General features: G+C 59.6%; 4 protein-coding genes across 9 annotated transcripts; 2 read left to right on the top strand and 2 right to left on the bottom strand.

Annotated features, from left to right (window-relative positions):
* Positions 1-3,245: 3,245 nt before the first annotated feature.
* LOC115645084 (transmembrane protein 249-like) lies at positions 3,246-6,464 on the bottom strand. The gene is made up of 5 exons (XM_030549485.1): positions 5,953-6,464; positions 4,844-4,933; positions 4,357-4,668; positions 4,186-4,271; positions 3,246-3,484 (listed from the first exon to the last, which is right to left on the bottom strand). Exons 1-5 carry the CDS (start codon positions 6,065-6,067, stop codon positions 3,332-3,334), a joined length of 756 nt encoding a protein of 251 aa, XP_030405345.1. The 5' UTR covers positions 6,068-6,464; the 3' UTR covers positions 3,246-3,331.
* Positions 6,465-9,209: 2,745 nt separating this feature from the next.
* LOC115647205 (F-box/LRR-repeat protein 6-like) lies at positions 9,210-33,047 on the bottom strand. Its single transcript, XM_030554016.1, has 10 exons — positions 32,972-33,047; positions 31,174-32,013; positions 18,765-18,923; positions 18,478-18,541; positions 17,932-18,063; positions 17,273-17,380; positions 16,606-16,719; positions 14,477-14,708; positions 12,904-13,144; positions 9,210-12,399 (listed from the first exon to the last, which is right to left on the bottom strand). The coding sequence occupies exons 2-10, from the start codon at positions 31,692-31,694 to the stop codon at positions 12,231-12,233; spliced, it is 1,740 nt and encodes a 579-aa protein (XP_030409876.1). The 5' UTR covers positions 31,695-32,013; positions 32,972-33,047; the 3' UTR covers positions 9,210-12,230.
* Positions 33,030-48,443, top strand: SLC52A2 (solute carrier family 52 member 2). Of its 6 annotated transcripts, none has more exons than XM_030554017.1 (7): positions 33,030-33,110; positions 34,942-35,078; positions 38,727-38,841; positions 39,422-39,560; positions 42,544-43,411; positions 45,881-46,004; positions 46,790-48,443. In XM_030554017.1, the coding sequence occupies exons 4-7, from the start codon at positions 39,431-39,433 to the stop codon at positions 47,000-47,002; spliced, it is 1,335 nt and encodes a 444-aa protein (XP_030409877.1). In that variant the 5' UTR covers positions 33,030-33,110; positions 34,942-35,078; positions 38,727-38,841; positions 39,422-39,430; the 3' UTR covers positions 47,003-48,443. The 6 variants fall into 6 exon arrangements, with proteins under 6 accessions (XP_030409877.1, XP_030409883.1, XP_030409881.1 ...); XM_030554023.1 differs by lacking the exon at positions 33,030-33,110 and adding an exon at positions 33,657-33,884; XM_030554021.1 differs by lacking the exon at positions 33,030-33,110 and adding an exon at positions 33,907-33,974.
* A 3,125-nt stretch (positions 48,444-51,568) lies between these two features.
* Positions 51,569-64,135, top strand: LOC115645253 (riboflavin transporter 2-like). The gene is made up of 4 exons (XM_030549622.1): positions 51,569-51,634; positions 55,346-56,353; positions 62,301-62,424; positions 63,231-64,135. The coding sequence occupies exons 2-4, from the start codon at positions 55,368-55,370 to the stop codon at positions 63,441-63,443; spliced, it is 1,323 nt and encodes a 440-aa protein (XP_030405482.1). The 5' UTR covers positions 51,569-51,634; positions 55,346-55,367; the 3' UTR covers positions 63,444-64,135.
* Positions 64,136-66,911: the final 2,776 nt, after the last annotated feature.

Genomic DNA, 66,911 nt, shown 5'->3' with positions numbered 1-66,911 from the left:
AATGTCTGTGGCACACGCGCGGCAGCGGAGTGTCTGTGGCACCCGAGGGTGCAGCGGAATGTCTGTGGCACACGCGCGGCAGCGGAGTGTCTGTGGCACCCGAGGGTGCAGCGAAATGTCTGTGGCACACGCGCGGCAGCGGAGTGTCTGTGGCACCCGAGGGTGCAGCGGAATGTCTGTGGCACCCGAGGGTGCAGCGGAGTGTCTGTGGCACACGCGCGTGCAGCGGAATGTCTGTGGCACCCGAGCGTGCAGCGGAGTGTCTGTGGCACCCGCGCGGCAGCGGAGTGTCTGTGGCACCCGAGGGTGCAGCGGAATGTCTGTGGCACACACGCGGCAGCGGAGTGTCTGTGGCACACGCGCGTGCAGCGGAGTGTCTGTGGCACCCGAGGGTGCAGCGGAATGTCTGTGGCACACGCGCGTGCAGCGGAGTGTCTGTGGCACCCGAGGGTGCAGCGGAGTGTCTGTGGCACACACACGGCAGCAGAGTGTCTGTGGCACCCGAGGGTGCAGCGGAGTGTCTGTGGCACACGCGCGTGCAGCAGAATGTCTGTGGCACCCGAGGGTGCAGCGGAATGTCTGTGGCACATACACGGCAGCAGAGTGTCTGTGGCACCCGAGGGTGCAGCGGAGTGTCTGTGGCACCCGCGCGGCAGCGGAGTGTCTGTGGCACCCGAGGGTGCAGCGGAATGTCTGTGGCACACACGCGGCAGCGGAGTGTCTGTGGCACACGCGCGTGCAGCGGAGTGTCTGTGGCACCCGAGGGTGCAGCGGAATGTCTGTGGCACACACACGGCAGCAGAGTGTCTGTGGCACCCGAGGGTGCAGCGGAATGTCTGTGGCACACGCGCGGCAGCGGAGTGTCTGTGGCACACGCGCGTGCAGCGGAATGTCTGTGGCACCCGAGCGTGCAGCGGAATGTCTGTGGCACACGCGGGTGCAGCGGAGTGTCTGTGGCACACGCGCGGCAGCAGAGTGTCTGTGGCACACGCGGGTGCAGCGGAGTGTCTGTGGCACACGCGCGTGCAGCGGAGTGTCTGTGGCACCCGAGGGTGCAGCGGAATGTCTGTGGCACACACACGGCAGCAGAGTGTCTGTGGCACCCGAGGGTGCAGCGGAATGTCTGTGGCACACGCGCGTGCAGCGGAATGTCTGTGGCACACACACGGCAGCAGAGTGTCTGTGGCACCCGAGGGTGCAGCGGAATGTCTGTGGCACACGCGCGGCAGCGGAATGTCTGTGGCACACGCGGGTGCAGCGGAATGTCTGTGGCACACACACGGCAGCAGAGTGTCTGTGGCACCCGAGGGTGCAGCGGAATGTCTGTGGCACACGCGCGGCAGCGGAATGTCTGTGGCACACGCGCGTGCAGCGGAATGTCTGTGGCACACGCGCGTGCAGCGGAATGTCTGTGGCACACGCGCGTGCAGCGGAGTGTCTGTGGCACATGCGCGTGCAGCGGAATGTCTGTGGCACACGCGCGTGCAGCGGAGTGTCTGTGGCACACGCGCGTGCAGCGGATGTGCTAAGGCAGGGCCAGGCCAGTGCATGTCTCACTGTAGCACGGAAGAGCCCACGAGGACCCAGCCTGGGGGCAGCTGCCCAGCAGACGGCAGAGCCCTTTGCCAGGAGGAGACCAGCTGGGCTCAGCCATGCCCAGGGCTGGCTGCCAGTCACACGGGCTGGGCAGGGCAGCACGTGGCTGTGTGAACCCGTGAGCCCCAGCACCCTTCCCTCGCCAGCACGGGGCACCTTCGAGCAGGTGCTGGGCTGGTGCCCGACTCCCCGAACGGCCCTGCAGCTACGTGCGCTGCTCTCTTGGGCTGGGTGCTCACTGGCCACTGGCACCCTTCACACACGTCAGCGCTCTCAGGCTCCCCGGCCCCACGTCCAATGGGGAAACTGAGGCACAGACAGGGACGGGACCTGCCCAGTGTCACAGAATCCCCCTGGTTGCCTCTTACCCCGACCCACACGTCCTTCTCAGCCAGTCACAGAGGCCAGGTCAGCCAGGACCGGGCTGGAGGTGTGTGATGTCCTGAGGCTTTGCAAACTGCCCCCTACACCCTCCCCCAGCCCAGGGCTCGGAGCCACCGAACCGTTTGGAGTGTGACGTGCCCCATCTAGCGGGGGAACCCGGCACGACAGCCCCGTGGCTAGGAGAAGGGCCAGCCGGCAAGGCAGGGACTGGGCCCCCATTAGCCCAGCCCGGGGGCCAGGACTTGCTCTGTCTAGGGCGGGCTGTGCAGGGTGGCTCGCACAGGGCAGTGCCAGGGCCGATATATTGCCAGCCAGTTTCCAGCAGGCCAGAGCAGAGAGACGCAGCCAGGCCAGGCCCAGGTCACTGTGCCCAGCCGCACCTCGACCCCAGGTGCCCCCACCCCGCATGGCTGGGCAAACCTCCCCAACCCCCCCAGCTGCACCAGGACACCCCGAGAGCAGCCGTCTCCGCCCTGCATGCTGCTCGTCGGACCCCTGCTGGGGAGCTCACTGGCCCGGTAGCCTCCACCGGGCCCGGAACCGAGCGTCTAGTCTGCCTGGCCGAGGGACCCATTCCAGGCTGAAGGAGACCGGCACAGCGGCCGAGGAGGGAAACCTGATGGTTCGGACCAGGCACCCGAGCAGGCACCTGTGGCCCCGTGTGGCGCGGCTCGTGGACGCCAGCCGCAACCAGCTGGGCCCCTCTGGACGGCCCCCGGGCACAGGACTCTCCCGGCCTCCCTGGACAAGCTGGCTGCTCTCAGGTCCCCAGCACTGGACAGGGATGGTCCCGCTGCCCACTGCCCATCCCCAGCCTCCCTGGGCAAACGCGCCCGCAGCCTAGTCAGCCCCAGCCCCCTCCTGGCCAGCCCTCGGGGGGGGAACTGGGCCAGTGGGGTGATGCTCTGAACAGGCACAGCCAGGGGGATCCTGGGGCACTGGGGCAGACTGGGGGGCTAACTCTGTGCTGGAGGGGCAGGTTTGAGATGCCGGGGGAGGGGGCTGGCAGCTGCTCCCTCCTGGACATGAAGGGGAGTCAGCCCCTGGCAGGCCTGGGAGCTCTTTGATTGGGTGGTTGGCACAGCTGCAGGGCTGGTCCCCCAGAGGCCAACGTGGGAGGCACCCGCCTTCGCCCCAAGGAGGGACCGAGGAGCCCAGGCTGCCTCCCCTGGCCAGTCGCAGAGGGGCTGTGGGGCTGGGAGGGGTGACACTCGGTGGGCGCCAGGGCTAGGGACGGGGCAAAGCCCCAGCAGATACGCTGCAGGGGGCTGCCCCCCCACTGGCCCAGAGCGGGTGGGACCAGCAGGGCCCCCCAGTGCAAACAGCTGCGAGCAGAGAGGGAGGCCAAGCTTTACTGGGGCACTGCCCCTCCCCACACCTGCAGCTCCTCGTCCCGCTCCAGCGGGGGCCGGTGGCGGATCACATGGCGCGTGGACACATCCAGGTAGTCGAAGTAGTTGAGTTTCAGCTTGCGTGCAATCCGCCTGCCCAAGAACTCCATGTGCTGGGGGGGCAACAGACAGGGCGGGGGGCATGAGACCAGGGCAGGCGCCCAGGGGCAGCAGCGGGGGGCCTGTGGGGCGGGGACAAGAGGCCATGCAAGGGGATCTGGAGAGAGATGGGCGGATCCCCACCAAGCACCTGCCCCAGGGTATCTCCCCCTACCCTGGAAGAAGCCACTCAGCCTCTGTGGCCCCTTCGCTGCCTGGCCTTGCCATGGGGCCTGGGAACGTGCGCTCCCCCAAGCACCCACACACAGACACACTAATCCTGAGAGAGCCCCATGCTCCAAAGCAGCCTCCTGGCCTGCCAACAACCTGTGCAAACTCACAGCAAAGGGGTGGGCTAGGGGGGCTGCAGGTCAGGAGTGAGGGGCATCAGCAGAGCTGGGGGGGGGAACCACAGAACTGGGCTAGCAGGGGGCTGCAGGTCGGGAGTGAGGGGTGTCGGCGGAGCTGGGGGAGGGGAGACCCCAGGGCTGGGCTAGCAAGGGCTGCGGGTCGGGAGTGAGGGGCACTGGCAGAGCTGGGGGTGGGGGACCCCAGGGATGGGCTAGCACAGGGCTGCGGGTTGTCTCTCTCTGATCTCTCAGGTTCACAGCGGGCTCATGGCTGCAGTGGTGACGTAGGTGGGCTGCAGCGTGGTGCCCGGCATGGCCCCCTGCCACGCTGGGAGGGAAGGGCAGGGCCAGGCCAGGCTGCTCACCTCGTACTTGTCCGACAGGTTGGCCAGGACCAGCACCTCCAGCCCGTGGCCATTGATGATGAGACTGTAGAAACATTTCCCGTAGGCTGCAGGACAGGCCAGAGGCAGCCAGTGAGGGGCGAGAGTCCTGTGGGGAAAGGGGGGGGCTCTCTCCCCGGGCAGGGGCCGTACCGTCCATCTGGGCCGTCAGCCGGACGTAGATCTGGTGTAGGGGCCCCTCCTCCCACAGCCGCCTCTTGATGTAGATCTGGTAGCAGCCCTGGACGTGGTTGATGACCAGGTGCCGCTTGTGCATGGAGCTAAGGAGGAGCCAGAAGCCGACCAGGGTCCCGTAGACGAAGAAGCCGGAGTAATCCTGGAAGACCTGCAGGGGACGGACCCAGGAGCCAAGACCCAGAGCCGGGGAGGGGCAGGGTAGGGGTGGGACTGGAGCCAGAGGCACCTGCTGGTCTTGGCTCCCTGGCTGGGGAAGTAGCTGGAGGACTCAGGGGGAGGGGTTCCCAGTTCTCTAGAACCCACCCAATGGGGGGGAAGGGAACAACACCCTTTGCCTGGCCCAGTACCAGCCCCTGGGGCCCAGGCAGGCCGTGTGAGGGGCCCAGCTGGGGGGCTCTGGGGTACAGCTTGGGACCAGCCACGGGCTCTCCTACCTTCTCACTCTTGAAGTAGAAGACACCACCCAGGACACAGATTAGGAAGATCAGGGTCCCCTTCCATAGTGTGTCCTTGTAATACTCCATGACGAACACTGGGGACGATAGACAGAGCTCAGCATGGGGCCAGACCAGGACCCACCCTCCCCTGTGCCAGCCAGCAAGGCCCAGGGCACATTCACCACATGGGGGAGGGGGAACCTGGGGCTGCCCCCGACAGGCTCAGCCTGGGACCTTCAATTCTCAGACTGGCCCCTCTGTCCCCGGAGCCACAGGGCCGAGCATACAATGGGAGCACATGGGAGGCTCTGCCCTTCGGCGAGTGCCGGTCGATGTAAGGGGCCACGGGCAGTGAGTTCCCTGGGGCAGGACGAATGCCAGCGGGTCCCGGAGCAAGGAAACAGAACAGTTGCATGCTTTGGAGCAGGGGAGGCAGCGCATTTGTGAGTTCCAGATCACATTCTGGAGCACGGAAGGCAGCCATGTGCCGGTTCCAGAATGGACTCTGCAGTGTGTAATGCAGAACACTTGCTGGCTCTGCAGCAGGAAGACAGAACAGTTGTGGGTTCTGGAGTGGGGAAGGCAGAACCTCTGTGGGGTCCGCAGCAGTTTTTGGAGGAGAATAGACAGAAGCAGGTTCCAGATCAGGTTCTGAAGTGCAGGAGCCAGCATGATTGTGAGTTCTAGAGTGGGCTCTGGAACGGGAAGGACAGACAATTGCTGTTTCGGAGAGGGAAAAGAAAAGTGTTTGCAAGCTCCAGAGCAGAGTCTGGAGCAGGGGAGGTTGTGCAAGGGCAACACTCGCTAGTTTTGGAGTGGGTTCTAGAGCACAGAAGGCAGGAGGCTTGTGGATTCTGGAGTGGGGCAGGTTGAACATCTGTAGGTTCTGGAGCAGGGTGTGCAGAACATTAGTAGGTTCCAGAAAAGGTTCTGGAGTGCAGAAGGCAGTTTCAGGGCCCCTCTTCACAACACTCCAACCCACTGATGCTGCACCAGACAAATCCTCCTGTGGGTGTCTCAAACACCTCCAGGAGCTTTAGGTGATGTGGGACCATGTACCCTGGACACCCCACGGCCCAGCTTCCTGGGCCTGGTGCCAGGGCGTGCTCCTCACCATTGGGCTGCTGCACCTGGAAGGGGTAATGTGTGTTCTGCTGCAGCCTGCGTGCCAGGCTCCTCTCCACATCGAAGAAGCAGAGGTTCCAGAGCACGAAAGCACCTCGAAGCATGGCTGCTCCTGGGAGATGGGTGTCTGCCCACACCGACGAGGACTGCTAAGGGAAGGGTGAGGAGCTGGTCAGTCAGCAGGGAAACGCACCCTGCCCTACATACAGTGAACCGTGGGATTCATCAGGCGCATGTCAGCAGTGGGGAAACTAAGGCACAGAGCTGGAATGTGTCTCGACCAAAGTCACTCAGCGAGTAGGTGGCAGAGCTGGGAATAGTCCCAAGAAGCCAAGTCCCAAGTTAATATCCCATGTTGCCATCCGGGAGTATCCCAAAGGGCTCCATAGGCACCACTTCCCTGACAACTGATATGTAGCCACCTCTGGAGTGGGATGCAGCAGCTGTTTAACAGCCGCTGTAACACCACACAACAGTGGGGACAGGATAAGCCCCATGTGACATTATGAGTGTAATATAATATTTCATTGGAAGGTGACAGGGCCAGAAAGAGTTAATTAACTCACCTCACCGACTGACCTGACCCAGGGCCGAACTTTAGAGACTGGTTAGGAAAATATGTAAATGACCAGAGCTTGGAAATGCAGCCGGCATTGGTAGAGGCAGCAGGGGAGGTGTCTTGTCTATTGCTACAGCTTTAATTCAAAGAACAAAAAAGGAATATGAACATTTAGGAAGACACTAGAGTGAAATAGTATTATTGTCTCTGTGTCTCTTTGAAGGTTGTGGTCACCTGTATCTGAAATTACCCTGTGCTAATTGCCAGGATGTTTGGAAGGAGAGTTAAGCCTATTGTTTTCTCAGGCCGAAAAGCTGCTGGAAATGTATAAAAACCCTGGGACATGATCCTGCTTCATCTCAGATCTGCTTTGGGTTTCAAGAGGGCGAAACCTTAAGCAACAAGGATTGAGATCCCCAGTCACTGACTGGAGCCACCCTGAATATGGACATTAGACTATAACCTCTGGACTATTTCTAAAAGGATTTTTGGCAACTACAAGCTCATCTCTGCTACGTATCTGAACCTCAAGAATTGGATTAAAGTCTGTCTGTAGATTGATCCTTTAACCAACACTCTCTCTCTTTTCTTTTTAAATAAATTTTAGCTTAATTAATAAGAATTGGCTATAGCGTGTATTTTGGGTAAGATCTAAGTTATAATTGGGCCTGGGTATGTGTCTGACCCTTTGGGGTTGGAAGAACCTTTTCTTTTATATGATGAGAGAAGATTTTCAGGAATCATCATCATATCTGACAGGTGTGTCTGGATGGAGGCCTGAGGCTGGGCACTTTAAGGGAACTGCATTGTTGGAACTTCTGAGCAACCAGGGAGGTGCTACAGAAGCTGTTTTGTGCTGGTCGGTAACTCTACATATTAGAATAACCACCAGCGTTTGGGGTTTGTCTGCCCCGTTTTGTTTGCAGTTCACCCTAATTGAGTGACCTCAGCTGGTTCCCACAGGCAGCACCGTCACACCCCAATCTACTTGAAAATACAGGGGGAACTGAGGCTCAATGGAATCTGAGCTGAGCTTTGGCCAGGGCACTGGGGCATTACAAAAAATGCAGGGATCTCAAATGCCCACAAGCAGTTAGGGCCTCGGATTCATCTCAGCCAAAAGAGCATCCCACAGCGAGTATCCCTAGTGTAGCTGACAGCACCCCAGCACGCCAGGGCCATGCTGGGACATTGAGGTCAGCACTGACTCACAGAGGAGAGCGCCCCCTATCGAGCTCCCTGCAGCACAGCACCTCAGTACCACCTGGGAGGCAGCACCGAGAAGTCTCCCATCTAATAACTGAGCTGCCTCAACCCTCCTGAGCTGGTACGAGCTGAGAACATCACAGCCCCAGCTCTGTACCCAGGGCCCCACAGCATGAGCCCCCCAGTCCCAGCACTTGCCAAGTTGCCTGGCTAACAGTCAGGTCCCCCTACCCGCAGGAGCTGGGGAGTCCTGGCTGGGGAACAGCGGGTCAGCGAAGACTGGTTTGAGGGCCTTGCCTGGGGCAAGGGAGGCTCAACAGCAGGGCCCTTGCAGGGGGCAGGGGGCACAGAGTGCACTGCTGCACCATGGCAACCGGCCCCTGTGGGCTCTAGAACAGGCAGACAGAGTTCTAGAGAACCCAGGACCCTGTTTCCAGGGCAATGGCACTCAGAGAAGGGCAGTGCCAAGGCAGGCCGTGTCCCCAGCCCCATGCACCAGGCTCTAGAGGAGGGCCTGGGAGTGCAGGGGGCTTGGGAGGGACTAGCAACAAGACATTGGGCAGCCTGCGCATTGGCCTGCGGGGCTAGGGGCACCCCATGCTCCCCCCCCCGGCTCCTAGGGAGCCTTGCCTTTAAAAGCTAGGACCTCCTGGCTAAGCTCTCAGCTGCCAACACTTCAGCGGGAAGGTCCCAGGCACCCACTAGGACCCACCCCGACTCAGCAGGCGCCACGTGTGGTCAGGCCAAACAGCAGCTGCTGAGCACCCCTTATTCCTGGGGGAACTGCACCACTGCACATGTGCAGAATTCATGTCCAGTGCAGAATTTGCTTTTCTGTGCAGAAAATGCCTGAGAAGTGCTGCAGTTCTGCCCTTCTTCCACCAGAGGCTGCTGTGGCACCAGAACAGACAGTAACAGCTGACCGCGTTGGAGTCATCACAGCCCCGAGGCACAGGAGGGGTGGGGGCAGAGAATCATGCACACAGGGCTGCTGGGGGGTCACAGAAGCTAGTGGGGTGACAGCATTGAGCCAGTGGCTATGTGGGAGGGGGCTGCAGGGCCACATGGGGACAGGGGCAGATGTACCTGTTTGAATGGGAGAGGCTTGGGATTGGCCAGGCTCTGCATGGGGGAAGGTCCCCAACTCCCTAAAAATCCCTCCACCTCCACACCCCCCGCAAATCTGTTCCATACTTCTCCCACCCACACCCAACACCCCTCCACGTTCACTCCGAGGCTCCTTCCCCCTCCCTCAGCTCCTCAGTTACCCCTGACTCCATCTTTGTACTGCTTCTAGGGGGGTTCAGGAAATGTGGTTCTGTATTGTAGTTTGAATGAATTATTACTCCGAGTTCTGTATTAATATTCCTAGAAAGGAACCTATTTGTCAAAAAACATTTTCTGAATCTTTTTTTGTTGTCTGCATTGTTACAGATACACTTGCTGACAGGTCTTTTGAAATAAATTACCAAAATAATCTCACTGGTGTGATTATGATGTGTTATTTTGAAAAATAAAATATGCAGAATTTTAAAATATTGTGCACAGAATTTTTAAGGTTCTTGGCGCAGAATTCCCCCCGGGGTAACCCTGGGTGGCTGAACCTGGGAGCTGAGGAGACCTATGCCCCCGTGGTGGGAAGGGAAGGCTCACCTAACCCATCCCCTAGTGACTTGAAGGGCTCAGGGGTCTCCAGGCCGTTGACGAAGCAGGAAGGATGGCCAGTGGGCCCTGCTCTTGGCCTGCTCTGCGTAGGCTCCCTGGAGCTGAGCACCTGCCAGGTATGCATCAGGCCACGGGACTGACAGCCGGCATGGGTCCGTTCTTGGGTGAGCTGGGACGATGGTTCCTTTCTTTCAGCCCCGGGGCCAAGCTGAGCGGGCGTCACATACAAGCCCTCACCCTGGCCTGCCTCCCACTGTCCTATGGGCCGTGTATCTTTGCACCCAGGGTGTGGCTGGGCCTTGCAGAGAAATACAGGGGAGGGCCCTGCCCTGGGAGATCACAATCGTCTCGTCCAAGCAGTGTGTGTCTGATGCTGGACTCCCCTCCTGAGTGCCACCCGCCTGGTCTCCTCAGCCCTGCAGAGCAGTCGTTGTGGGCAGCCCAGTCTGCTCGGAGGGCACAGGACCCAGGTGGCAGGGAGAGGGTGAAGCAGAGTCCCGAGAAGCCCCCAGTGCAGGGGAGATCAGGGAAGTGTAGCTGGGCCCGGGAGGGAGGGGAGGGAGGCATCCTCCGATGCCCACTAGGGGACTTGCTCGGCCAGATCCAGTCCAGGAGCCGGGGCCACTGAGAAGGGGAGGCCCTTGGCTGGAAGCTGCACCCTGCCTACCCACTGGGGGAGCAGAGACACCAGACCAGAGGCAAGACATGGGTCTTTCACACCCCAAGTGCCACTGCTGGCTCCACGCACGTGGTCAGTGTACACTGGGGAAGCTCAGCCAGACCCAGGAGTCCCCCGGTGCGTGTACAACCCCTGCGTAGGGTTCTTAACTTTCTAATCCCTGAAAACTGAACACCCTGCCCCGCCTTTCCCCGAGGTCCCACCTCTGCTCCCCTGCCCCCCCATCTCCCTGGACTTACCTGCCACCTGCAGACCTGGGTTGAGAGGAGGTGATGTGGAGCCTGCCCAATCGGGGCTTGGCCGGGGGGTGGGGGTTGGTACTTGGAGCGAGGGGCCAGGGAAATTGCGGCACAGTGATGGAGGGGGTCAGTCCCTGGAGTGAGGGGCCAGGGAAGGAAATTGAGGCACGGCGGGGGGAGTCAGTCCCTAGAGTGAGGGCTGGGGAAATCGAGGCACAGCTGGGGGTGGGGCAGGCAGGTACTCTGGAGCCTGGTCCAGGCGCAGCCAGTTCGGTCAGGCCGGGGGTGGGAAGGGCAGCAGCCGTCACACAGACCCGGGGCGCCAGACCCCAGCAGCAGCTGCTCTTCCCGTCCCGGGTGGCAGAGGCCAGTTACTGCAGGTAACTGGACTTTATCATCCCCTCAACTGTGCTGCCAGCTTCCCTTCTCCACCAGATGTTCAAGTCGAAAACTGGACCCCTGGCTATCCCCCTCCCGCCCCCGTATCCGGCCATCGTCTCAATACTTCCCTGAAGGGGGCCAGTGGGGTCAGCCCTGGTTGACTGCCAGGGTCACTGCAAGAGGTTTGGCTGGGAAAGAACCTGCGAGGGATGCGATGTGCAGGGTCCCAGCTTTCAACCCTGTCACCCAAGCAGGCAGGTGTGAGCTAGCGCAGGCCACGCTGAGAACGAGGGACAGCCGTGGAGACAGCGGCATTTCCTGGCTGGCCTGGCCGGAGATCCACGGCCGGGCGAGCTCCTGGAAGGGGAGGCGCTGGGCTCGGAGCCACTAGCCGGTGACTCTGTAAGCAGAAGTGATTCTCTGTTGTTGGGGAAGGGGGAAGGTGTCTCATGACCAGTGGGCCCAGCTGCCAGGACTGGCCCGGGGGTGAGAAATCCCCTGTTAGACAGGACAGGAACTTGCTAACCAGGCTCGACTTTTGATTGTGTCTCTTGTGTTTCCCCTGCCTGGAACCTTACGTTTCCAAACGCTCCCACTTGCTTTGATTTGAGTCTCGGCTGAAGCTCTGCTAAAGAAACTTCAGTCTGGGTTCACTAGAAAGCTAAGTGCCTGGTGCTAAGGAGAGTGATGACGTGGGGTGAGAGCTGTGAACTGGGGCGCTGTGTTACGGAGGCAGCGGATCAGGGTGCACTGCGGGTGTCCAGAAGACAGGCACTTGGCACTCGGGTATAACAAGGCAGGTGCGTAAATTGCTAGCCTGTATAAAGGAGTGGGGCTGGGGAATTCCCCGGGGGGGGCGCAGACAGGGCTCCCTCCTGCTGTGAGCCAGTGGTCGCCATTCACCCCAGAAACCCTGACAAGTGCCACGACCCAGCCTAGGAATTCAGCTCAGGAGAGGCCTGGGCCAGACAGGTGGTGTACGGGTCCTGGGGTCCTCCAAGCCTCCCCAAGCCCCTGGTGGAGAAACACCCTTTCCCCGGAGAAGCTGGGTTACCAAAGCCGTGGGATTGCTGGAATCTGCTGGGCTCGGTGGGCTGCAGCTCCCCACTCCTCCTCCCCAGGGCTCTGACTCCCTGCCAGGCTGCAGCAGCGGGCAAGTCCCTCCCTGCAGCGTGTGAACCAGGCCCTGGGGACAGACCCACGAATTCCCTGCAGGAACAGCCCTTTATTCTGTAGCACTGGGCGCTGCACCGGACAGTAAAACACTAAAAAATCCAAGAGGAACGTCATACAAAAAGGGGGCACTATCAAAATGGGGAGCGGGGAACTAGGCACAGCTGCTCCTCCCAGGGGAACAGGCTGCCTGCTGCTACAGCACCAGGTGGGTGCCCAGGTGCCATCCACACTGACAGGAGTGCCGGGTACGTCCCAGCGAAACACCAGCCCCTGGCACTCAGCCTGTGTGTGGGGTTGCTCCTGGCGCAGGAGCAGGGTCTGGGCCTCAGGCCTGCCAGTGGAGAGGGGAGGTGCTGGTGTCATTACGACATATCCTGTGCAGCTGCCAGCTCGTCAGCGCTGGCCAGAAGCTTGCTCAAGCACTGGCGGATGTCAGCCTGGCCCCGGTACACCCTCTTCATGCCCCGGGGCAGGTAGCGGCAGGAAGACAGGTTGAGGTAGCTCAAGGCAGGACAGCTGATGATCAGGGCACTGTGGGGGAAGCAGAAACGCCTTGAATTGCATCCCTCGACTACATGCGGCTTCCCCCTAGATTTAGCACATGGGGCGGCAGACCCAGCGCAGAGCAGAGCCGAGCCATGGTGAGAGGCTGAAGGAGGCAAGGGGCCAGCCCACATGCCAGTGGTGGCACAAGAGAAGATGGGAGGCCGTATGGGAGCCGAGCGGAAAGGCCTAGCCCAGAAGAGGTGGCGCAGCGGGACAGGGGAAGAGCCAAGCAGGGCCGCAGTGCAGAAGGCCTGCGTAGCAGGAGAGGCTGGTTTTCGGGGTGGCGTCTGACAGGGGAGAGGAGGCTGCAGCAGCCGAGCTGCGAGCCAGCCACGCAGAGAGTCAGTTACACAGAGCAGCTCTCTGGGTGAGAGGGAGGCTTTGCAGCCCAGGTCCCCGGGGGGAACGCAGCCATGACTGGTGAGTCCCGAGCCTGAAAGTGCACAGGGCTCCCCGCTGGCTGCCCACAGCCCCTCCGCCGGCGCTCACCTGACAGTGCTCACGGTGACCTTGGTCCCGGTCAGGTTGAGGGATCGCAGGGCTGCCCGGCTGCTGCCCTGCCCAAAGGCAGCCATGGCGCGCTCCAGGTCATGCTCGCTGAAGCTCTGCCCTGCCAGATCGAGCTCCTGCAGGCTGTGGTGCCACTTCCAGGTGAGCAGATGGCTGCCCACCGAGGGCAGGAGCAGGTGGTTATCGCTGCAGTATAGGCCCAGGTACAGCTGCTCTAGGTCTGGGATGCAGAGAGACACAATGCTGCTCAAGAGAGTTAAGTCCCAGGCAGATTGCGTGAGTCCCAGAGGGACTGCACAAAGCTGGGTGACTGACTGGACAACACAAGGGCAGATGAAATTCAGTGTTGGTAAATGCAAAGTGATGCAGATTGGAAAACATCATCCCAACTCTACGTATAAAATGGTGGAGTCTGAATTAGCTGTTACCCCTCAGGAAAGATCTTGGAGTCAGCGTGGAGAGTTCTCTGGAAACATCCACTCAACGAGCAGCGGCAGCCAAACAAGGTAACAGAATGTTAGGAACCATTCGGAACAGGCCAGTAAATATAATGCCTCTACAGAAATCCTTGGTTCACCCCCACCTGGAATATGGCGTGTGGTTCTGGTGGCCCCAACCCAAAAAAGATAAATTAGAACTGGAAAAGTTTGCAGAAGGACAACAAAAATGATGGGGGGGGTGGAGCGGCTGCCGTACGAGGAGAGATGAATGGGACTGGGACTGCTCAGCTTGGCAAAGAGATGGCTAAGGGGGGAGATGATAGGGGTCTATAAAGCCATGACAGGTGTGGAGAAGGCGAAGAAGGAAGTGTTATTTACCCCTTCATGTAACAAGAACCGGGGGTCACCCAATGAAATTAACAGGCAGCAGGTTTAAAACGAACAGAAGTATTTCTTCACACAACGCACAGTCAACCTGTGGAACTCTTTGCCCCTTACTGCCCCCTGCTACCCCATCCAACCCCACCTCCTTCCTGACTGCCTCCTGGGGACCCCTGCCCACATTCAACCCCCCTGTTTCTCGCCCTCTGACCGCCCCAACCCCATCCACACCTCCACCCTCGCCCACCACTCTGAACTCCCCTGCCCTCTATCCAACACCTCCACTCCCTGCCCCCTTACCGCACTGCCTGGAGCACCAGTGGCTGGCGGCGCTACAGCTGCGCTGCCCAGAGCGGCACTGTGCCAGCCACGCCACCACGCAGCACAGAGCACTCGGTCAGGCCACAGCTCTGCAGCTGCACTGCGTGGCAAGAACTCGCAGCCCAGAGCATTGCACCACTGGCGCAGTGAGCTGAGGCTGCAGGGGAGGGGGAACAGCAGGGGAGGGGCCGGGGACTAGCCTCCTGGGCCAGGAGCTCAGGGGCTGGGCAGGTGGGTCCCGCGAGCCGCATGTGGCCCACGGGCCGTAGTTTGCCCACCTCTGGTCTACACATTAGGCTAAGGGCCTCATCAGGAGGCAAAAAGATTGTCCCTAGCTGCACCAGATGCACCTGTCCTCCACACAAGACACCACCCTCCTGTTCCCCAGAGATGGGGACTCCGAGGCTCACCAGGGCACGGCAGCTCCTGCAGCCCCTTGGGTGTCACGCGGAAGCAGCCACGCAGGTCCAGCACCCGCAGCCTGGTGGAGGCCTGCAGGATCTTCTGCAGGATGCTGTCACTGACAAAGGAATAAGAGGTGGTGGCCAGGCACAGCTCCTCTAAATGAGGGAAGCCCAAGGCGGTGGGGGCGGACCGAGAGCTTGGCTTCACGGACCAGATCACATTGAGCAGACGCAGCACCTGGAAAGGAAACAGATGGGGGCAGGAATGACCCACTAACCCTGAGACAACAACCTCAAAATCAGCTGACAACAATGGCTACCGCCAGGAGCAAAGGAGCAGATTCCAGGGGTGCTCCAGGGCTGGAGCACCCATGGGGAAAAATTGGTGGGTGCAGCTCCTTGCCCACCTCACCTCCACCTCGTCCCCTGAGCATGCTGCGCGCCCGCTTTCCCCCCCTAGCTCCCAGCGCTTGTGCCGCGAAACAGCTGGGAGGGATGGAGGGGAACGCGGCATGCTGGGGGAAGTGGCAGGCAGGGCAGGGATTTGGGGAAGGGGTCCAATAGGGGCATGGAGGGGGCGGAGACTTTGGGGAAAGGGTTGGAATGGGGGCAGGGAAAGGGTGGAGTTGGGGTGGGGCCAGGGGGGCGCAAGCACTCACCGGCCCCGGGAAAGTTCATGCCTATGGGCAGGAACAACCCCTGACCTGCTCCACTCAGGGCTGCTTTAAAGAGTAGGCAGCAAACATTGACCAGGTGCAGCTCCTGATGCTCAACAGTGCAGCCCAGGGAAACTACAAATTCCAGTATGCAATGCAGCCAAACGCACTGCATGCTGGGAAGAGCAGTACCCCTGGCCAATAGCTGTCTCTATTCCAGGCATGTACACCGTGCCCAGCATGGGGATAGGAGGGCACAGGAGGATTAAAACAGCCAGTGCAGATCAACCCTACCTCCTCCCCTCCCTGCCTGCTCCCATGGGATGACAGGCACCCTGCTCCAGGCACGCATCAGAAGACAGAGGGAGCAAACAGATCCTGCACTGCGTCCTAGAACTGGCTTGGACAGGCTCAAGCAGCAGGCAGGAAGGGGGTCCCCTGAGGACATCCTGAAGTCCTGTCCCAGAAGGGGGCAGATGGCAAGAGCTTCCCAGCTGCAATGGGCACAGAGGGAGAGGGGACCTGAGACAGCCAGGCTGCTCAGGGCCTTCTGGAAACGAACCAGGCCCTGGATGTGCACTGGAAAGGCAGGTGCAAGGAGCCAGGGCCCACAGGAGCCAGGCAAGGTGCCGATGCAGCTCTCAGTGTCACAAAGCTTGGGGTGCCCCAGCAGCATTAACGAGGGCTTTGCCATGCAATAGTCTCAGCAGAACTGCCTCCGGATCCACCCTGATCACATGGGCCATGCCAACGCTGTGCACAGCACCCTGGGCAGCGTGCACCGCCATCGTCTGAGCTGCGTCTGTCGAGATGCCCAGGGAAACTGGAGGAGGGGTGAGCTACAGACACGACCTCACTGGCACACACTGCTGGGGTGGCCAAAGCTCCGGACACGGGCGAGAATCTAGGGAGGAAGCAAGTCTCTAGGAGGGACCTGAAGGGGTGCCTGTACCTTGGGTTTGGGAGGTAGGGGGCAGCGTGGGAGAAGGCAAGGCAATGCACGGCCATAAAGCAATGCCAGGACACGCAGGCATCACCTGCTGAAAAGCAGCTGCTGGCTGTGAATGCCTGCGAGCCCCTCATCCAAGGATTGCCACCCTCTCCAGAGAGAGAAAGCACCCAGCAGCAGGGACACCCTCAGGTGTCAGGAGACCTCTCCTGGCTGCAGGGGCACGCTGGGCAAGTGCGCTGCATTGAACCGAGCGCCATTTGGAGCCAGGGGTGGCCACACAAGCTGCCAATGCAGTGGGGGTGCAGACCGAACAGGGAAGGGGCAGGAGAATGAACCGACCTGAGCTTCCGGGAAGCCTGTGAAACCAGAACTGCCATGTGTCCAAGGAACCACTCAGCGGGGGAAGGAATAAACCAGCAATAGAGCTGCAGGGCAGCAAAGGGTTACCAGGGTAGGGGAAGGGGAGAGAGGAAGATCAGGGAAGGCGCGTGAGAGGAAGGAAGGAAGGAAGAAGAGCTCACGGGTACCTGCAGCTGCTGGCAGGCCGCCTGCAGCTGTTCTACTGAGAGCTGGAGGTGCTGGCTGCTCTGCTTGATCTCCGTGTTCACCTCCAGGAGCCGCAGCCCAAGGCAGCAACCGCTCTGCAGAGGGGCGACAGGTTCAGAGAGTGAGGCACTCCCTGCTGATCGGTCAGGCCCCACACCCACCCGCCTTGCTGAACCTTCCCAATGTGACCCAAGTGTAACTGATGCAGTGACATCCGCAGACAGCCTGGAACAGCAGCCCTGAGAGGTAGGATCTGCCCTGTTCATGGCAATGGAGTGTTACCTCTGGAACCTAATGAGCAATGTGAGACGCTGACCATTTCACAGCTTGGCGGAGCTGCCAGAAAGAGGAATGATTTCAATGGAAATCTGACACTGACTCAATGGCATCTCATCAGAGTCAGGAACAGGGAGCACCCAGCCTGTAGGCAGAGCCTGGGGAAGCACCACTCCCAATTCAACCCCTGCCTCTTGTTGTTCCAGTCTCCGCGGAAGCAGCTTCATGGGTCTCATAAGCCTCTGTCGAAGCAGGCTCAGAAACTGTCCCATCCCACGTACATACAGTGCAGTCCAGCTCCGACAGGGAACACTCGGGCATGGCCAGCCCCTCTACAACTCCCCCTCCCCTAGCAGCCTTTGCCAGGCTTACCGAGAGTGTGGTGATGATGGCATTCATTCGGCTGCTGTACGTCAGCCAGAGCTGCCGGATCCGAGAGCCAGCGGCCTCCAGAAAGCTCACCACAGCTGAGGAGTCAACCTGGGAACAAACCAGAGGAGGCCACCCAGCGAGGGGTTACCACCCAGCATGTGGCAGCCAGACCTCATGCACCGCCCTCAAAGCCATCTGAGAGGCTGGCCAATTAGCCACAGGAAAAGCTCCAATGCTGTACACAGCTGTTGGCTACATCAGATTAGGAAGCCCCCGTCTGGGCGAGCAATGCTGGGATGAGGTAAGGGATTTGTCAGGGCATGTCTGGGAGGGGGCTGGGCGCTGTCCCATGCAATGGCATTGACAGTCTCGGAGCAGGCGCGGTGGGTTTGATTGGCTGTAGCTCAGTGTTCTCACCTCCCTAGGGGACCAGAGGGCTGGCAGATGGCTCCTCTCTGGCAGGGCACACAGTGCTCCCCTGGGGGGCTGGGCAGGATGGGTCTCCTAGACTCACCCCCTCAGCAGGCAGCAATAGCGATGAGGCTGCAGCATCGCCCCGCAGGATGGCACTCTTGTATTTCTGGGAGGGCCTCAGGGGCTCCCTGGCCTAAACTGACCCCATCTCCCCCTCAGCTCAGCAGACCCTCCCATGCCCCTACCTGGGAATTCTGCAGGTTTAAGCTTTCCAGCCGGGGGCAGCGTTCGGCCAGTGCGCTCAGGGACTTGGTGGTCACTCCACTGCAGTGGGTCAGCTTGAGGGACAGGAGAAGGGGGCAGGACTCCGCAAGGGCCTGTAACGAGAGAGGGCGGTGAGCCAGCCGGCCCTGCCATCCCATGAGCAGACCTTGTAAAAGGCGGGCTACACGCAGGCTGGGGGATTCACGTTCGCCACCTCACTCCAATTAAATTCCCTGCGAGGAAGACGATTCTGCTCTCAGTTCTTCCAGGCTGACAGCGGCTAACAGCAGAGGGCCCCAGACTCGGAGACTGAGGGCTGGATATCCTTTGCATGAAAAGGACAGAACTTTGTGCCACTGGCTCTTAGTCGCAGAAAGCCTCCTGTTCTCAGAGTTATGGCTACATCCATCCAAAACCAGGGATCGGAATGGGCCAGCTGGTGTCCCAGGGCAGAGGGGCATTGCCTATGGAGAGCAGCCACCAAAGGATGACAGAATATCACGCCAAACTGAGCCCTGCCCTCTCACCTGCAGGACAACAGGCACGTGGCTCTTCCAGTGACAAAGAGCAAAGTCCCGGAGAAGTGAAAACCTGCACGGAGGAAACAGAGAATTAATCTGGCCGCCGAGCCAGCCTGCATCCAGCCGTCCTGGGAGAGGACAGTAAAAAGGGAGGAGGGTGAGGGGCTGGACGCTGCACTGCTCCAAGGGGAGCCGAAATGGGCAGAAATGTGAGGCTGACGCAGCAGGAGAGAGCCAAGGCATATGTCATGCACAGGGGCTAGGAGAGCCCCCATCTATAACGCAGCACCCACCTGTTCAGGACCAGCCACTCCATCGTGCTGAGGATTCTCTTCTCGGTCTGGGGAGGCTGCTTTTTGCCAGGCTCCACCCAGCAGAAGCCAATTGACACCTTCTGCCACAGCAAGGGATTGGAGGCTGCCCCGTACCACAGCCGGCACACGCAGGCCACCCTGGGGATGGAGACACTCGTCACTGCAGTGGCACACACCAGGTTAGACACGTAGCGGAGATGGGAGCAGAGCCATCTCAGCACAGCGAGCCCCCAGAGGCCCACCACCAGCAGGTGAGAGCCCAGCTAATGGTCAGGCAGAGCTTTTCAGGTAGGTCAGAGGCCTTCCCACAGCCCTTCCGCCCGAGTCAGTGACCCAATACAGCAAGGAGCATTGCTGGGAGCCCCCCTGGAAATCCCCCTCAGGCTGGAGTGCTTGCAGAACAGGCGACGTGCCGGCTCCAGGGCCTCTGCCCATTGAGAGTTGGTGATGCACACGCTCCATGAGTGTCACTGGCCACCCATTATCCACCAGGCCCTCTTCAAGGCCTGCTCTTGAGCTTTCAAGCCTTGCACATTATAGGGCCAGCTGTCCATGGCACTGAGGTGCCCGAGACTGACCAATAGGTACCACTGGCCATCTCCACTGCGGAGCACGCTCCAGCCATTCCTCCTCCTTGCTGAGTGCCAGCGCGCAATAGGGGTGTCCCTCAAGGCCAAGGTCAAATCCAGCCATGGAGTAGGTGGCAGCAACACCTGGTGACTTCAGCAGGGAGCCGCAAGTGCTTGCCCCAGGACTGACTTTGGTCCCAGGTCCTTCTCAGTCTGTTGGTTCACAGCGGGGTTCTGGAGACTGAGATGACAGAGTTGGGGGTTGGTTTGCTCCCAGCCCCCCAGTGACACCCTGAACTTATCAGCCAGGCCCTGCTCTGGGAGGTTTATATTTCGGCTTGGCAGAATTCACTTTTTATTCTTTTTAATTCTCACACATAATATCAATGGTCGAGCTAATACTTAAGTCCTGCCAGGAGTGCAGGGGGCCGGACTATCTGACGTCCCTGCCAGTCCTTCCGTTCTCTGATTCTGTTTATTTTTAAGCCTTTTTTTACTTTTACCAATTTACGTTTTCACGGTTGTGTGAAATTATGGGGGGTGAGGGTTAAGCACAGACAATTATTTAACGAAAGTAGCAGTTGAGAGTCAAAAGTTAAAGCTACCTACATGGCACCTCTGCTCCAGCTCCCTTAGCACCAGCATGACAACACGCTTTACACACAAGCAGCATTTCTCTTCCTTTGCCCATCTGTCCATGCTGGCTATTAGTGCTGGGAATACCTTTTCCTCGGTGTGTGATTGGTTCAAGTGCGCAGAGGCTGGGGGCACAGGGCACCTGTGCAGAATGTCAATGCAAGATTCCCCTGCGGGTACTGGAGACCCATAACACAGGAGCTGCAGGCTGACCCCGAGGCCTTGGGCTGCCTCACTACTGCTCTGGTTAGCCCACCACGTGGGACCCGGGAAGGAGGAGAGACAGGACAGATCACTGCTGATATGCTGATAAAAAGACATGGTGAAAGGAGCCTCGGAAATACCTTAGAGACATTGTCAAGTGAGGGGTTTCTACGCTCTGGAAGACCCCTCGTGGCCACCTGTCTTCTTTTCCTGGAGCACTGCTTTACAAAATGAGTTCAAAGCCATGCCAGTGATATGACACACGATGCCAGGGTGCCTGGACTATTCTGGTAAGAATCTCACCATTCTAGGTATCAAGCTGTGGGTCAGCAAAGTACCCTCTTTGTACCCAACTGCCCAGCTCCTGGTAGATCTCGAAGATCGGCTCTACTGAGCATTCATTACAATGGGCCAGGGCAGCATGCAGGGCCAATGCGGCCATGCGATCCTGAGAGGCATTTGATTCTGCCTGCCCCAACACCAGCAGAACTGGCAGCTGGCTCCCTGCTGCAGAACCTGCATCGGTAGAGACCCTGTCAGAGGCAGAGAGCGTCTAGCTTGGCCTGCAGAGCCAGGAGGGTCAGTGCAGTGCCAGCCGTTACAGCTAGCTAGCGATGAGTGAAGGGACTGGCTTGGATCTGGAATCAGAAAGGATAACCCTGTGATCCCACCACATCTCCTCCCTCGTTACCATCTGTTCATCTTAGGTACTAACACGTGTTGTGATAACTGAGCCTAGAAAGTTACCCTCATTGTGAGCTCAACTGTGAAAAGTGAGTGAATGATTATCTCACACTAACGTCTCACAACAAATGTGGACGTGGAAGGGTATGAAAAGAAGGCAGCAATCACAGCAGTGGCTGCCTGAAAGGACGGGACGGGAACACTGTCTGACGGAGTGATGGGGAAGGAGCAACCTTCATCATCACGGCTGCCACCCACACCATCTCCTGGGACCCAGCATGACACCACTGTGCCTTCTTCATCCTAATCCTGACAGGTGTCCTGACCAGAGTGGGCCAGAGAGAGGGACCCAGATGGCACCATCACCTCTACCAGCGCTGGCTGAATCCTGAATACCACCTGGGATGCGAGGCACTCCCCTCCCTGCAACCTAACCTGTCCTTTTCCTTCTCCATCTTATTTCTTTTCTTTCCTATCCCTCTCCTTTTGCCTTCTCTCTCACAAAAGTCTGGCTTAGCTGAACAAGACTGCTCATTCCACAACACCGCTGTGAGCCTGGGCCGAGATCCAGCCTGAGGCTGGTACGAGTATGCCAGGTCTCAGAGTGGCTGATCAGACTGTGGACAGGTCTGTGTTTCTCCAGCAGGGAGTCTGCAAGGGAGAGTCAGCACCAGAGACAGGAGCTGCATCTCTGCTGCTCTTTTTTCCTTCCCTCTTGGGTGTATTTGGCTTGTTTTGTCTTTTAGAGAACGGGACTGGACATTAACATCAGCCACAATGCCAGCGCCAGCCCATCTCTGCTAACATCTTCGCTCTTACCCCACGGACAGTTATTCCTGCCATCTTTAACACCAGACGAGTGTGTAACGGCAGGTTGGGTCTGAAAACTCACTCCAGCGAAAGGGAAAGAGAACAAGGGAGAGCTGACATTTCAAATGCTTTCACTTTTTATCCCCCTCCCTTCTTTTCTGTGTCTTAATAAGGGTGAAAGGGCCGTTTAATGGGGTGTTTGCCATGGGACTAGGCAGGCTGAGGTCTCTCCATACCAAACCCCGAACCTTGTTAAACACGATTTAATGTTGGACAGGTACAGTGTCTTGTCACTACCTTAGTCTTTGGGCCCCTTGATTCTATTTAAATGAATACACCGTATGGGCCCCATCACTACTGCACACTCTTCAATGGATTTAGCAATTTATCCTCACAAACGGCCCTGGGAGGCAGGGCACAGCTATTGCCCCCTCTGGAGAGAAAGGGAACTTAGGCAGAAAGGGACAAAGGGCCAGATTTTTAAAGGTATTTAGGTGCCTAGCGGGATTTTCAAAGGCATCTAGTACCTGACTCCCATTGATTTCAAGATCTTTACAAAGCTGGTCCTAAGTGACTTGCCTGAGGTGTGACGAAATGGGGGATTTTCTTGGTTCTTCCATGTTTTTCCAGTGGTTTGTATGCAGAGGGGATGGGACTCAGTGTCCCCAGCTGTTACTGGTTTAATGAGGTGAGGGGAGAGGGAGTTTGTTGATACATAGGACCAGATAGGGAACTTGAGACCCCAGCCAATGGCCTGGAGGATGGAGACCCCAGCGACTGGTGACCTGGTGACCCGGAGACCCAGCTCAGGAGTTGCAACTGGTTCTGGCCAGTGGGAGGACAATGGGCTGCGAAGAGAGGACCCCGGTGACCTGATCAGCCGGTTCCAGCCAGAGGCGCCAGAGGAGGGTTGGGAGGAGAGGAGACACAGGCTTTCCTGTTTACGACCCTGTTTACCTGGAGAGAAGACAAGGACAGAGGCGGCTTGGGGCTAGTGATATCAGATGCTGAGCTGGGAAGCAGCCGGGCTCTGGGCTTGAGAGGGGGAGCAGGCTGAGCCTACCTGGATGCAAGGAGACTGGGATGTTCTGTCCTGAGGGAGGCCAGGCCTGAGGCCCTGAGAGTTTCCTGTGCTGGGTTCTGTTAAGATAAGTTCCTGTCTGCATCCTAAAAACTTGCCCATACCGGTATTGCCCTGGCCTCTTCTTTTGTCAGTCAGTGTTAAACGCATTCTAAACTATATGCATTTCCTCACCTTTTGGGGGTGAAGCCAGACTTTTAGGCACCTACTCCCCTACTTGGTGTAAACTTTGCTTGTACCAATCAGAAACGAACACACACAGTTTTTGGGCCCCATCCCCTATGACACTTCTATGATGTCATAGTGGGTACTTTAGGCTGGTCTGCCATGTGCAGGCAGAAGAGGAGAAAGAAAAACGAATCCTGTGTACCTTGTGCACACCCGTAACCAAGCCTGATCACCTCGAAGCCTCTCCCAGCTCACGTGTTTTAAGCAGAGTTTCTACGTTTGCCGGTTGTTATGAGTTGGTTTGTATTCATAAGTATTGGTTATTACTAAATGCTGCATCTGTGTTTATAAATATTGTTTACTGCATCTTTGTTTATAAATATTGTTTGATAGTAAATACTTTAGCCATTGTATGTTTTAAGTTCCATTAACCCTATTAGCTAATCATAGGCTGCTCCCCTACCCCTTGTAACTATCCCCAATAAAACTTTAAATTAATTAATTTTAGTTGTGTGCGTGCCTGCAGTTTGCATCGTGACCCATACCCTCCTTGCATCCCTTACCTATACAGTCTATTGCCACGTGCAGCCTGGTAAATAACAGGTCTGCATTTTTCTTTCGCCCCTAAAAGTACGTGGCAATCTACATGATGTCACGAACAGGATGCACGGAGGTTGGGCCATGCCCGTGGCACACTACAGATCGCGCAGATAATGAAACTGAACAGTTCCAACATTTGCAGTTTCACCTTCTTACTAGCCAAAATTCGACTAATCCAAAAATAGAATGGAACTGTTCTCTTGGCCCGGGCAAAACTCTAAAAGGTTATACTGTACCATTAACCCTTGCAGATATGGGATGCCTCCTTCGGTGCCACCCGAGCTTTAGGTGTCAGCCAGCCGATTGTTCCCTGCAGCCTCAGTGCACGGAGACTGTGGAAAACCTCGGTGCTGCAGATCCCTCTCAACTTTGGAGAGAATGTAGCCGCATTGTTAGAATATCTGGAGGCACCGTTTCCAAATTAATTCCCCCACCTCAAGTAATACCTGCTGATCCGGCACATAAATTATTATGCCAAATGATAAAAGAATTAAATTTGATTAAGAAAACCAAAAAATTGCGACCCGATGAATATAAATCTGAGGATGTTTCCACCGTCCTGTTTAGCATGATATGCAAGGCCCTCGATCTGTGTTCTGTCCTCCATGGAGGCACAATGTTTGCAGCTAAACAGGCAGCCCCAGGCTCTCCTAATAAGAAGACAGAAAAGGTAGAGCCTATCATTACCCCCCACCCAAGTCCCTCTCGGAAAATTTTCCCACCCCCATATGAAGCTCCTAAAACTCCTCTGTATCCAGCTCTGCCAACAGCCCCAGAATTTGCAGAATCTGAAACCGTAGCAGAAGCTTTGCCTATTGCAATAACTAAAACTAAAATAGACGCAGAAACAGGCAACACCACGCAGGTTACTGAACTGCGAACACGTACTAAGGCCGAACTTAAAAGAGTTTTTAAAGGAAACACAACGAAAAGCCGACGAGGCACCTATGATTTAGGTCGGGCGACTAGCCTTAGAACACGGAGCAGAATTGATGGACCGCGAGGAGGCCGGCACCTTAGCCAAAACGGCCAATTGGGCACGAGGCTTCCCGGGTCACGCTTTATTAAATAATCGTATTTGGCCACTTACCACCCCGGCAGCTGCCATTTTAGCAATGCAAGGCAGTTTTAAAGGATTATATATCCCTCCGGGAACCTTAGTTATCCACACGATCTAATATGGGCAATCGCAGGAGCTTCCATAGCTCTGTGGGATCCACTACAAAATCCACTTAATTTAACTGTTCAACAGCAATTGGTGGCCACACCCTTTATACACGTTACTGATCCCACCCAAATTCCTGTCTCAGCAGAGGTGGTTAATTTGGCATTAGAAGCTGCCCCTGGAGCTGACACCGGTGCCATGCTGCACTTGCATGCAGCCGTTCGCAGACCCATCTTAACATTATTTGAAGTGGTTAGTAAAATTAAGTTGTTACTGCCACCCCCGCCTGTTGTTCTCCCAGTTGATTCGCCACCAAAAAAACCTCCAAAAAGTCAGTTTAATCCCCAAAAATATCCTGAGCGAACTGAAGCTGAACGAGCACTATTTGGCTTCCTTCTTAACAAAGGGATCCCCAAAGAAGCCCTGCGTAAAATGTCAAACCAAGAGCAGCAAAATGTAGCCGAACAGCTAGGCTGGAAAAATTGGGAGGACTCTGTTAGGACAAAAAACGAATAGGGGCCGGATGCTGCCCGTCCCAAATTAAAGATCCCACCGATGAAGGCCCATACGCCACCCTGTTAGTTAATGGTGACAACCCCACTTCCTTTTTATTAGACACTGGAGCTCAAGTCAGCGTTATTGAGCCCAACGTTCCCCACTGTCCTACTGGCTCCTTTATGTTTGTTCAAGGTCTCAATGCAGTACAAGAAAAACCCGTGGTTTGGGTTAAAATTGCTCACGGAAAATACGTAAGAAAAATAAAAGCCTTGTTGGGATCAAAAAACCTGCTAGGTGTCTCAGATATTAAAAAATTTAAACTGCATGATCAAATTCTGCAAGCCCTCCCTATAACCGTAGGCGATCATTCACCCTACACCCCCGAAGCAGTTAACTCCCAGCCATGGAAATTTTCCCCTATTCCCACAAAATCCGAAGGGCTTCCCCTTATTGAAGCTTTGCTCACTCAGCTTCTAGAAGAAGAAAAAATAGAAAGGGTCACTGCATCCACCTTTCTGTCCGCGGGTTGGGGTATTCCCAAGCCCGGCGATCCCTCTAAATATCGCCTTGTCATTGATTACAGACAAGCTAACAGCCGTGTAAAGCCTATCGCATTTTCCAGCTCTGTCACCATTCCCGAAATACAGTGGCAACTAAGTATCAGAGGGTAGCATCTGAGGCATGCATCTGAGGAAGTGGGTATTCACCCACGAAAGCTCATGCTCCAAAACGTCTGTTAGTCTATAAGGTGCCACAGGATTCTTTGCTGCAGTGGCAACTAAGCGATGCAAGTAATCAGTGGGCATGTACTCTTGATTTAAAAGATATGTTTTCCCAAATCCCACTCCAGGACACACAAGGAATCTTAAACTTTGCTTTTAAGGGCGTCCAATATAAATGGAAAGTTTGCCCACAGGGGTTCTGTAATTCTCCTGCACTTGCATCGTCCCATCTCAATATTACATTACAAAAGGTAAACCCCTACAGGATGTGTACGTGCTAACCTATGTAGATGACATTGTCATTTGTGGGCCCAATCCATAAGCAGTTCAAAGTACCACCCAAATGATAATTGATGCATTAGAAGCAGATGGGTGGCAAATTAACAAAACAAAGAGCCACCTGCAGGCCAGCCAGCAATTCTCATTCTTGGGACTCCATTTCACTCCCACCACTCACACCCAAGCCCCAGCCAGTGTATTAGACCCTTGGACAGAAGCCCCTCCACAAAATAAACGACAGCTTCAGCAGCCATTAGGTCTCCTTAATTATCACCGCCAATATATCCCGGCACAGCTAATTTTTAACCTAGAAATCCTACAAAGCTCTCTCTCTTCTAAACGCTCCCGAGAAGTATGGAACGCATCAGCACAACAAAGCTTAGAGAAACTAGCTGGCTGGTTCGCCTCTAACCCCCACCTCGCCCGTTTTAATTCCCAAGAACCCCTCAACATTAATTTGTTTATTACAAAACAACGTGTAGGGTTCACTGTACTGCAACATGGTAATGCTATTTACAATTGGGCCCATTGCCTGTCTGGACCCCAGTACAACTATGGTCTAGTGGGAAAAATGCTACTGGCTGCGTCCAGTGTGCGTCACTGGTCCCAACTCCCTATCCCAGGTACCCTGTCTGGACCACGTGTTCATTTAATCCCGTGGCTTACAAGTACCCCTCCACCCGAGTTTCATGGCACCACTCACACCTGGCAGCTTCTATGTTTCCAGGTCGAGGTAGCTTGGCAGGCATGGACCCTAACTCCCAGCGATAACATCTTAGGCCCCCCCCCTTCACCAACCATTATGCATTGAAGTAAAATATGATCCCTGGGTTGTGTCTGACGGGGGCACCTCACCATCCCCTAGGGCAGGAGTTCTTTGTTCCACATGTAATCACTTTAATGTGCAGTTATTGCCCCTCTCCTGCTCCGCACAAGAATGCGAGGTGCAGGGCGTTCTTTTAGCTGCCCAACATGTTGCTAATGCCCACTCTGCCAACAAGCAAGTTGTTTTAGGTATCGATTATCAATTTTGTTTAGACATTTTAATTGAGCAAGCCTCTCCCTCAGCTTTTGTTAAATTGTGGGGACAAATTTTTGCCCTAATTCGTAAATTCTCTCACCCTTGGTTCGTTACGCACTGTCCCTCCCATCGACCAGACTCTAACCCCCTGCATTCCAGTCTTGATCAAAGAATGAGAGAGCTCTCCCAAGTTCATATGGCAAATCCCGCCGTACAGGCAGACCCACTGTTGCGCTAGCTCCATGAAGAATGGGGACACTTACCACTCACAAAATTGTACGGCCTGTTATCTAGCTTTTCTAACCAAAAGCCTGACGTTAGCCGCAGTCAGTGTGAGCTCATTGTTCAGTCCTGCTTGCAGTGTGTGCAGGTAAAAACTATGAATCGTCCCCGATATGAGTGCTCTGCATACGCTGCAGAACACTTTGCCCCAGGTAGTATGCGGCAAATTGACTTAATAGGACCCTTGCCAGGTGCTCATCGTTTTCCAAAAGTCTTAGTTACTGTCGATCTGGGGTCTCAACAAACCTTTTGTGTTCCTCTTAATAAAACCAATGCTGCTTCTGTCGCTGTGGCTCTTAAGCAAACAGCAGCTGCCTGGGGCACTCCCACTGAAGTCCAAGCAGATGGTGGACCACCCTTTACCAGCAAAAGCATTGAACAGCTCATTTTCGGATGGGGGGCTTCCCTTCACATCCGTACTAAATATCATCCTCAAAGCAATGGTGTGGTAGAGAGAAAAATCGCAGTCCTTAAAACTATGTTGCGAACAGCAAACCCCAACCCTGATTTTAAAAACTGGAGCTCACTTTTACCCCAGGTACTTATCGCACTCAACAAGAGTTACTCTCGCTGGCCTCACATTTCACCTACACCTAAGCCGCCTTGGTCCCCCATGTTTAACACCGGCCAACTGGTTTGGCTTACAGAACCCCAAGCCTCTGGCCATCGAAAACCTATAAAAACCATCATTCTCCAGGCCGGCAAGTACCCTAACACCTACTTAGTGGCTACAGATACCCCTGGTAACAAGCTAGTTCATCATAACTGGCTCAGCAAATGTAGTTCTTAATAAACAAACTAATGCCCCTGAGCAGGGCTCCTATTATTCTGTTTTACAGGTTATACTGCCCTTCCTCACAACATCTTTGCCCACGGAACCCTTAGGAGAAGGTGGACTACAAACATGGCTCGCCGCCTACTGGGTGCAGGTCAGCAGAAACCAGTCCCTGTCAGCACTAAATCCAGAAGATTGTCTTGTTTGCTCTACTCAGTTCTCACCTAAATATCCATTACCCTTTCAATTTGTACCAATAGTTTATAATTTTTCTTCATTTAATTTGTCTAATGTAAATTGTTCTTCCCCCTATGTGCAGTGGGCTGCTTCTAGTGTTTGGAATAATTGTTCTTCACAATTTAATTCTTATGTGTTTCCAGTTCTTAATGCTTCAGGTCGAAGTGATCATAGCTTTCCTTTAATTGAAAGTATTAGAGTTCCAGCATCTCATTGTTGGGTTTTTGTTGGTAATAGTTTAACTCCAGCCCCTACTTGGGTGGGTACTTATTCTAATTGTTCTATGTGGAGTTTCTCTTATGCTAATACCTCCCTAACTAAACCCACTCTTACTTATACCTACCCCCCTCCCCTTAATTGTTCTTATCGTCTTAATTATAACGTTCTTTTTGGAACCTTCTATACCTCCATAACACATACGTATCTGTTCCATGCCCAGCATATGCATCATGCTGAGGCTGCATGTATCAATCGTGCATCCAGCTTTTCCTCCGTGAACAATAATAGGTGGAGCCATACCACAATTTCTTCCTTAAGACCCGGTCATTTTTGGATTTGCGGTAATGTCGCATTTGCTGTGCTTCCTCCCAACCCCTGGGGTATATGCACCATTGGCACCCTGTATCTACAGGGGGGAGGTATTTATACCTTGCCATCTAGCCACCGACACCATCGTAGTACCCGCTCGTTTTGGACTCATTTGCAAACAGCAGCTTCCTCCCTCGCCTCCTCTGTTGTTAGGTTTAACCCTGTCAGTTATATGATGTTACGTGATCAAGTGCTGTTTCAATCCCTTGCTATTGAAATGCTTGCTAATACTACGGCCAAAGGCCTCTCCTTAGTTAATCAGCAGTTAAATTCCCTTGTTCAGTATAGTATTCAAAATAGATTAATGATTCAATATTTGTTACAATCTTCCTCATTTTGTATTAAATTTGCTGAAGTATATCCCGAGTTTGCTGATAAATGTTGCGTTTCTTTGCCTTCTATTTCTCCTAATTTGTCCTCAATTGTTAAAGACCTGCAAACGTTGAGCTCTACTGTCAAAGAGTCACGAGAGTCCTTCCAGTTTTGGTCATGGCTTGATTGGTTTGGCCTTGCGCCCTACAAATCCTATTTCCAATCCCTGTTTGTGTCCCTTCTGGTTGGGCTCGCTCTTCTCTGTCTTGGATGTGCCTTCATTAAAGCCTGCATTCACAAGTTTGTTGCCTCGGCCTACATCGCTTCCACCCCCGAAGTGCATCCCCTCGTAGGTGGGAATGAGGAGTCGGACTCGGAAGTTTAGGTTTTCGGCCAAACGATTTCAGCCAGGACACGGGGGCATGTTAAGATAAGTTCCTGTCTGCATCCTAAAAACTTGCCCATACCGGTATTGCCCTGGCCTCTTCCTTTGTCAGTCAGTGTTAAAGGCATTCTGAACTATATGCATTTCCTCACCTTTTGGGGGCGAAGCCAGACTTTTAGGCACCTGCTCCCCTACTTGGTGTAAACTTTGCTTGTACCAATCAGAAATGAACACACACAGTTTTTGGGCCCTGTCCCCTATGACACTTCTATGATGTCATAGTGGGTACTTTAGGCTGGTCTGCCATGTGCAGGCAGAAGAGGAGAAAGAAAAACGAATCCTGTGTACCTTGTGCACACCCGTAACCGAGCCTGATCGCCTCAAAGCCTCTCTCAGCTCATGTGTTTTAAGCAGAGTTTCTACGTTTGCCGGTTGTTATGAGTTGGTTTGTATTCGTTAAGTATTGGTTATTACTAAATGCTGCATCTGTGTTTATAAATATTGTTTGATAGTAAATACTTTGGCCATTGTATGTTTTAAGTTCCATTAACCTTATTAGCTAATCATACGCTGCTCCTCTACCCCTTGTAACTATCCCCAATAAAACTTTAAATTAATTAATTTTAGTTGTGTGCATGCCTGCAGTTTGCATCGTGACCCATACCCTCCTTGCATTCCTTACCTATACAGTCTATTGCCACGTGCAGCCTGGTAATTAACAGGTCTGCATTTTTCTTTCATCCCTAAAAGTACGTGGCAATCTACAGGTTCAACTCTCAATAAACGCACCTGTTTTACGCTGGCTGAGAGTCACTCCGGGCTAGAGAACAGGGTTGCATCAACCCCTTCGGGGGTGAGGAGACCCGGGGGGGGGGGGTCCAGAGCGAGGGGACTCCCTGAAGGGACCCACAGCGAGAGACAGATGTGCTAAGACTCAGACAGATGCGGCTCCAGGAGGTGGAGGGGCCTAACTCCAAGAGAGAATGGACCCTCGAGAAGAGCTGTCGGACTGAAAGGGGCACCCCCCATGGACTGCACAGGGCCACGAGTGAGCACGATCTGTGAGCCCGTGACATGAGGTCACCCAGAAAGTCTGTGAGAGAGGAATTCATAGCTTCCAAGGCCGGAAGGGACCATGGTGACCATCTAAATGGAACCAAAGTCCCAAGCTAGTGCCCTAAACACTGGCCCACCCTTCCTCTCATCACCCCGGCCCCCCATTCCCTCCGACCCCAGCAAAGCAAGAAGCAAGGATGGACTATTAGCCCAAATAGAGAAGGAAGCCAGCGAGCTTGTTCCCGTAAGCACTGAGTGACTGTGCCATGCTGACTGCCTGGTCCCCGCTAACCCACTTCCCAGGACCTCCACACACCTGCAGAGCAAGGGCACGGCCCCCTCAGATGCCACCAAAGACTGGAAGATCCGCACCAGGATTTCTACTGGGAGGCGCTCTCCCCAAGAGGCCCCAGCAGCTTCCCCGCTTTCCTCAGCCCGGCCCCTAGACACAGGCTCCTTGGCAGCAGGAGCCCCTCCTTTCTCTCTCTTTCTCCCTCCTGCCATGCCAGTCCTTTGGACGCACTGCAGCGGCTGCTTCTTTGCTGGAGCTTGGTGCTTTCTCTTTGCCACTTTCCTGGGAGGGTGGTCTTGCCCGTCACCGATGTTGGCAATGATCAGCAGCATGTCATTGTCTGTCTCATGAACAAAGTAGTCCGGGGACACTCTCCTGGGGGCCTTGAAAGCCGCCTTCCTTTTAGAGGCCTTGCTGGCATCCCCTGGTCCCGGTTTCCCAGTTGCCTTGGTGCTCTGTTTCTTGGAAGCATTCTGCCCTGTGCCGGATGGTTTGGAAGAGGCCCCAGCCTCTCTCAAGTTCTCTGCTCTCCTGGGCTCTTCCATAGTAGCCCCTATAGGCCGGGTTAATCGACAAAGACAATCTGGCAGCACACTTCCGGCAAAAAAGACAGGTGACAATCCCTGCTAGGAGCATTTGGGTCTTTCCACATGTTCCTACCGAAGCAGCCTGGCAGCTAGGTGAAAACCAACACAGGCCAAGGACAAAAGCTGGATCTCACTCACTGGTTCCAGCCTCCGCGTGGTCACCAGTGGACAGGGTGTGGCGCTTGAAGTGACGGGATCTGTGTTCTGTTCCCGGCTCTGATGGCGATGTTCGACCCCAGGTAACACACATCACCTCTCTGCAACTCAGTTTCCCCAGCTGTAAATTGGGAATGATGATTAATGGATTTTATGGCCAGAAGGGACCGTTCTGACCATCAAGTCTGAACTCCTGCATTGCACAGGCCAGAGAACCCTCCCGAGAGAGTCTGGATCCAGCCTGAACTAGAGCGTATCTTCTAGAAAGACTAACCCAACACAAAGGGGGCAACCTACCCAGAGCATGGAGAGATTGACAGGGGAAATAAAGTATTACTGTTCCCATCAGCCATCTCCCTGCTGCCCTCCTTTACATACAAGGCCCTAGCTTCCCGCTTCTTCCACACAGCACCCAATGAACTCCTGTCAGCGCCCCTGGAGACATCTGCCTATCTTCAGGGCTTCTCATCTGGGGGTTCCCCCCAGCCCTGCGCCCCATTTCTGATCTGCCATGGGAGTGGACGTGCTGGGTCACTCGGGGCTGGGCACGCTGCAGGAGCTGGGTGACACTCCAGGAACCGGGGTAGCACTGGGGGCACATCTGTGCTTCTGTCCATGTGGTGGGTGAGTTTCCTGGTGGCGCTCTCCCTGCCCTCCTCTCGCCAGAGAATGGCACTGCTTCAGGCCAGCGCTGCGGGGCGGGGAGCCTCCTGCTGGGGCCGGCCCAGGAGGAAAGTTGATGCTACGGCAGAGACGCGGCTGAATCTGCAACCTGGGAGCCCGGACCTGGCAAGCTCCAAGGGGGACTGAATGGGGGAGGGGCGGGGGGACGGGACTCGGGGCGGGGGAGGGGGCGAGAAGGGGGAGGGGCGGGGGACGGGACTCGGGACGGGGGCGAGAAGGGGGAGGGGCGGGGGACGGGACTCGGGACGGGGGAGGGGGCGAGAAGGGGGAGGGGCGGGGGACGGGGCGAGAAGGGGGAGGGGTTGGGGGACGGGACTCGGGCGGGGCAAGGGGCTGTGGGGTCCCGCGCTGAGGACTGTGGGAAGAGGCGGGGGGTGGGGCCGCGCGCCACTGACCGGGACAGCCGCGTGCGCCGCCGGCTCCTCACTCAGGGGCCCGCGAGAGCGGATGTTGCGGCGCCTTCCCGTATCCGTCACTTCCGGGGCGGGGCCACCCCGCTCGCGGAACCGGGAAGGAGCCTGGAGCCGCGTGCGAGTGAGAGCGCGGGGGGCGGGGGGAGGGGAACCGGTGGGGGAGGGGCGGTCCGGGGGGAAGTGGGGGCTGGGGCGGGGAACCGGTGGGGGAGGGGGGGTCCGGGGGGAAGTGGGGGCTGGGGCGGGGGGCAGGGGAACCGGTGGGGGAGGGGGGTCCGGGGGGAAGTGGGGGCTGGGGCGGGGGGAGGGGAACCGGTGCGGGAGGGGGAGGTCCGGGGGGAAGTGAGGGCTGGGGCGGGGGGAGGGGAACCGGTGGGGGAGGGGGGGGCCGGGGGCAAGTGGGGTCCGGGGCGGGGGGGAGGGGAACCGGTGGGGGAGGGGGGGGCCGGGGGCAAGTGGGGGCCGGGGCGGGGGGAGGGGAACCGGTGGGGGAGGGGGAGGTCCGGGGGGAAGTGGGGGCTGGGGCTGGGGAGGGGAACCGGTGGGGGAGGGGGGGTCCGGGGGGAAGTGGGGGCTGGGGAGGGGAACGGAGGGGGGAAGTGGGGCCGGGGCCGGAGCCCCGCAGTGTTCGCGGCCCGGAGCTGTGCCGAGGCTCGGCCGGGGGAGCCGCTCTCCAGGCCTAGGCAGCCCGGGGATCTCCCCGGCAGGGGCAGAGCCCGGAGCCCGGGCTGGGAAGGCCCCCAGGGCCCCCAGTCTGGCGTAGCCAGAGCCCGGCCAGGCGTGGCCAGGGGCAGCTGCTGCGAAGCTCTTAGGCCCTTGTATGGACCGGCGGCGCTGGACCTTTCCAGGCTCCTGCCCCCCTTGCAGGAGTCGGATTTGTCTGCCCTGCCCCCAGGTTTCACCTCACTGCAGAACTGCTGGCCTCCAAAATCAGACCCAGCCCCGGCAGGGTCACCGCCGGGCCAGTGCCGAGCAACAGCTTCTGGTCTCATTTCAGCTTTTGTATCCCTCTCAAAGACAGCAACTCTCGCACCTGCCTGTCCCTGTACACAGGTCCTGGTGTGAGGTCTGAGTTCGTCCTGACTTCCCTAGTGCTTTTTCTGGAGCCTGTTGTAAAACTAGGCAAATATCTAGCTGAGTCGATGGACCTGCCCAAGACTTCTCAGTGCCCCTGGGGTGCACCTACCCCGGTTGAGATCCACTGGCCATAAGCAGCAAAGAGTCCTGTGGCACCTTATAGACTAACAGACGTTTTGGAGCATGAGCTTTCGTGGGTGAATACCCACTTCGTCAGATGCATGGAAATTTCCACTACATGCATCTGAGGAAGTGGGTATTCACGCACAAAAGCTCATGCTCCAAAACGTCTGTTAGTCTATAAGGTGCCACAGGATTCTTCGCTGCTTTTACAGATCCAGACTAACACGACTACCCCTCTGATACTGGCCATAAGGAGTGTGGTCAGGAGTGGGGGTCACTGGTCCGGATCCAGCCAGCTCAGTCCTCAATCAGGCATCTCTGGCTGGCTGGGCTTCTCAGAAGAAGCCAATAAATTAGCAGATAAGAGGGGCCATTAGGTGCTGGGTGGGGATTTCACAACACTTTTGATAAGGCGTCTCCATAAAAAGCTGTCAGGGAAATGAGTAATCCCTGGTAGGAGGGGAGCCTTGTGGTGTGTTGGCCGCTGGGGTGAAAGGGAGCTGTGGTGAGCAGCAGCTGGCCTGGTTGGATAGAGGTTAATAGTGGGTGACTTGTTTGGGTGCTGGGCCCTGGGCTGTCCTGTGGCCGGGTGAATGATTTAGAGGAGGGAGTGACTGCGGGTTCATGAAATTCACCAAGGATCCTAGGGTGTGTGAGAGGCTCAGCTCCAGGTGGGTGTGAGTGTGGCCATGGGAAGGGCCACTTGTGCTGCCAGAGATGGTGTCTCACGCTGCTGGGCTCTGTATTTCCAGGACTTGCTGGGAGGGAATTCAGGAGGTGTTGGGGACCTTGAGTGGTGCTGGAGTCTCATCTTACGAGCTGTCTGGCTGCCTCCCAACCGTAAGGAAGCATCTCCGGAGGCTGCAGAGAAGACTGAGGATGGCCAAAGGTACGAAGGGGTAATTTAGCACCAGGATGAACAAGAACTGGTCCATTCAGCCTTCTTCTTTCTCCCATAATCTGAGCCCCTGGAGTTACACAGGGACACTAGTGGCAGGTCCATTTAGCTCAGGTTAAAGGAAGTCCTGGTCTGTGGAGCAGACTCACAGCTTCCTGCGGCAGGAGGGCGGGGAGATCAGTGCCAGGGCTGGATCTGAAAGCTGCTGATAGCTCTGCAACCAGGGCTGATTTTGGCAGCTGTCATGTTAAACTGGGAGTGGATGGATCTCTGCCTGCTCAGAAACTCCCATTGCACAACTTCCTCCAAGCCCCGTTGCACAATGGGCACAGCACATGCTGCCTCCGGGGAAGGAGCAGGGCGAGGTTTGTCGAGGGGCTAGATGCTCTTATTCCAGCACCTGGCGCTCAGCATGTTCCGTGCCCTGAAGAGCTTTTGACGAGGCAGAGAGCAGGGAGGTTGGCAGAACCTGAATCCCTGAGACGTGCTGGGCTGTGTTGATTTCTGGGGCAGCTCTGCATTTTTGACTTACCCACTCTTCTAGGAACAGCCAGTTGCTCCCCACTCCCATTCTGTATCAGTGCAGGAGGCTCTTTTTAATCGCCGGATTCCAAAGGGATCCACCATCCTGACTTCTGAAATGCCCGCTCTGTGCCGGCCGCCACAGGGCGACTGCCAGCAGGTCCTCCCAAGGGTGCAAACGGGACTCTTGCTCCAGTAACACTTCAGTGACTTGCCTTGTCCTATGGCCCCCTGAGATTAACACCCTGGTGGGGTTAGAGGAAGCAGCATCAGGCTGGCTGTGAGGATGAGGAGCCTGTAGGACATTCCAGGTTGCAATCTGGAGCAGTGAGGGGCTGTGTCACCACTTGCCCTGTAACCTGGGATGCCTCCCAGTGCTTTGCTGCTGTAGCTCCCAACCTGGGCTCCTCACAAACAGCCTGCCAGCACGCAGGTCAGACCCTGAGTATGTGTGTATGTGTGTAGCCGCAGCCCTGGGCCAGCAGCTCTGACCCCGGCAGCCTGTCAGCAAACATCAGCCACACTCTGGCTGCCAGGAACCTTGGTTACAAGCTGCATGGTGATCCCAGCACACCCGCAGTCCTGGATTAACCCCCCCAAACGCACATACAAAGCTTGTTCTGCACTGTCCAGCCCCCTCCTCAAAATACAACAGTCTGCTCCCGTAAATGAAGTTACCCAGCCAATTCACAACGCTGGATTCGTTTTAATTAAAGAATGAAACAAGTTTGTTTATTTACAAAGAGGGAGATTTTGAGTGAATACCAGCATAAGGCATTAGAGTCGGAAATTCTTACAACCGAGAGAAAGATGAAACGCTTACAAACTAGACGTGGGTCCCGGTGAAGTCCCATCCTGTATGTTTTCAGTCAATTGCTGACCAGACTTGGAGGCCAGGGTCTGCTTCCAAAGTCCACAGACTGTTCCTTTTGCTGTCTATTGTCTTTGGTGGAACAGAGAGATGGACAGGGAGAGAGAACTGGGTGTAGCTTTGCCCCTCACTTTTTCAATTCAATCATCCTTGAACTGCATTTCCCTGAGAGTTACCCCCAGTTAAAGTTCATTCGACCGGTGAAGAAGGCCACATGGTGCCTGGTGGTGAAAGAGGCTGCACGCTGTTTCTTCTCATCTTTGTTTGCTGATATGCAGATTTTCCTTGTCTCCTACTTTCCCCCATCTCGCTCTCTGAGGATCCTGGTCACAACTCAGATATAAATTGGACATGAACACATGTCCTGTTGTTTAGGACTTGCCCAGTTGGGCCTGCGTGGTTTTGAACATGTGCCACCTATGTCATTGTGACGGGATTTGTAACTTTACATGTAATGTTGCTACCCACGTTCTGCCGGGATGTTACTGACCACCGAGTTATCGGTTTTCAGATGCTACCTGACAAGGCCTGTTTTGCCCACAGAGGATTACAAGGTGTCTAGGGTGTGAATACAGGGTGTTTTCCATCCCAGCCTGACGCTGAGCTGATGTGGGTATGGAGCAGGGTGATGACAGGTTAGAGTCAGTGGGAAGGAGGGTGGCTAGGGAGCTAGATCTGGGACGGGTGGCAGCAGGGAGGCAGTTGGGGGGCGGGTAAGGTCACTACGAGGGTGTGGGGCATCCAGTGGGCTATACTGTTATGTAGGAAACCAGGCCAAGCTCCAGTGGCTCTGTGCCCCGCTGGGACCCTGCTGCGCTGTGTCCCTTTCGTACTTGATGGCCCTTGTGTTCTGCTCATTGGTCAATGGACGGGGTTTGCAGTGGTCTCTTTACCTCCCCAGCCTCTCCCAGCTTGGGGAGCTAACGCTGTAGTTGTAACACACCAGGTGATATGGCTGGAGGCTGCAGAGACCCTTTCTCCAGGGGCTTGGGAAGAACAAGGCTCAGCAGGTTCCTTTATCTTCTCACTGCCTCCTGCTCCCGTGTCCCAGTCCTGGGCACTGGATCTCTCAGCCTTAGCTCCTAGTCTTGCGCTGGTCACACGCCCATAGCTACACCTCCGGTCCGCTCTGCCTTGCTGGGGAGCCTCCCTGCACACAGCTCATCTCCGCCTCTGTCTCTCATTGCCCAGAGCTCTGGCATCCTCTGATTCTCCACGTCCCTCTCCCCCGCCCCCGCTGTCCATTTCCGCCCCGGGGGGGCTGCTGGGGTCACTTCCCCTGAGCTGGAGTCCTCTGCCTGCCTCCATCTCCTCTCACCTCAACTGCAGCGGCCTGTCCCCCCTCTTCAGGGCCCTGTAACTGCGAGCACGGGCAGAACGCCGCTCAGCGCCAACTGGGGCCAGTCTCTCTATGCCAGGCCTACACTGGGTGCCCTCTCCTATTAGCCAGTGAGGGTTGGACAGGGAACCCATCAGCCTTATTCCTGGTCAGCCGGAGGAGTCACTGCAGAGCTGTCTGAGGTTCCCCACCTGCCCAGGGGTGAGCACATGGGCTCTAGCCCCCCGCTGGGCCATGGGGGATGGGCCGGGCCATTCTTAGTGTTGTATGGGGGGTCTCCCCACTGCTGAGATCTGCTTAAAGCGCAGACTTACCCTGGCCGTCCAATGGGTCTAATCAATCAGCCTCCCCAGCTGCCTGCTCCATAGCAGGACTTGCCACCCTCCTATCCTGGTGCTCTGGCGTGATTTAGCATGTGTGGGGTGGTCAGTCCATGTGCTACTGGGGAACCCAGGGCTCTTCCCCACAGCGGGTCTGGTCAGAACTGACACAGGGCACAGAAAAGTGCAGGGAGTGGGTCCCACAGCTGCTCTGGAGCCTGAGTCAAAAGCATGAATAGAGGGTATGAAGACAGCTCTGCCAGTGCCCCACAGCCCTGCGGCTGCCCCGCTCCTGAGGGCCTTGCCCAGCTGTCAGCACCCCTGGAGCCTGCCTGCAGCTCTGCCCTGGGCTCTGACAGCGCGAATAGAAATTGACCATTGGCTTGTTGCATTCAGCTCACTGGCTTACAATCGTGCTGAGAGGTTGAACGGGAGGGTTCGGACGTGCACGCTCCATGCATTGTCCCACAGCACCGCCCCTTCTCAGGCCCTGGCCGCTGGAGTTCAGTGCTGGGCTCTGGCAGGACAGTTCCAGCCCCAGCACACCCAGCAGTCGGCGCGCTGGTGAAGGATGTTGTCTCTTTCAGCGATGGCTGGCTGTGGAGATCCCTGCTCCGGCAGCTCTGAACTCCTCCTTGCCCTTCGCCTGGCATAGCTCGGGCTGTTGGGAGCGATTCGATTTTGGATCCACCAGCCTATCAGGTAACCCCAAGTACAAACCCCCTGTTCTCCCCACCCCTCTGCTTACCAGCTGCCCAGCGAGAGGGAGCACGGGTGGGGTGGAGACAGCCCTTGCTGCCTCATAGGAATCAACTGAGGGAGATGCAGAATCTTCCCCCTTAAGTCGCAGACAGACCTTGACTCACTGGTCGTGCCCTGTTCCTAGTGGCCAAATGCTCAGACCTGAGATTGCCACCATGACCAGCTCTTTGCTGTTAGGCCCTTGCAGACAGGGGCTGGGCTGGGCCATGGAGATTGACCTCCCATGCCAGTCATACAGACAGCCCCTGGGAGAGGCGTGAGGCAGGCTGGACGGATGGGGCAGTGTGTAGGAAGCCAGCCCGGCTCTGTGCATGTACTGAGCCTGTCCGTCCCTGGGAGGGGGCTCTGCTGACTTCTATGCCAGGTTCTCCTTCCCACCCCATTCTCCCTGGCTCTGAGCCCTCTCTGCTGCAGCACGCCTGCCCTGGGAGCCAGGGACCCCATCTGGAATCCCCTCAGAGCTGGCACTATTCACCAGTGGATTAGCTGAACCAGACCTTGTTCTCTTCTCTGCTGCCAGGGTGAGAGGATGGCTGCCTCCGTGATGGGCCAGGCCATGGTCACCCACGTGCTGGTGGCCCTGTTCGGAATGGGCTCCTGGGTCTCCGTGAACTCCTTGTGGGTGGAGCTCCCCGTGGTGGTGAAGTGGCTTCCAGAAGGTGAGGCGCTGATGGGTGGTGATAAAGTGGAGCTGTGGGCCCGGCAGGATGATGCCCTTGGCTTCACCTGGCACGTAAGAGCAGCCGCAGTGGGTGGTCAGGTATCTTGCCTTCTGCTGTGCCATTCATCTTCCCTTCTGGCTGCCACAGCGCCCGGAGCCAGCGGAGAGGAGGGAAGTGTTGAATGGGGAATTGCTGTAGTTACACAGTAACATCCCTGTGATCATGAAAGGGGGCGGGTGGGACTCAGGCAATCCCTGTCCTAGGGAAACATGCGAACCTGCTCGTCCGGGGTTCAGCGCCTAGGGGTTCTCACTTAGCCCCTCCCCAGGGGTGTAAGGCCTGTGGGGGGTGGGGGGTTCTCACTTAGCCCCTCCCCAGTGGTGTAAGGCCTGTGGGGGGTTCTCACTTAGCCCCTCCCCAGGGGTGTAAGGCCTGTGGGGGGTGGGGGGTTCTCACTTAGCCCCTCCCCAGCAGTGTACCGCCTCCGAATGCTGCGTTAGCCTGTGTGGCTCTGACCGCCCAGGTCACGAAGGATCAGAATGGGAGCCAAAGCTGGGCACGCTCCTGCAGATCGTGACCAACCCAGCTGCTGCCACCCTGCCCAAGCAAGGCACCGGAAGAGCTGCTGGAACCCTGCTGGCTCTGGCACCGGCGGTGCCCTGGACTCAGAGGGGGCTGGTGTCCGGTGCCGGCTGCGCAGAGACGTGCTGCCCTGGATGCGTGCAGAACGTGTTGTGCTCGCTGAGCACAAGGATGCACAGGCTGCAGCCCAGAGCCCCAGGCAACAAACAGCACGTTCCAGTCCAGCCGAGCGGACGGAGAACAAAGGCAGGAAGGGACGAGCTTCCCCGGCTTCCAGCGGGTTTCACATCCCAGGGCGAAGGAGGAGTCATTGGCGGGTTCTTGGTGGAGTGGGCGGCAGCAAGGACACTGCTGGCGTGAACGCGGGCAGCTGCCCTCTGGGCTCCAGATTGCAGCCAGGGCTCTGAGTGCAGGGTTGCCGTAGGAGTCGGGAACGCAGGCCCCAAGGGAGCTTTGTTCTGCTCCCGGGCTGCTGGGTGGATGTGATGGGGGCTTGGCCGGCCTAGTGAAGAAGAGCTGTGGAGTCCCTGGGTGTCCGAGCGAAGCCCTGCCTGGGGGAGGGTTGGGTTGGGTTATCCCGCTCTCTGTGCTGGGAGCCAGCAGGTGCTGCCTGGCCTTCCCCGAGGAGAGCAGCCCTCAGCCCATCTCTCGGGGGTGGAGGCTAGTGTGTGCCATGCTGGCTGCATGCTGGGGAAGGCCATCGGGGTGGGCTGACTGGATGTTTCCGGCATGCTGGGGTTGGCTCATTAGCAGGATAAAGAGCAGTAGGCAGGGCCGGGAGTTAGTGTTAGGGCTGTTCCACTTCCACCCCCTCCCACTCCCCAAAAGGGTGACGCTCTGTTCCTGCTCGGGAGGGATTGTGCCGGGGTGCCCGTAGCGCCGCGGTGATCTGCACCCACCCCATGCATGGCCCTGCCACAGTGACGCCATGAGTGCAGGGAGGCTTCTCTTCGCCCTTTGCTTGGTCCCAGAGGAACTGGCTGAGCCCCCAGACAGATGGGCCCGCTCACCTCTGCCGTAGCCAGGTTGGCTAAGAGTAGTCAGCCTCGGGGTTTCCAAATGCTTCCATGGGGTGGGGGGCATACCTTGGCAATTCTGGCAGTGCCTCCCGCCGCCCCTCTTCCTTGCAGAGGAGGAGCTGGGGGATTTCCAGGCTCCTTTTGTTCCTGGTTCAACTCCCCTCCTGTCTGCCCTTCTCTGCCACTCTGCATGCAGATGCCAGCCACCTTCCCCCCCCCCCCCCGTCATGCCCACATTTGGTCCCCTGCGCACACGCTACCCAGCCTCCCCTCCTGGGGGTCCTCTTCTCCCCTTCCCCTGCTCCCCGTGGCGCCTCCGCTCCTCTGTGGGGGTCCCCCATGGCTCCAGGCTCGCCTCTGTCACACAGAGCCTGCCTTGCTGGCCGCCAGCCCCCGCAGGTCGCCCGCAAGTGCTCCTCAGGCCATGGCAAGGGAGCCCTGGGGTGGGAGGCTGTCAGGCCAGCCCCACGCTCTGCACAGGCAGCATCCTGGGGCCGGGGGCAGGCTGCTGTGCTTCCCCTGGGGGGCTATTGAGGGTGCTGGAGGCCTGGTTCCCTACTTTTCTCTCACCTTTGTGCCAGGGCTGCCCACCTGAAGGCTGCCTCTGCACCTGCTACGGGCACATGGTGTTCCCAGCTAAGCACTGCCAGGGGCTGGCGGTGTTACCTGGCTGTGCCAAGGGAGTGTGTGCCTGAGCCTCCCTGCCTCGCAGCTGGATTCCTCCTCTGGAATTCCCCCGCAGCCCCCCACACGCATGCCCTCGCCTGGCCCCTGCCACTAGCAGCCTGCAGCCCGGGCTGGCTGGGGCTCGGCCAGTCCCCACTGGCCCCCAGGACCATCACACAGTGCAGCGTCTCCATATAGGCCCAGTGCTGGGGGGTGGGGGGAGCATGGGTTGGGATGGGGGGCAGCAGCAGAGCTCTTCGAGTTGCTCTGGTAGCAGTGTTTCGTTAGCTGCAGGAGGACCCACATCTGCCCTTCCCCCCTTCCTCCCCTGGTCGTGCTCTCTGCAGGGAGATCAGCCCATGGGCTCCTTTTTCCCCAGGTAGGCCTGCGCTGTGCTGTGCTAATCCCACAGAAGGCTGCAGCACCCCCATGGGAGCACTGACTTTGTCTCCCCCCCCCCAACCAGAGCCGGGACAACACGAAACCCGGGCACTGGCCCCTTAGGGGTGCTGCCCTAAAGTCTGCAGCCTCTGCTTCCCTCTCCAGCAAGGGGGGCATGTGCTGGTCGCCTGCAATAGAAGGGCACAGAATTGCAGGCAGCACCACTCTGGGCTGGGCCCTGGGGTGCCTGGCACACCGAGGATCTGGCTGCCCTGCCAGGCGAAGGGCTTGGGACGTCAGGTGTCACTAGCGCTGTGTCTCTCCCCCTGCAGGCTGGAATCTCCCTGCCTACCTCTCAGTCCTCATCGCCCTGGGGAACGTGGGCCCCATTGCCGTCACCCTGGCTCACAAGCTGGCCCCTGGGTGGCTGAAGGAGCGCTGGGTCATCCATGCCATCCAGGTGCTGGGTGTGGGAGCGGCCCTCTTCCTGGCTCTGTTCTGGCACCGGACGGCGATGGTGGCGGGGGAGCCCCACAGCCTGGCCTTCCTGCTCCTGACCTTCCTCCTGGCCTTCGTCTGCTGCACCTCCAACGTCACCTTCCTGCCCTTCATGTACCAGTTCCCCCAGCAGTTCATCCGCACCTTCTTCGTGGGCCAGGGCCTGAGTGCCCTCTTCCCCTGCGTGGTGGCACTGGCGCAAGGGGTGGGCAAGCTGGAGTGCCGCAACGCCACCACTGGCAACGGCTCCCAGCCCCACTACCTGGAGGAGAACTTCCCCGCGGACACCTACTTCTGGCTGATGTCTGCCATGCTCACTGTCTCGGCGCTCGCCTTCCTGGGGCTGATCCTGCAGCGCCGCCGCGCCAGCAGCTCCCCTGCCTGCCAGGAGAGCTCTTCCAAGGGCAGCGTGGAGACGGAGGAGTCCTTCCCACTGCAGGACGGCACCCCCATGTCGGACAGCGCCATGGAGATCGCCAAGGGCGCCCACTCCCCGGCCCAGCCCGCCTACTTCTGGACAGGCCGGAACATCTACCTGCTGGTGCTGCTGGGCGTCTCCAATGCGCTGACCAACGGCGTGCTGCCCTCGGTGCAGAGCTACTCCTGCCTGCCCTACGGGAGCACGGCCTACCACCTCTCCGTGGTGCTCAGCAACATCGCCAACCCCGTGGCCTGCTTCGTCGCCATGTTTGTGCTCTGCAGGTAAGGCAGGGCACAGAATCAGAATCGCAGGGTCGGAAGGGCCCTCAGGAGCTCAGCTAGTCCCACCCCCTGCTCAGAGCAGGACCAAGCCCAACTAAATCATCCCAGCCAGGGCTTTGTCAAGCCTGAGCTTAAAAACCTCTAAGGAAGGAGATTCCACCACCTCCCTAGGGAACCCATTCCAGTGCTTCACCACCCTCCTAGGGAAATAGTGTCTCCTAATATCCAACCTAGACCTCCCCCACTGCAACTTGAGACCCTTGCTCCTTGTTCTGTCATCTGCCACCACTGAGAACAGCCGAGCTCCATCCTCTTTGGAACCCCACTTCAGGTAGCTGAAAGCAGCTATCAAATCCCCCCTCACTCTTCTGCAGACTAAACAATCCCAGTTCCCTCAGCCTCTCGTCATAGGTCATGTGCTCCAGCCCCCAATCCCTTTTTTTTGCCCTCTGCTGCACTCGTTCGAATTTTTCCACATCCTTCTTGTAGTGGGAGGCCCAAAACTGGACCCAGCACAGCCTCACCAATGTTGAATAGAGGGGAATGATCACATCCCTCGATCTGCTGGCAGTGCCCCTACTAATGCAGCCCAAAATCCGTTCTTGGCAACAAGGGCACACTGCTGCCTCAAATCCAGCTTCTCGTCCACTGTAACCCCCAGGTCCTTTTCTACAGAACTGCTGCCTAGCCACTCGGTCCCTAGTCTGTAGCAGTGAATGGGATTCTTCCGTCCTAAGTGCAGGACTCTGCACTTGTCCTTGTTGAACCTCATCAGGTTTGTCCAGGTTGAACCTCAACATGTCCCAGCCTCCTCCCTACACCCCTCTTCAGCCTTGCCCCAGAGTGCACTTCAGCACCATCTGACACCCCCTGCCTGAGGGGCTGTGCTGCGGGGCAGGATTGAGGGGCATTGGTGCAGCTGGGGGGAGGAGGTTCTGGACGGGGCCAACAAGGGGAGCCATGGGTCACAGCTGCATGGTGGCCCTGTGGTCGGAGTTGGGTGCCCAGCACGTATCCGAGTCATTCCCAGTGATGTCCCTAGTGAGCAGCCAAGCCAGGTCCAGGGCTTGTGCACGTTAAACGTTTGTAAAACCGAGACCATGTCCCCGTCCCCCACACTGAGCTTGCCCAGTGCCTCTGATCTCGCCAGGCTCCCCACGCCCTCCAGCCGCCAGATGGGGAGGAGACGGCCTCAGATTGATCAGGCAGGGGCCCGTGGGAGTCAGGGGATATTTATGGAAAGGGGGGCTGAGAGGAAGGCTGGCCCAGTGGTTAGACCCTGGGATTTGGGAGAACTGAGTTCAGTTCCCTGCTCCGCCACAGACACGATGGGTGATCTCGGGCACGTTCCTTAATCTTTCTGCATCTCTGTTCCCCACTTCACGCCTCCCCTGGCTGCGGTGAGGATAAACACTGGGAAGGTTTGAGGTGCTCAGATACACAGCTGGGGACATATAAACGCTACATGTTGACTGGCTCTGCGGGGGCGGGGACAGAGCCCTGATTGCACAGCTCTGTCCCTTCCTTTCAGCCCCACTTTCCCCTGCATTGGTCCAACACCTCCCTGCCGCTCAAACTCTCTTACTGCTGCTCTGAGCCCCCCTCCCCCCATGCCTCCACTGCTCCAAGTCCCCCTCCCCGTACATCTCCTCTGCTCTGAGCCCCACTCCCCACACGCCCCCAGTGCTCTGAGCCCCCCTCCCTGTATGTCTCTGCTCTGAGCCCCCGTCCCTGTACGTCTCCTCTGCTCCAAGCCTCCCTCCTCACACACCCCCAGTGCTCCGAGCCTCCCTCCCTGTACGTCTCCTCTGCTCCAACCCCCCTCTCCCCACATGTCCTCACAGCTCTAAATCTGGCCTAGCCTATGGGGAAGAGGCTCTTCAGGGAGCAGGCTTAGAGAGGTGTGATGTGGCCCATTCATCTCAATGAGATGTTCTCAGCTGAAGGAGGAGGTCCCATGGAGATGATACAGCCTGACCCATCAGCGTGGGGAGGTGTGAATTGTTCCAGCTTGGCGAGTGTTCTCACACACACACACACACACACCCCATGTCAGGTACAGCTGCACCTAAAGCGCTGCAGTTGTGCTGCTGCCCTGCTCCAGTGTAGACACAACAGCAATGAGAACGGACTGAGATCAATCCCTGCCCTACAGAGCTCTGCTTTGAGCCCCAACTGTGTACGAAATAACTGCCCCCCCCCCCCGCCCAGCATGTTACTATATCAACAGGGGCCTTATCGTGGGAGTCCCCTTCTCAGATCACCCCAAGTCTTGCTCAGAGCTCTCCCTGGCACCCCACAGAGCACAGCACTTAGCACCCCCAGGAAGTGCTGCCCAGTCTAACGCGTATGGAGCGGATGCGCTGTGCTGCTCAGACAGCAGGGCAGGACTCCTGTCCCCTGCCCCCACTCGCCCCATTGGCCCCCTGGCCCACAACTGACCCTCGTTTGCCTTCTCTCTACCCGCAGGTCAGTGGTGGGCTTGAGCGTCATCTCTGTGCTGGGAGGTGTCTTTGCGGCCTATTTGATGGTGCTGGCCGTGCTCAGCCCCTGCCCTCCGCTGCTGGGCAATGCGGCTGGAGTTGCCCTGGTGGTGAGTAGGGTGGAGTCCGGGCCCCAGTCTCTCTGGGGGCCACTGCACCTGGCTGCAAAGGAGCCATCAGAGCGTCCCCTGCTGGTGGGCTGCGGCTTTGCTCCAGGGGCTGATCTCTGGGGCACCGACCAGTCAGCCTCTACCTGACAGGGCTTCCCAGGGCCCTTGGGAAACGTCCCTCCAGTCTCCTCCCATGGCTCCCAGTTCTGCCCCTCGTGCCCTGTGCTGCTCCTCGGGGTTCAGTCCCTGGGTGTCTGATACGGGACCGGGACCGGCTCCAGCTTTTGTGTCACCCCAAGCAGTAAAGCGAAGGAAAGAAAAGAAGATAAAGCCGATCGGCAGCAGCTCAGCGGTGCTGCTCCGTTCGTCGGCGGCGGGCCCCTCGCTCCCTCTCTTTCTTTTCAGCGGCACTTCGGCGGCAGCTCAGAGAGGGACTGAGGGACGTGCCACCCCTTCCCATTGGCCACCCCATGCACCTGCTTCCTTCGCGGGTGCCTGAAGCTGGCCCTGGTCTGATATCAGGCTCACAGGGCTGGCAAAGTGTCCAGGGGTCCAGACAATGCCCAGGATCCCCAGGGGCTGGCAAGTGCCCCCCTTCCACCTGCCGCTGGCGAGTGACCCCTGGTTCTGAGCCGGCCTCCGGGCCTTTTGCTCTGAGGGTTTCTGGCCCAGGAGGCGGGGATGGCTGTGTTGGTCCTGCTCGTCAGACCCATGGGTTTCCTTGGGTCGCTGTGGTTGGCCGCTGTGGCTGGCGAGGTGGCTGAGGCCTTCTCTCTCCCCGACAGGTGCTGTCCTGGATCCTGTTCCTGGGCCTCTTCTCCTACCTCAAGGTGGTGATTGGCAGCCTGCTGCACGAGGCTGGCCACACGGCGCTGGTGTGGTGTGGAGCGGTCATCCAGGCGGGCTCCCTGGTGGGCGCCCTGGCCATGTTCCCCCTCGTCAGCATCTATCACCTCTTCCAGAGCGGGCAGGACTGTACCGACAGCTGCAGGGCATGAGTGGGGCAGGACACAGCGGCCCCATGGGGGGCTCTGCCCGGCTGGAGCTGGCACCAGCTGGCCTCCGCCTTAGGGAGTTAGAATTGCTGTAGAGGGTTCAGAGCAGTGGGCCGGCTCGTCCCACGGCTCCTGGCCAGTAGCTGATGCTTCAGAGGAGAAGCCCGTGGTGCCCCTGGTCAGCTGGGAGCCTCTGCTCTCCGTTGCTGCATGGAGCAGGCCCGTGGGCTGGTCATGCTACCGTACGGACCAGGCACCAGCAGGCCTGCCCAGCCCTGCTGCTTGGGGAGAGGGGTAGCAGCCCTGCCTTGCGGCCTGGTTCCCTGGGGCTGGCAGCTGCTGCACTCATGCTTCTCCAGCAGAGTTTACGACACGCTGGGGTGGGGGGGGCGCTTCACTGGTGCTGCCGCCAGTGTCCGAATGTCAGAGTTGGGGGCCCCTGTGGTGCAGGACCAGGCTCCATGGGGTCCCCCCTCCCACAGCAGTGGCTGCTGACTGGATGGAGCCGCTGGGCACCCTTCTCCAGCGCCGTTCCACTCGCTGTGCAGCCACCCCAGCCCCTGCCCAGTGCTCTCAGTACACATTAACCCTGGGCATCTCTTCCCCCGCCCTGCCCCAGCCCTCCGGCCCAGGGCCCCGCCAAACACTGTACCCCAGCACCAGGGGATCTGGCGAGCGGTGACCTGCCAGCCTGCGGCTGGGCTGCCCTGAGTTCTGTACCCTCTGTGCTGTGGTAGCCCCCAGGGAATCCTGCCCCCTGCTCACTGCAGAGCCAACACTTAGCAGGGGGAGCTCGGGGATGGGCTGGTCTCTGATCCCAGCCATTGCAGCCTGTACCCCAGAGCTGGGGTCTATGCCCCGCCTTCAGGATGGATCCTGGATGCCCAGCTGGCCCCATGGTTCACTCCCAGCAGCCTCTTCTCAAGCACAGGAGCTGGTCGGCCTCAGCCCAGGGAGTTTATCTTGGCAGGACAAGGGGCAAACAGCTGCCTGAATCTCTGCGGGTCTGCATGGCTCCTGCCGTCCAAAAACAAGCAGGGCTGGGTGGGCCCAGGCTGGGGGGACACAAACTGCAGCGGGGGGACAGGGGTTCCTCACTGCGGGGGGGGGGGGGCGGAGGGCTGCTCTGTTCCCTGAGCAGCCTGGGATCAAAGCCAGCAGGGAACCCCCAGCCTTGGGGGGGTCTCCTAAGCCAGGCCCCTAGGCGCAGGGTGGCATGCACTGCCTGGCTACTGGCTGTGTCACCTCTGCAGGCCCTTCCGCATGCTGCCCGGTGTGCTCAGGCCTCTGCGTCTTACTGGCTCCTGCTGGGGTCCACGGGGCTGGGCGGTCGGTGATCTGTCTCCACAGCGGTAGAAAGATGGTGATTTTGTGTAGACGCCGACTCCCCATCGCTGTGGGCCATGGAGGGGTGGAGCAGGAATAAATCTTATCCGAATCACTGGGGCTTGGCACTGGTGTCCCTGGACAGGGGCTCCGGCCTGGGGCCGGTGTGTCCCCCTGGGAGGGCCGGAGCCAGCTGCGTGGCTGCATGGATAAGAAGTCATGGCGCCATTCTGGGATGGATCACTTGGTGATTCCCTGTTCTGTTCGTTCCCCCTGGGGCACGTGCCTCCGGCCGGTCGGCTGACAGGACACTGCTCTGATGCAGTCTGGCCGTTCTCATGCAGCTACTGGGGCGTAAGCCTGCCCTGGAAAGCCCCATGTGCGCCAGCCCCCGGGCAGGTGGCTCCCAGCTGGAGGGCCGAGCCTGCCGGAGGCTCCTGGCCCAGGGAGGGCTGCAATTGTGTGGGGCCCCGGGCAGGCAGGAAGCCTGGCTCCAGGGGGGTGCAGTACACCCCTAGTGTGGCCCAGGCAGCTCCAAGAGCTCCCTGGTTAGTGATGCCCAGGAGCAGCACCGTGCCCAGCTCTGGGCCTTGGGTGGGTCTGGCTGCTGAGCGTCAGGAGCTGCCTGTGCAGAACAGGGCTCCCTTTGTCCATGCAATGGATGGAGCTGCAGGCAGCAGCCGTGCCGCACCACGAGGGTGTGGGCCTGGGGCCGGCTCCTGGAATGCTCCACAGCCTTCAGATTGCTACAGCCTCTGGCCAAACCACAGCTGCTCTACACAAGCCCGCGTGATCTCAGAGCACACGAGGCTCTGCTGGGCCTGGAGCCAGGCAGCAGGGACACAGGGAGGCCAAGTGGCAGGGGCTGCGTGACCTGAGAGCCTTGGGGGCGACGTGTCCTGGAGAACTAGCGCTGGGGTGCAGCGCTGTAGAGGGGTGCTGGGCTGGCTCCAGAGGGGAGGGAGGCTGCAGGTCAGGGACGAGGGGTGTCTGTGCTGGGGGGGGGGGGCAGCTCCACGTTGGTACCCGCCTGCTGCATGGGGAAGGATGCCTGGAAGGGTTGATTGTTTGGCAGCTCAGGAAGTGCCGGCGCATGACTAGCCCTGCCCTGGGGTCTGCACGGCATAGGGCAGGGTTGGGCCGGAGCCAGCTGGGCCTGCCCCGTCCTCTTGCCTAGGACTCTGGATGCTATGGGAGCCTTGATGTTCTCGAAGGCTGATGGGAGGAATCTGTCTGCTCCTCCCCTCCATGGCCGGAGTGAAGATTGTGCCCCATCTTGCAGACCTAGAGCTGGCCAGGGTGCCCCGCACATCTAGGGCTGTTTGGCTTGGTTCCCGCAGCTCGTTCCAGCTGATGAGGGAGCTGCCTTGATGTCCCCCTGGCACTCAGCACAGTGCCCCAGGCCCCTGTGGGCGCAGCCCCTGCTGCCCCACGCTGCACTGGTTCCCTGCTGAACGAGGGCCAGCTGGAGCCCTCGGCCCTGTGAGCACAGCTTCCGGCAGGGCTGCATCCCACTGTGCCAGGGTGCCAGGCTGCTGCCTGCGGGAGATGGCACTTTCCCCACAGCTGCATCTGGCCTGGGGAACTCTCTGCCACAAGAGAGAAGAGAGGGCGGTCCTTGCTGTGCTCAGAGCCACAGGCTGGGGTTAGCTTTCGGCCTTGACTCTTCCTGTGTGGGCTCATCAAAGCTGCCCCAGCTGACAGATAGCTCCCCCTTCTCGGCTGGGTGCAAGGCAGAGAGTGCTGGGCACATTTTAAATAGACTGGTGGCAGCCGAGCGCCCTTGTGCCAGGCCTGGAGAAGCACCCCTGGGTGTGAGTGGTGTGCTGCTGGGCTGGCCCTGGGCGTGGGAAACACTCCCATCACTGCCCCCCTCCGTGGGAGCTGGGGGTCGGAGTTCGGCCAGTTTCATACCTGCTGCGCATTGAGACTCCTGCCTAGAGCTCCACCTACTTCCCTGGCCTATCCATCCTTCTGCCTCCCCCCAGGCAGCTGGCCAAGCTCCGCTGCCTCTACGGTGTGCCTGGCGGGGCTAGCGGCTCCTCCGGCGGGCAGGGAGATGGGGCAGCAATCACCGCCCCCCCCCGGTCACAGGGACCCAGCCAGCTCTGGGGTGGAGCATGGCGGGACACAGCACGGGGCCCAAGGAAGAACCCCACATCCTTGGCAACGACAAACAGAAAACCTCTGCTGGGGTTTGGCTGAGGCCCTGGGAATACCAGCGGCTTGCGGGTCCAGGACCAGCCTGTGGGCAGAGCGCAACTGGTTCTGCCCCACACCTGAGTCCGCCGGAAGCCCTCACCCAGCCAAGGCAGAGCCAGCCCAAGGGTGCTGGGCTTGTGCAATCAGGCGAGGTGCTAGGGCTGTCTCGGGGGAGAGCGTCGGGGTGGGGGCAGGGCGGCAGCCCTGGGGATGCGAACGGGCACTGATGGTGCCCATGGTGTGTGGGGCAATGCCAGCCCTTCCTCTGAAAAGAGGCTCCCTGAGCTGGGCTGCCTGGCGCCCTCTGAGACCTGGGCACTCGTGTCATGGCGAGCGTGGGCGAGCCCCAGCTCGTGCGCTCAGGAGGTGACAGCCTGGTGCCTGAGGATGCTGCTCCTTGCTGGGAGATCCGGTCCTGCACCCCATGCCAGCGTGGGCTTGCCCTGCCCTGGCTGGGGGCTGTGGCTGAGCACCGGCATTACAGCCGGTATCACAGGACGTCTTCCCAAGGGGGCCAAGGTCGTGCTCAGACACAGGCAGCTGCATTCTGCCCTTGCCCATCTTGCTGCCCTGGCACCGCTCCGTCCACACGTCATTCTGTGGCTTATGGCACCACCTGGGAGCCCCAGCCAAGGCCCCGGCCCCCGCTGCATTCGGTGCTGCACCAGCCCAGAACAAAGAGCCCGTCCCTGCCCCACAAGTCCCGGAGGAGGGACACAGGCAGAGCCACGGGCGTCAGGCGCACTGCGCCCGGGGAATTTCACCCGTCGCAGGGTCACCAGCTGAGCCAGGCGCCTCTGCAGTTCCTCCGGCTCCACCGAGGGCAGCGGCTTCACGCCAGGCCCCGGCTGGGCTCAGCGCTGAGCCATAAAGCAGCCGGGCCAGGCACTTCCACGTGCCAGGGCAGCCCGAGCTCCCCTGTCCGCTCCCCGGGCAGCATCCCGCCCCACAGGCAGCCAATCGCTGCCGCTGCCCCCGCCCCGGGCAGCGGTTACGTAGCCAGAGCTGGCTCAGGCAGCAGGGAGGGGCCCCGGGCGCTGCACTTCCAGCTCGGCTCGGCTCGGCTCGGCTCGGAGCAGGCAGAGCGGGGCCGCCCAGCCCTGCGAGGTAGGAGAGGGCTGGAAAGTGGCTGGCTGCCCCCTGCCCGGGGCCAGGCAGCCAACGGGGGGAGGGGGGCTTTGGGGGAATGTGTAACAGGTGACATCTGCCTGTGCACATACGTGTGTGTGTGAGTGTGTGTGGATGTCTGTGCGTGTCTCTGTGTGTGAGATGATACCTGTTGAGTGACAAGGCTGTGTGTGGCAGAGAGAGAGAGATGACGCCTGTTGGGTGACATGCTGTGTGTGTGTGTGTGTGTGTGTGTGTGTGTGTGTGTGTGTGTTGATGATGATGATGATGATGCCTGTCCGGTGACACGTGTGTGTATGATTATGCCTGTCGAGTGACATGGGAGGTGCTGTGCATGCGTGTGTGTCTGTGTGATTATGCCTGTTGAGTGACATGGAGTGTGTGTGTGTGAGATGATGCCTGTCAAGTGGTACGGTGTGTGGGTATGAGAGAGAGAGAGAAAGAGAAAGAGATATGATGCCTGTTGGGTGACATGGTGTGTGTTGTGTGTACACATGTGTGTGCATGTGTATGTGATTACACCTGTCGAGTGACATGGTGTGTGTGTGTGTGTGTGTGTGATTACACCTGACGAGTAACACGGGTGGGGTGCATGCGTGTATCTCTGTGTGATTATGCCTGATGAGTGACATGGTGTGTGTGTGTGATATGACACCTGTCGGCTGACATAATATGTGTGTGAGTGTGTGAGTGTGATGATGCCTGTTGAGTTACATGGGGTGTGTGTGTGTGTGTGTGTGATGATTATGCCTCTCAGGTGATAGTGTGTGTGTGTGTGAGAGAGAGATGATGCCTGTCGAGTGACGTGTGTGTGTGTGATGATGATAATGATGATGATGATGATGCCTGTCAGATGATATGGTGTGTGGTGAGATGACACCTGTCAAGTGACATGGGGTGGGTGTGGATGGGTGGGTGCATGTGTGAGTGTATGTGTGTGTGATGACACCTGTCGAGTGACATGAGGTGTGCGTGTGTGTGTGTGAGATGATGATACCTGTCAGGTGATATGGTGTGCGCGCGCGTGCGTGTGTATGTGGGTGAGGACACCAACTCTGCATGGGGCTCTGTGTGGGTGCACAGGGTACAAGGTTCCCAGGGGTGACAGTGCCATGAGGAGCCCAGCAGAGCCCTGCTCCCCAGGAACGCCCTGGAATCTGCTCGTGACCCTTCCCAGAGCGCGGGAGCAGGCCGGAAAGGAGGGTTAATCTCAGCCAGTCCCGGCAGCTGACTCCGGTCAGCCCCGTGAGCAGGTCAAGCCAAAGGCCAGACCTTGCTCCAGGCATCCTGTGCTGAGCTTGGCAATTCCCTGGGGCCCCTGAGCCAGAGTTAAAGCCTAACCTAGCTGTGGTCACTTATTACAGCGCAGAGCAGTGAAGTGTCGCCTGGCTCCACCAGCCCAGGCCGTGTGCTTGGAGATCCCCCCGGAGTGCTGCCAGGGCTGCTGGAAACCCACTCCGCGTCCCCATGGCGGTGCCAGGCTGGCCCCAGCACCCCCTTCCAGGCCCAGGCCAAGGGTTGGTCCTGTCTGGGCTTTGATGGGGTTTCTGGGCTAGAAAGGCCCCTCCCGGGTGCTCAACACCCTGGCACAGAGAGCGCTGCCGGGAGCTCCCCGCTAGGCTCTGAGAACTGCTCCCTGCAATGCCCATTTCTGCCCATTCGGTGTTATGTGAAGCAGCCCCTCAGCCAGTCAAGACCCGCACCCCAAACCCAGCTGTGGAGAGGAGCCCCATGGCGCCTGGACTGGTGTGTGCCCCAGGTCAGCTCTAGGTTTTTTACTGCCCCAAGCAAAACCAATATTGGCTGCCCCCCACCCCCCTTTTTGTGCGTGTGGCTTTTCCACACATTTTCACTTTGCAATGTTGTTGTTTGGTTTTGTTTGCCTGGGTGCGGGACTGATGCAGCATTGGGCAATGACTGCATCGGATTCTGCTGTAGCCAGGTGCACCTGCCTGAATTTCTTCTTGAGACAGAGGAGCTGAAAAGCCCCGGGGGCCACCAGAGCACCTGAGTCGCTCGTGCCCCTGTGATACATGCAGGGGGGGGGAATACAAACCAGAGAGGGGCATTTAAAGATGCTTAAATCACTGCGTGCTTTGCTGCCCCGTGTCACACCTGGGTCTCCTGAAGGCAGGAGGAGGTGGTGCTGGGGGCTGGAGGGGCAGGGCCTGGTGCACAGATGGGAAGAGGTGATGGGGTGTTACGACGCAGTTCTGGCAGGACCCAACTGAGAGTGCCAATTCAGGACCAATTGCTTAAAACGGGGCAGTTTCAGCCCAAGGCTGGGGTTTTCCACCAGGCAAACCAAACCAGCCAGCCAAAGAGGACTTTGGTCTCACCTCACTGGCTAACCACAAGTCACACAAGCAATTTCCTTAGACACTCCAGTTTCCCAGTGTCACCACCAGTCCCACTCGTCCTGGGGATGAATGGTTATGAAAACCAACACCCCAATGAAAGAAAACAGTTCTCTCGATTCCAAAGAATCAAGCCCCAGACCCAGGTCAATATACCCATCAGATCTTACCCACAAATCACGCTGTTGCCAATCCTTTAGAATCTAAAATCTAAAGGTTTATTCATAAGGGGGAAAAGGTAGAGATGAGAGCTAGAATTGGTTAAATGGAATCAATTACATCCAGTAATGGCAAAGTTCTTAGTTCAGGCTTGTAGCAGTGATGGAGTAAACTGCAGGTTCAAATCAAGTCTCTGGAACATCCCCCGCTGGGATGGGTCATTCAGTCCTTTGTTCAGAGTTTCAGTTTGTAGCAAAGTCCCTCCAGAGGTAGAAGCAGGATTGAAGACAAGACGGAGATGAGGCATCAGCCTTTTATAGGCTTTTCCAGGTGTAAGAACCTCTTTGTCCTTACTATGGAAAATTACAGCAAAATGGAGTCTGGAGTCACATGGGCAAGTCCCTGCACACCCTGCTGAGTTACAAGGCGTATCTGCCTCCTCTCAATGGGTCAGTTGTGTAGCTGATGGTCCTTAACGGGCCATCAAGCAGGCTAGGCAGAGCTAACACCAACTTGTCTGGGATGTCTCCCAGAAGCACAGCACAAGCTTGAAATACAGACAGGATCGAGCCAATACTCATAACTTCCACTACACAATGACACATGCACACAGACAGCATAATCATAACCAGCAACCCAGAACCTGGTCTTAGACACCTTATATGATCTTTTACATAAGATTTGGTGCCACTAGAGGACCTTGGTTGCAGCCATGTTCTACATGGTCCCAGTTCAAATCAATAACGTGACAGGGGGTTACTCCAGCTTTGGGGAGGTGGCAGGAGGTTACCTCAGCTTTGGGGGACAGGGCGTGGTACACAGATGGGAGGAGGTGATGGTGGGGGTTACCCCAGCTTTGGGGGGTGGCAAGGGTTACCCCAGCTTTGGAGGGCAGGGCATGGTGCACAGATGGGAAGAGGTGATGGTGGGAGTTGCCCCAGATTTTGGGGGGTGGGGGGGTTACCCGGCTTTAGGAAGCAGAGCGTGGTGCACAGATGGGAAGAGGTGATGGTGGGAGTCACCCCAGCTTTGGGGGGCAGCACGGGATTACCCAGCTTTGGGGTCACATCCAGGCTGCTGCGCTGGCTTTCCAGGGAGCCCCCGTCCTGCCCCAGGGCCCTGGCAGCACACCCGCTGCTCTGGTTTAATGCCCCCCTCTCTGTTTCGCTCTCAGGCCCAGCGTGCCAGCGGAAGCCATGGCACTGGTGGTTCACATCCTCGCCTGCCTCCTGGGCACCGGCTCGTGGGTGGCCATCAACGGCATGTGGGTGGAGCTGCCCCTCATTGTGCCCCGGGTCCCGGAGGGCTGGTACCTGCCGTCCTACCTCACGGTGCTGATCCAGTTTGCCAACGTGGGGCCGCTCTTCGTCACCCTCATGCACCACTTCCAGCCTGGGCGGCTCAGTGAGCCCGGCACCATCTACACCATCGTCAGCCTCGGGGCGCTGGCCTGCGTCCTGCTGGCCTTCTTCTGGCAGGCAACCAGCGTGGTGGGGGGCACAACCCGCAGCACCGCCCTCCTCATCCTCCTCTTCTTCCTCTCCCTGGTGGACTGCACCTCCTCCGTCACCTTCCTGCCCTTCATGCTGCGCTTCCGGGCCCGGTACCTGACCACCTACTTTGTGGGCGAGGGGCTGAGCGGCCTGGTGCCCGGCCTGGTGGCCCTGGCCCAGGGCGTGGGGGTGGTCCGGTGTGTGAATGGCAGCCTGGCAGGGAACGCCTCGGGCACGGGGCTGCGGGCAGAGTACCAGCCGGCCCGGTTCTCCGTTAGCCTCTTCTTCCTCTTCCTCGGTGGCATGATGGGCCTGTGCCTCGCCGCCTTCGTCCTGCTCAACCACCTGCCGGCCGCCCGGCAGGAGCGGGCCAAGGAGCGGTTCCAGGCCCAGGCCCGGGTGGAGGCCGGCGCAGGGCTGCAGGCCGTGGTGGAGGAGCGGCCCATGATCAGCCCCAGCGAGAGCCGCCGGCTCAGCAGCTGCTTCGGCACCGGCACATACTCCTGGCCCCAGGTGGCCTACATCTTCCTGGTGCTGGCCTGGGTCAACGCGCTGACCAACGGCGTGCTGCCCGCGGTGCAGTCCTACTCCTGCCTGCCCTACGGCAGCTCGGCCTACCACCTCTCGGCCACGCTGGCTGCCATGGCCAACCCACTGGCCTGCTTCTTCGGCATGTTCCTGCCCAACAGGTGGGCATCCTGGCTGGGGGGCACCCCACATCCTGGGCAGGCCTCCAGCCAATGGAGCTGCCTTCCAATGGCACCAGGAGCACCGTGGCTTGGCACCGGGCGGGGCAGCTGCAGGAGCTGCATCTAGTGCCCCTGCTGCAGAGGGTGCCAGGATGGTCCAGGGTCACCGAGGGGGCTGGGGGAAGACTGGCACCACTGGGGGTGGGGGTTGGGGCAGGCTGGCATCACTGGGACAGGTTGGTATCATGGGGGATCTGGGGGTAGGGGCTGGGGTAACTGCAGGTCAGGGTCTGGGGGACTGGGAAGGCTGGGGGAGCTGGGGGTCGGCATGGGGAAGACTGGGGTCACTGGGGGTCAAGGCGTGGGGGTCTGGGGCAGGATGGAGGAGCTGGGGGGTCAGGGCATGGGGGCAGGCTGGGGGAGCCGGGGATCAGGGCCTGGGGGTCTCGGGCAGGCTGGAGGAGCTGGAGATCAGGGTCTGGGAGTAGGCTGGGGTCACTGGGGGTCAGGGCGTGGAGGTCTGGGGCAGGCTGGAGGCGCTGGGGCTCAGGGCCTGGGGGCAGTCTGGGGTCACAGGGAGTCAGAGTGTGGGGGCAGGCTGGAGAAGCTGTGGCAGGTGGGTATCATGGGGGTCAGGGCCTGGGGGAGCTGGAGGTCAGGGTGTGGGGGTATGGGGAAGGCTGGGGTCACTGGGGGTCAGGGCCTGGGGAAGCTGGGATTCAGGGTGTGGGGGTCTGGGAGTGGCTGAAGGAGCTGGGGATCAGGGTGTGGGGGTCTAGGACAGGTGGGAGGAGCTGGGGGTCAGGGCGTGGGGGTCTGGGGCAGGTTGAGGTCACAGGGGGTCAGGGCGTGGGGGTCTGGGGCAGGCTGGGGTCACTGGGGGTCAGGGCGTGGGGCTCTGGGGCAGGATGAGGTCACTGGGGGTCAGGGTGTGGGGGTCGGGGGCAGGCTGGAGATGCTGGGGCAGGCTGGAGGAATGGGGTCAGGATGTGGGGGACTGCGGCAGGCTGGAGGAGCTGGGGGTCAGGGCATGGCGGTCTGGGGCAGGCTGGGGTCACTGGGGGTCAGGGCGTGGGGGTCTGGGGAGGCTGGAGGAGCTGGGGGTCAGGGCGTGGGGGTCTGGGAATGGCTGGAGGAGCTGGCGGTCAGGGTGTGGGGGTCTGGGGCAGGCTGGAGGAACAGGGGGTCAGGGCGTGGGGGTTTGGGACAGGCTGGAGGAGCTGGGGGTCAGGGCGTGGGGGTCTGGGGCAGGCTGGAGGAACAGGGGGTCAGGGTGTGGGAGTCTGGGGCAGGCTGGAGGATCTGGGGGTCAGGTCATGGGGGTCTGGGGCAGGCTGGGGTCACTGGAGGTCAGGATGTGGGGGTCTGAGGCAGGCTGGGGTCACTGGGGGTCAGGGCTTGGGGGTCTGGGACAGGCTGGAGGAGCTGGGGGTCAGCTTGGGGGTCTGGGGCAGGCTGGAGGAAAAGGGGGTCATGGCGTGGGGGTCTGGGGCAGGCTGGGGTCACTGGGGGTCAGGGCATGGGGGTCTGGGGCAGGCTAGAAGAGCTGGGGCAGGTGGGTATCACGGGGTGAGCAGGAGCTGGGGTCACTGGGGGTCAGGGCGCGGAGGTCTGGGGCAGGCTGGAGGAGCTGGGGGTCAGGGCGTGGGGGTCTGGGGCAGGCTGGAGGAACAGGGGGTCAGGGAATGGGGGTCTGGGGCAGGCTGGGATCACTGGGGGTCAGGGCGTGGGGGTCTGGGGCTGGCTGGAGGAGCTGGGGATCAGGGCATGGGGGTCTGGGGCAGGCTGGAGGAACAGGGGGTCAGGGCATGGGGGTCTGGGACAGGCTGGAGGAGCTGGGGGTCAGGGCGTGGGGGTCTGGGGCAGGCTGGAGGAACAGGGGGTCAGGGCGTGGGGGTGTGGGGCAGGCTGGGGTCACTGGGGGTCAGGGCGTGGGGGTCTGGGGCAGGCTGGAGGAGCTGGGCATCAGGGCGTGGGGTTCTGGGGCAGGCTGGAGGAGCTGGGGGTCAGGGCGTGGGGGCCTGGGGCAGGCTGGGGTCACAGGGGGTCAGGGCGTGGGGGTCTGGGGCAGGCTGGGGTCACTAGGGGTAAGGACGTGGGGATCTGGGGCAGGCTGGAGGAACGGGGTCAGGGCATGGGGGTCTGAGGCAGGCTGGGGTCACAGGGGTTCAGGGCGTGGGGGTCTGGGGCAGGCTGGAGGAACGGGGTCAGGGCATGGGGGTCTGGGGCAGGCTGGGGTCACAGGGGTTCAGGGCGTGGGGGTCTGGGGCAGGCGGGTCTCTAGGGGTCAGGGTGTGGGGGTCTGGGGCAGGCTGGAGGAGCTGGGGGTCAGGGTGTGGGGGTCTGGGCAGGCTGGAGGAGCTGGGGGTTAGGGTGTGGGGGTCTGGGGCAGGCTGGAGGCGCTGGGGGTCAGGGCATGGGGGTCTGGGGCAGGCTGGGGTCACTGGGGGTCAGGGCGTGGGGTTCTGGGGCAGGCTGGAGGAGCTGGGGGTCAGGGTGTGGGGGTCTGCGCAGGCTGGAGGAGCTGGGGGTCAGGGCTTGGGGGTATGGGGCAGGCTAGGGTCACAGGGGTCAGGGCGTGGGGGTCTGGGGCAGGCTGGAGGAGCTGGGGGTCAGGGCGTGGGGGCCTGGGGCAGGCTGGGGTCACGGGGTCAGGGCGTGGGGGTCTGGGGCAGTCTGGGGTCACTAGGGGTCAGGGCATGGGGGTCTGGGGCAGGCTGGAGGAACGGGGTCAGGGTATGGGGGTCTGGGGCAGGCTAGGGTCACAGGGGTTCAGGGCGTGGGGGTCTGGGGCAGGCTGGGGTCACTAGGGGTCAGGGTGTGGGGGTCTGGGGTCACAGGGGGTCAGGGCATGGGGGTCTGGGGCAGGCTGGAGGAGCTGGGGGTCAGGGTGTGGGGGTCTGGGCAGGCTGGAGGAGCTGGGGGTCAGGTTGTGGGGGCCTGGGGCAGGCTGGGGTCACGGGGTCAGGGCGTGGGGGTCTGGGGCAGGCTGGGGTCACAGGGGTTCAGGGCGTGGGGGTCTGGGGCAGGCTGGAGGAACGGGGTCAGGGCATGGGGGTCTGGGGCAGGCTGGGGTCACAGGGGTTCAGGGCGTGGGGGTCTGGGGCAGGCGGGTCTCTAGGGGTCAGGGTGTGGGGGTCTGGGGCAGGCTGGAGGAGCTGGGGGTCAGGGTGTGGGGGTCTGGGCAGGCTGGAGGAGCTGGGGGTTAGGGTGTGGGGGTCTGGGGCAGGCTGGAGGAGCTGGGGGTCAGGGCATGGGGGTCTGGGGCAGGCTGGGGTCACTGGGGGTCAGGGCGTGGGGTTCTGGGGCAGGCTGGAGGAGCTGGGGGTCAGGGCTTGGGGGTATGGGGCAGGCTAGGGTCACAGGGGTCAGGGCGTGGGGTCTGGGGCAGGCTGGAGGAGCTGGGGGTCAGGGCGTGGGGGCCTGGGGCAGGCTGGGGTCACGGGGTCAGGGCGTGGGGGTCTGGGGCAGTCTGGGGTCACTAGGGGTCAGGGCATGGGGGTCTGGGGCAGGCTGGAGGAACGGGGTCAGGGTATGGGGGTCTGGGGCAGGCTAGGGTCACAGGGGTTCAGGGCGTGGGGGTCTGGGGCAGGCTGGGGTCACTAGGGGTCAGGGTGTGGGGGTCTGGGGTCACAGGGGGTCAGGGCGTGGGGGTCTGGGGCAGGCTGGAGGAGCTGGGGGTCAGGGTGTGGGGGTCTGGGCAGGCTGGAGGAGCTGGGGGTCAGGTTGTGGGGGCCTGGGGCAGGCTGGGGTCACGGGGTCAGGGCGTGGGGGTCTGGGGCAGGCTGGGGTCACTAGGGGTCAGGGCATGGGGGTCTGGGGCAGGCTGGAGGAATGGGGTCAGGGCATGGGGGTCTGGGGCAGGCTAGGGTCACAGGGGTTCAGGGCGTGGGGGTCTGGGGCAGGCTGGGGTCACTAGGGGTCAGGGTGTGGGGGTCTGGGGTCACAGGGGGTCAGGGCGTGGGGGTCTGGGGCAGGCTGGAGGAGCTGGGGGTCAGGGTGTGGGGGTCTGGGCAGGCTGGAGGAGCTGGGGGTCAGGGTGTGGGGGTCTGGGGCAGGCTGGAGGAGCTGGGGGTCAGGGCATGGGGGTCTGGGGCAGGCTGGGGTCACAGGGAGTCAGGGCTTGGGGGTCTGGGGCAGGCGGGTCACTAGGGGTCAGGGCGTGGGGTTCTGGAGCAGGCTGGAGGAGCTGGGGGTCAGTGTGTGGGGGTCTGGGGCAGGCTGGGGTCACAGGGGGTCAGGGCTTGGGGGTCTGGGGCAGGCGGGTCACTAGGGGTCAGGGTGTGGGGGTCTGGGGCAGGCTGGAGGAGCTGGGGGTCAGGGCTTGGGGGTCTACGCAGGCTGGAGGAGCTGGGGGTCAGGGTGTGGGGGTCTGGGGCAGGCTGGAGGAGCTGGGGGTCAGGGTGTGGGGGTCTGCGCAGGCTGGAGGAGCTGGGGGTCAGGGCTTGGGGGTCTGGGGCAGGCTGGGGTCACAGGGGTCAGGGCGTGGGGTCTGGGGCAGGCTGGAGGAGCTGGGGGTCAGGGCGTGGGGTTCTGGGGCAGGCTGGAGGAGCTGGGGGTCAGGGCATGGGGGTCTGCGCAGGCTGGAGGAGCTGGGGGTCAGTGTGTGGGGGTCTGGGGCAGACTGGGGTCACAGGGGGTCAGGGCTTGGGGGTCTGGGGCAGGCGGGTCACTAGGGGTCAGGGTGTGGGGGTCTGGGGCAGGCTGGAGGAGCTGGGGGTCAGGGCTTGGGGGTCTGGGGCAGGCTGGGGTCACAGGGGTCAGGGTGTGGGGTCAGGGGCAGGCTGGAGGAGCTGGGGGTCAGGGTGTGGGGGTCTGGAGCAGGCTGGAGGAGCTGGGGGTCAGGGTGTGGGGTCTGCGCAGGCTGGAGGAGCTGGGGGTCAGGGCTTGGGGGTCTGGGGCAGGCTGGGGTCACAGGGGTCAGGGCTTGGGGTCTGGGGCAGGCTGGAGGAGCTGGGGGTCAGGGCGTGGGGTCTGGGGCAGGCTGGAGGAGCTGGGGGTCAGGGCTTGGGGGTCTGGGGCAGGCGGGTCACTAGGGGTCAGGGTGTGGGGGTCTGGGGCAGGCTGGGGTCACTAGGGGTCAGGGTGTGGGGGTCTGGGGCAGGCTGGGGTCACAGGGGGTCAGGGCTTGGGGGTCTGGGGCAGGCTGGGGTCACAGGGGTCAGGGCGTGGGGTCTGGGGCCGGCGGGTCACTAGGGGTCAGGGTGTGGGGGTCTGGGGCAGGCTGGAGGAGCTGGGGGTCAGGGCGTAGGGTCTGGGGCAGGCGGGTCACTAGGGGTCAGGGTGTGGGGGTCTGGGGCAGGCTGGAGGAGCTGGGGTCAGGGCGTAGGGTCTGGGGCAGGCTGGGGTCACAGGGGTCAGGGTGTGGGGTCTGGGGCAGGCTGGCGTCACAGGGGTCAGGGTGTGGGGTCTGGGGCAGGCTGGGGTCACAGGGGTCAGGGCGTGGGGTCTGGGGCAGGCTGGAGGAGCTGGGGGTCAGGGCGTGGGGTCTGGGGCAGGCTGGAGGAGCTGGGGGTCAGGGTGTGGGGGTCTGGGCAGGCTGGAGGAGCTGGGGGTCAGGGTGTGGGGGTCTGGGGCAGGCTGGAGGAGCTGGGGGTCAGGGCATGGGGGTCTGGGGCAGGCTGGGGTCACAGGGAGTCAGGGCTTGGGGGTCTGGGGCAGGCGGGTCACTAGGGGTCAGGGCGTGGGGTTCTGGAGCAGGCTGGAGGAGCTGGGGGTCAGTGTGTGGGGGTCTGGGGCAGGCTGGGGTCACAGGGGGTCAGGGCTTGGGGGTCTGGGGCAGGCGGGTCACTAGGGATCAGGGTGTGGGGGTCTGGGGCAGGCTGGAGAAGCTGGGGGTCAGGGCTGGGGGAGCTGGGGCAGGCGGGTATCACGGGGTGCGCAGGAGCTGGGGTCACTGGGGCTAACCGACGCCGCTCCCTTCACCAGCCCGTGCTTTGCCCCCCAGGTGTTTGCTGCTGCTCGGGCTCCTGACCGCGGCCGGCTCCGGGTTCGGCTGCTACATCCTGGCCATGGCGGCGCTCAGCCCGTGCCCGCCCCTGCTGCACAGCCACGCCGGAGCGACGCTCATTGTAAGTCAGCGCAGGCCCCAGCTCCCGGCCAGGCCCTGGGGGAGCGCGCTGCTCGGAGGGGCCACGGTGGGACAGGGCCGCCCGGGGGGGGACAAGAGAGGCAATTTGCCCCAAGCCCCGGGCTCCACAGGGGCCCCCACGAGAGTTTTTCGGGGCTCCTGGAGCGGGGTCCTTCACTCGCTCGGGGGCCCAGAAAACTCTTGCGGGGCTGGGCCCCAGCTTCTTCCGCTCCCGGTCTTCACTGGCGGGGGGGTCCTTCCGCTCCGGGGCAGAAGGACCCCCCACCATCACATTACCGCCGAAGCAGGACCTGCCACCGAAGTGCAACCCGGTCTTCGGCAGTAATTCGGCGGCCGGGGGCCCTTCCGTTCAGGGATCCACCGCCGAAGTGCCCTGAAGACCCACGGCGGGGGCCCCCCACCACCGAGTTAACCCCGAAGAGTGGGCTGCACTTCGGCAGTGGGTCCCAGAACGGAAGGGCCCCCCGCCGCCGAACAGGGCCAGCTCTAGACATTTCACCGCATGGGGGGCCCCCTGCTGCTTGCCGGTCCCACGGCTCTGGTGGACCTCCCGCAGGCATGGCTGCGGAGGGTCCGCTGGTCCCGCGGCTCTGGTGGACCTCCCGCAGGCATGCCTGCGGATGCTTCACCGGAGCTGCAGGATCAGCGGACCCTCTACAGGCATGCCCGTGGGAGGGCCACCGGAGCCGCCTGCTGCCGATGGCCCCAGGCCCCCGGAATCCTCTGGGCGGCCCTGCAGTGGGAGGCCGGGCTGGGTGTCCTGACGGGGCGCGCTCTCCCCCTCAGGTACTGTGCTGGGTTCTCTTCGTGGGCTCGCTGTCCTACGTGAAGCTGATGATCGGCATGATCCTGCGGGACGAGGGGCACAGCGCCCTGGTGTGGTGCGGGGCCGTGGTGCAGCTCGGCTCCATGCTCGGGGCGCTCATCATGTTCCCGCTGGTCAGCGTCTACAGCCTCTTCCGCTCCGGAGACCCCTGCACCACCCGCTGCCCCAGCTGAGACCCGCCATGGCCTCCGGCCGGGGGGACACCGGGGCTGCCAGCTCAGCCCTTGGAACACTAGTCCTACTGGCCCAGCACTGCCGCCCTCTGCTGGGTGAAATCAGAACTGCGCCAGCCACTATCATCAGCACTATACTGCTGTCAGCTACTGGGGATTCACCATTAGCTCAAGTAGGTGGGCCTGGGCTGAGGAGCTGGAGTTTTTGACCTCTGTACTTGGTGTCACTGTGGTGCAGGGAGTGGCGAGTGTGCAGTGCAGAGAGGACTCGCATGGCCTAGAAGGCCACAGATGTGTTTGTTCCACTCAGGTTATTACACTGTGCCCACCACCCTGGCATCCTGGCCCCCTGGGGACAATTCTAAGCACTGAGCAAGAGCCTCTCCATTAACCCCCTGGTAGAGCAGGATTATGCCCATTTTACACATGGGGAAACTGAGGCACTGGGTGGGGAAGGGATTTGCCCAAGGTCACCCAGCAAGTCAGTGGCTGAGATGGGACTAGAACCCAGGAGTCCTGCCACCTGCTTTTGTGCAGGGTGACAGGAGCAGCCAAATGCCTTCAGAGCTCCCCATCACCTGGGCACTGGAACATGGCACCGGGCTGCGCTCGTTCAACTGCTGAGCTGCCTGGTAAAAGCTGCTCCAGGGCAGGGCTGCCCAGAGGATTCAGGGGGCCTGGCACAAAGCAATTTCGGGGGCCTCTTCCATAAAAAAAAGTTGCAATACTATGGAATACAATATTCTCATGGGGGCCCCTGCGGGGCCCAGGGCCTGGTTCAAATTACCCCACTTGCCCCCCACCCCGGGCATCCCTGCTCTGGGGAACAACTCCCCCTCCCCACAGGGGGTGTGAAACATCAGACCAGGGTGGGCTGGAGCCATCCCCCCAGCCAGCTGTCCTGGCTGAGCCTGTCCTGAAATGGCCAGTGGGGGCCTCCCTGCATGGCCTCCCTGCTTAAACTAAAGGTCGCCGGGTGTGATGTGTATGAAACCCATTGGTCATGGGGTTTGTTCCCTCTGGCAGCTGGGCCACAGAGGATAAGAGCCTACTACTGCTGCAGCTGCAGTACATGACCAGAGCGACTCCTCTAGGTCAAACAGCACAAGTCTATGGCGTGAAACCAAAGGGCCCCAGTTCTAATCCTGCTGCCTACATGTGCATGAAACGTTCCCTGCAAGGCAGCCTGCCCCCCTGAGGGCAGCTAACACCTAGCAGGGGCCTCAGACTGCTCTTAGGGCAGGTTCTAGGAAAGGCTGGGTGGGGGACCGCAACAGCCCCCAGATGTGACCCTGTGAGGGCCATTAATCCCTGGGGGGAGGTTTGGCTCCCATTCTGTGTCTTGCCTGCAACCCAGCCCACAGGTTCCCAAACAAGCTCCCAGAGGCCATTGTTCTGGCTGGGGGGGACAGCTGTGGGGGATGGGAGAGCTGGGGATGTCTTTAGGTGAGGGACAGGATCTTTAAGCCTGTAACCTGAGCCAGGTAAGGGGGAGGGGGTTAGCACCTTGGCCCGGAAGCTGGACAAAGGAATTGCTGGCTGGAGGAGGGGTTGGTCAGTTTCGGTTTGGGGCTGGATGAGGGGAATTCAGGGGATCCTATGCTGGACCCAAGCACCCTGAACCCCCAGAAGGACTTGACTGAGGGGTCCTGACTGTGCCTGCAAGCTCTGCTGTAACCTGCATTCCTGTTGTCCAATAAACCTTCTGTTTTACTGGCTGGCTGAGAGTCACTGTGGGTCCCAGGAAGAGGGGTGCAGGGCTGGACTCCCCCACACTCCATGACAACTGGTGGCAGCGGCGGGAGATACTGCAGGAAGCGCCGTCCACGGGGTGCAGTAAGTGACTAGGGAGCAGTAAAACGAAGGGATGATTAACCCCTGGGAGTGTGTGCCCAGTGAGAAGGACTTTGCAGTAACAGGGTCCCCCGGGGGATTGCAGCGAGCGGCCCCAGGGGCGGAGGAGTCGGCAGCTTGACCCTGGCAGAGAGGTGGTGACCTCAAGAAGGGCTGGTGCACTAGGGGTCCCCCTGGAAACCGTGGGGAGCGGCGAGCACCCCGGCCTGTGAGTGGCCAGCAGGAAGATGTATGCCAAGCGGCACAAGTGCGACCTGCTGGAGCTGTGCAAGCAGAGGGGGCTGCACTCGGGGAGGCTCAGCAAGGACCAGCTGATTGCCTGGCTGGAGCAGGGAGACCGCATGAATGAACGGAGCCCTGTCTCTGAGGGAAGCAGCCGGGCAGATGCAGCGCAGGCACCAGGGTCTGTCCCCACTGGGAGTGGTCAGCCGGCGGACGAGGGCTTCCCGAGACCCCCCCTTCCTAGGCGTAGGGGAAGGGCAGGGAGGAGCCCAGTGTATACCGAGGGCACCGTGACTCCCCCGGCCAGCAGGGGATCCTCCCGGTGAAGCTCACCCCCCAGCAGGGGATCGTCCCTGCAGCGCTCGGCATCCGTGGAGCGAATGCGGCTGGAATATGACAGGAAGCTGAGACGAGAAGAGCTCGAGTTATGGAGGCAAGAACTGAAGGAGCGGGAGAACCAGCCTAAACATCAGAGAGAACCAGCGCCAGTGTGAGGAGAACCAGCGCCAGTGTGAGCGGGAGGAGAAGGAGAAACAGCGTAAACATGAGCTGGACCTGGCCCGGCTGAGGAGCAGTGGGGCCCCGGCTGCGGTGAGTGAGGGGAGATCCAAGCCTACAAAGAGCTTTGATAAGCACTTGCTGCCCCGGCGTAAGGAGGGGGAGGACATAGATACCTTCCTGAAGGCCTTTGAGAATGCCTGCGAGCTGCACAGGGTTGACCCTGCAGACAGGATCGCAGTTCTCACCCCCTTACTGGACCCCACAGCCGTGGAGGTGTACAGCCGACTGAAAGGGGCGGAGGCAGGGGACTACGAACTGTTCAAACAGGCCCTGCTCCGCGAGTTTGGGCTGACTCCTGAGATGTACCGGAAAAAGTTCCGGAGCCAGCGTAAAACCCATGAGGTCACATACCTACAACTGGTCAACCGGGCGCAGGGGTATGCCCGCAAGTGGACAGCTGGGGCCCAAACTAAAGAGGACCTGCTTGACCTATTCATACTGGAGCACCTGTACGAGCAGTGCCCGTCCGACCTGAGGCTCTGGTTGATGGACCAGAAGCCGGAGAACCCACAGCATGCAGGCCAGCTGGCCGACCAATTTGTGGACAGTCGGACAGGGGACAACAGGGAGGAGTCTCGAAGGAGCAGGCCTGCCTCAACGCAGAGAGAGAGTCACCATGGGACCTCCCAGAGGGGGCCTACAGAGAACACACACCAAAGGGGAACATCCAGTGTCAGGTCCATCCGACCCACTCGATGGGACCCACGAGACATGGGCTGCCATAACTGTGGCCAACGAGACCACATACAGGCCCAGTGCCCCAAGCTCAGGGACAGACCGAGCAGACCCAACCCGCAGAGGGTTGACTGGGTAAAGACCCAGTCGGAGGAG

This window comes from Gopherus evgoodei, chromosome 2 (assembly GCF_007399415.2).
Source record: "Gopherus evgoodei ecotype Sinaloan lineage chromosome 2, rGopEvg1_v1.p, whole genome shotgun sequence".
Classification (NCBI taxonomy): Eukaryota; Metazoa; Chordata; order Testudines; family Testudinidae; genus Gopherus; species Gopherus evgoodei.
Note: the sequence above shows the minus strand (reverse complement) of the source record. Positions and strands in the feature narration are given on the sequence as shown.

Excerpts from the sequence above, each read along its gene's own strand:
- LOC115645084 (XM_030549485.1), bottom strand. The coding sequence starts at position 6,067 with ATGCTTCGAGGTGCTTTCGTGCTCTGGAACCTCTGCTTCTTCGATGTG. Across the intron at positions 4,272-4,356 it reads GCTGACGGCCCAGATGGACG|CCTACGGGAAATGTTTCTAC; the intron begins GTACGGCCCCTG and ends CCTGTCCTGCAG. Across the intron at positions 3,485-4,185 it reads ACCTGTCGGACAAGTACGAG|CACATGGAGTTCTTGGGCAG; the intron begins GTGAGCAGCCTG and ends TTGCCCCCCCAG.
- LOC115647205 (XM_030554016.1), bottom strand. The coding sequence starts at position 31,694 with ATGGAAGAGCCCAGGAGAGCAGAGAACTTGAGAGAGGCTGGGGCCTCT. Across the intron at positions 18,064-18,477 it reads ACGTGCCTGTTGTCCTGCAG|GCCCTTGCGGAGTCCTGCCC; the intron begins GTGAGAGGGCAG and ends CTCTCGTTACAG. Across the intron at positions 12,400-12,903 it reads GTCACCGTGAGCACTGTCAG|TGCCCTGATCATCAGCTGTC; the intron begins GTGAGCGCCGGC and ends CTTCCCCCACAG.
- LOC115645253 (XM_030549622.1), top strand. The coding sequence starts at position 55,368 with ATGGCACTGGTGGTTCACATCCTCGCCTGCCTCCTGGGCACCGGCTCG. Across the intron at positions 56,354-62,300 it reads GGCATGTTCCTGCCCAACAG|GTGTTTGCTGCTGCTCGGGC; the intron begins GTGGGCATCCTG and ends TTTGCCCCCCAG. Across the intron at positions 62,425-63,230 it reads ACGCCGGAGCGACGCTCATT|GTACTGTGCTGGGTTCTCTT; the intron begins GTAAGTCAGCGC and ends TCTCCCCCTCAG.
- SLC52A2 (XM_030554017.1), top strand. The coding sequence starts at position 39,431 with ATGGCTGCCTCCGTGATGGGCCAGGCCATGGTCACCCACGTGCTGGTG. Across the intron at positions 43,412-45,880 it reads GCCATGTTTGTGCTCTGCAG|GTCAGTGGTGGGCTTGAGCG; the intron begins GTAAGGCAGGGC and ends CTCTACCCGCAG. Across the intron at positions 46,005-46,789 it reads CGGCTGGAGTTGCCCTGGTG|GTGCTGTCCTGGATCCTGTT; the intron begins GTGAGTAGGGTG and ends TCTCCCCGACAG.